Source organism: Telopea speciosissima, chromosome 9, assembly GCF_018873765.1.
Source record: "Telopea speciosissima isolate NSW1024214 ecotype Mountain lineage chromosome 9, Tspe_v1, whole genome shotgun sequence".
Classification (NCBI taxonomy): domain Eukaryota; kingdom Viridiplantae; phylum Streptophyta; class Magnoliopsida; order Proteales; family Proteaceae; genus Telopea; species Telopea speciosissima.
In genome coordinates, this window is record NC_057924.1 from 52,796,220 (window position 1) to 52,868,308 (window position 72,089).

The 72,089-nt window shown below is 39.9% G+C and overlaps 2 protein-coding genes and 1 pseudogene across 4 annotated transcripts; 1 reads left to right on the forward strand and 2 right to left on the reverse strand.

Moving 5' to 3' along the window:
* Positions 1-3,298: 3,298 nt before the first annotated feature.
* On the forward strand, positions 3,299-4,307 carry LOC122639073 (annotated as a pseudogene).
* Positions 4,308-9,518: 5,211 nt separating this feature from the next.
* On the reverse strand, positions 9,519-25,955 carry LOC122640414 (DEAD-box ATP-dependent RNA helicase 9-like). Of its 3 annotated transcripts, XM_043833598.1 has the most exons (9): positions 25,447-25,955; positions 23,896-24,023; positions 23,202-23,613; positions 22,137-22,235; positions 21,797-22,021; positions 13,848-14,009; positions 13,246-13,297; positions 12,841-13,209; positions 9,519-9,903 (listed from the first exon to the last, which is right to left on the reverse strand). In XM_043833598.1, the coding sequence occupies exons 1-8, from the start codon at positions 25,873-25,875 to the stop codon at positions 12,851-12,853; spliced, it is 1,866 nt and encodes a 621-aa protein (XP_043689533.1). In that variant the 5' UTR covers positions 25,876-25,955; the 3' UTR covers positions 9,519-9,903; positions 12,841-12,850. The 3 variants fall into 3 exon arrangements, with proteins under 3 accessions (XP_043689533.1, XP_043689532.1, XP_043689531.1); XM_043833597.1 differs by having other exon boundaries at positions 9,519-9,892; positions 12,841-13,297; XM_043833596.1 differs by having other exon boundaries at positions 12,841-13,297; positions 25,447-25,954.
* Positions 25,956-59,981: 34,026 nt separating this feature from the next.
* Positions 59,982-63,091, reverse strand: LOC122640104. The gene is made up of 3 exons (XM_043833233.1): positions 61,917-63,091; positions 61,589-61,688; positions 59,982-60,103 (listed from the first exon to the last, which is right to left on the reverse strand). Exons 1-2 carry the CDS (start codon positions 62,772-62,774, stop codon positions 61,590-61,592), a joined length of 957 nt encoding a protein of 318 aa, XP_043689168.1. The 5' UTR covers positions 62,775-63,091; the 3' UTR covers positions 59,982-60,103; position 61,589.
* Between the last annotated feature and the right edge of the window lie 8,998 nt (positions 63,092-72,089).

Consider the following 72,089-nt stretch of genomic DNA (forward strand, 5'->3'; position numbering starts at 1 on the left):
CCAGAATCTAAGAGTAGTAATTACCGATTTGTCCTGCAGTGGCGGGAGTTGGAGCATCCAGCCGAGTTAAAACGACAGCAAAAACAGGGGGTGGGATGGTCATTTCACAGGTGGGTCCCAGGACCCACCTGTGAAATGACCACCCCACACCCTGTTTTTGGGTGGTTTCCATGGATTGGACGCTCCAGCTTCCGCCACTGTAGGACAGGAGCCAGATCTAGTAATTACGAGTTCGGCTCAGATTCATGTACAAGAACATTCCACTCGTCCTAAGCTGACGAGATTGAATTGGATTCCATCTTATTAGGTAGAGAAGTACGAGATGATTTTCGTACGTTAATCCAGGATGTATTCTAGTAATTACTCCCACCCTTATTATACCACGTTGATAACAACACCTTATTTGTTGCCCAATACCATCCGAGATTCTGGGTCAAAGGATTGAATGAAAATAAATTTGGTCTTATAAGTAATGGCTTAGAGAGAATAAAGGAAGAGTCAAAGAAAAGTTGAAACTGAAAAACCAGATTTACAGTTCTCTATATGTGTTTCACCTTTTCCTGCGGATTTCAAACCATTGATGTCTATCTAAGATCAGCTCTCCACATACAATGGTTATAAACTAACACGTGGTCAAAACATACAGACCAGGTTCAGCTCTGCCCACAACACTAGATTAATCAGATTTTTATCCTCTCAGATGCGGTGCACTGTCCAATTGAGAATCCAACCCTAAAAACATAGGTAGTGACGTATTTTTATCTTCTCAGGTGTTGAGTGGACAGTTCAATTCTCAAATTTGGTGCACTGATAGAGTGGTCATCAGAGGATGGCTTGCATTGGTCAGATAGAGAAGGTGAAGAATTATTGTATAAGATCCTACCGGCATTGGAAGATGGCATGGATCCTACCATTTTATCATAATTTGTTGGGGAAGTTGTCCAGATCCACAAGATAAGAAAAGTACATTTAAAATTTTAAACATATAAAATTTTAACCATACAAACTAAGTATGTTTAAAATTTGTTTTATATCGACATATATAGATTTAGAAAAGATTTACTTAATCCTCAAATTAGTTATTGTTTATCGCATCTAAGAAGGAAATAGATTTAAACTTCCTAAAAATACCGTTTTACATCACTTTTTTCCACAACGGCTTTCCTTACTCCAAAATTAAACCTTATGTGACGGACTTTCATGTAGAACTCGCAATTACTACATCCCCTGGCTCAGTCACTCAAGTGGGTGATTGCCTTCTTCCATTAATTTCTCTCTTTCCTAGCGAAGCTGATCTTTTTTTTCTTCTTCTTTTATTTTTTTGGCTTTTTTATAATAACTAGGTTAATAAGACCCAAACAGACATTTCTACAATCCTTGTTGCACACCTGCCTTTCTCATTTATTTCTCAGTTCTGCCTCTCCCAATAATTAATCCTTCATCTTTGTTTTGTAATTTTCAAGCTTAGAAACCCATTTGCTAGCTATGCTCCAGTACTTCAAATTATAATAATAACCTTCATTCGTCCCTCTATTTATCATATTTCATTTGTTTTTCATTGAATTTCTCTTTCCATTGATTCTTATTCATTTTTTACAATGTTCAGTTTGTGGATTGTTGGATAATGAAGAATTTTTTTCCGACCTTTTTCCCTCTCTCCCCTGTTATATATGTATATATTTTCTAATCTTTATTGAGCTCAATCGAAGAATATTGTCTATATTGGAGAGGCTTTACGTGGTTGATGGAATGTTGAATAATTCCTATTGTTGTTTTGTAATTTTAATTTTGTTCTTATTTATTGATACTTAGATTTAGAATGTTGATATGAATCATATGATTCAAATTGATACCATGACTCATCAATGCAGTATCACCCTAACCTGTGAATCTTAGTATACTATTGAGCCCTTGACTGAATCACTAAACATTACTCAAAAACTTTTGATTGATTTTGATATTCTTACCATTTTGCTTTCCTAGAACTGAAATGATTGACTAGTGCCCACAATTCCTATTGAAAAGTTGTACAAAACTAACGGAAAGCTTATTAAATTATTTTGACACTTTTGAGGCAACGTTTGGGAAAGATATGTATAGAATCTTTTGACAGATTTTCCAAATTTTGATCTTTTGAGGGGTGTTTTGGGTGGGGGTGGACGAGTTTTGATCCTCTTTTAATGTGAATAGTTTTGGAAGAGAAAGAGAGAGGGAGAGAGAACGAAAGAGGGAGCGAGATTCTTTCAGCAAAATTTGGTACAATAAACAAGAAGAGGATTCTCTGAACAAGTAAAGTACAATGCACACTTTTACCTTTTTTTTGTTTTTTTAAATCATTGTTTCTCTCTTTTTTAAACAATTTATATAATAATGAATGTGAGGAGACATCGTATATGCCTTAGGCTCAGAGAACCTTTATCAAATCAACCAATAGTCAGCTCTTTCAAAGTTCAAACAAGCCTCGCTTACAAAGACCATCAACTCTAGCTACGTAAGTAACAAACATTAGCTGAAAGTGAAGATCGACTTCAACATTTCATCATACAACTTGAACGCAAGTGCTAGACCAAAACTTCTCTTTCCATTCCATGCTTACAAAAATCACGAATCAGAGAGTTACAACTGATAATTTCAAGTGTGAAAGTTGGAAAAAACGCTAAAAAAAACAACGGCCAAGGGGTGAATTCCACAGGAGCTTCGCTGCATAATTGGAGGTAAAAATGACCCCCCCCCTCTCTTCCTATTTATAGTGGATGGCGATGGCCAGGCCCATCCCAGGGTATATTTTATGTGTCAAATTGGAAATGGAGCCGAAAATTGAAACCAAAACTGAATCGAATGGAACTAAATAAATTCGGTCCAAATTCCATTATCAAATATAGGAACCGAATAGAACTGAATAGGACCAAATAGAATCAAATGCAGGCCAAAACTGAATCAAACCAAGCTGGTTCAATTTGAAAGTTTAAAACCAAATCTATTTCGGTGCAGACTTCAGACTAGCACTCTGTTGGACCGAAGAGAAACCGAACTGAATCATCCACAAGTCCGATTAGGACTAGGAATCCTAAATCCTATGACAATTAGGACACCAAATCGGGGGAGTAAACTATAAATTAAGGTTTCTTTCTCTTTCTCTTTCTCTTCTAAAGCCCAAAACTCTTTCTAGCTAGTTTCTGCGTTTTGGTCGTTGATTCCTTTGTTTTTTCCTCCATCATCCCAGATATTCTCCTGGCTGTGAAGTCTCTAACGTTGTTGCTAGATTTCTTTGATTTTGATCGAGAAGCTGCAAATTAAGATGGGAGAGAAGAAAGTTTTGAATAAATATTTCCCTCCTGATTTTGATCCATCAAAACTTCCCCATCCATAGCCAGAGGATGAGGAAGCAGCAGCAGCAGGACCAAAATCAAATTAAAGTAAGAATGATGCTTCCCATGACAATTCATTGTGGAACTTGTGAGAATAATATGTACAAGGGTACGAAGTTCAATTCAAAGAAAGAAGATGTTAGTGGGGAGAAGGAGAAAGAGAAATATTTGGGAATTCAGAAATTCCGGTTCTACTTCAAATGCACCAACTGCTCTGCTGAACTCATGATGAAGACTGATCCACAAAATTCAGATTATGTTTTAGAAGCAGGTGCAATTCGCAATTTTGAACCTTGGCGTGCAGATCAGGATGATGAGGAAGAAGAGAAAGAAGATGCAATGAAATCCTTGGAGAAGAGAAGGATGGATTCAAAAAGAGAGATGGACAATCTTGCAACATTGGATGAATTGAAGTCATTGAAGTCTAGACATGAAAAGGTGAGAGAAGATGCGGTGGTGCTCCTCGAGGCCTTGCAATGCAAAACTGATCAGGAAAAGGAGAAGAAATTATTGCTGGCAGAAGAAGAACTCATAAAGTCAATTTTTACTCTGCAGGGATCAAAAAAGAACTCTGTTACAAGGATCTACGACGACAACGATGAGAACGATGATGATGATTTAAATCAGCTTTCATCATCATCAAATGTTGGTTCCAAGAGGATAAAAATTTCTGTAGAAGCAGGGAAACCTACAAATTGGGTGAGAAAAGGTAGTAGTACATTTGACAGCTTCAATACTAAAGAAACTCATTTAGTTAGAATTTTTGTTGTGAAGAAGAAAAAGAAACGTTTACCACCTTCTACTTCTACTGATGAAAGCAATCAAGAGGAAGATCAGAAGAACAAGCAGCAAGAAGAGGATGAGCCAAAGGCCACTGTACTGCAGTCCTTGTGTGAAGACTATGGAAATGATGAAAGTGATCAGTACCACTATTTGTAATTTACCTCCTTAACTTTTTAAAGAATCATCATTTTCTTGAGTGAAAAAAAAAAATAAAAAACATTATATAATGCTCCATTAGTTTTGTTTTTATGTGTTTTTTTAATTGATATCTGATTGCATCTATCATAGTCAAATAGCAATATGTAGGATTGGAATGGACCATAATAGGATTGGAAAAATAATACATTTTTCATATGTGGTTATTAAGTGTTGATTGAGCTATAGATCTCAGAAACTACTCTTTGAGGTGTTGCTATTTTCTAAAAATTTGATCTTCTTACAACTCAGCTCTTCTTCCTTTCCTGGATTTAAGAAAGTATTGACGATCAACCAAGATAGGAATCTGATAATTGCAGATGAGACTATGATTCCATTTTAGGGTTTTGATATTTATTTCCTTTTTGAAATGTTTGTGAGATATTAAGTGCAATTATAATGAACCACCCCTGAGGTTGAACAAAAGTATAATTTTATCCTTTAATTTTGGATAATTCTGTGTACCCCTGAGGTTTACAAACGTTAACAAATACATCCATTCCGTCAGTTCATGATTAACATTATTAAATTTAAGAAAAAAATTGATCAAATTGCCCTCATCTTCCTCAAATCTAAAACCCTCTTCACCCCTTCACTACCTCTTCTCCTTCTTCTAAAAACAAGGAAAACGATGGTGGAGGCTAGATCGAGTTTGCACTTTCAGCCTGGTAAAGAGCTTGAAACACTTCAGTTGAAGGGATCTGAATCAGAACACGAAAATAATGACGAAGTGAAGACTGATGGGGATTTGGATTTGACGAACCGGTGGAAAACCAGCCGGGAGGTTGAGGCGCCAGTTTCTGTTTCTGAAAACATTGACGCAAATGAGAAGAGGTCCGAATTGGATTTTGAGGTGGATTTTAATTTTATTTTTCCTATTCTTTGATGCTATACAGGAATTAGGTAAATTAGTTCGACTTGGAAGAATGTTATTTGATCCTTGTAGTTCCCTGTTCATTTGGTGAAATCAGTATTCTTACTAGTTGCAGATTCTATGTTTCTGTGGATCATCGTATTTGCTTAGTAGGATTTTGAAATTTATGTTGTTTTGGGACGAAGTTGGGACGACGGGTAGTTTGAAATTAGGATTTTTTATTTGAATCATAGGGTTTTCCTTTAAATCTCCAACTCCCTCACTTTTCCATTTTTCCTTCTTAGCTAAAGAACAGAAATGTTAGTTAGAGATCCTCCGATTAACCCCTTAGGAAAAACCATCCCTCTCACAACCAACGAAGATAATACAGTAGTCTCCTGTGATTCCGCCTCTGCTACTGTTTCTGATCTTGTTACTACAGCTACTTCTCATGAAGACAACAATTCTAATCTTGATCGTCCTTCCACGACTTCTCAAAACAACAAATCTAGCAAACCAGGAGAAGACCAATCACAACAACTGAAACAGCAACAAGATAAGGTATAAATACGTTTTGAGAATGATTTTGAATTTGGCATAATTTTTTTCTTGTTCAATTTTTACCTATGAGAGAAGAAAGATTCGGAAAGAAAACTTCTCTTGGTTGTAAAATTTTTTATGAGTGCAGTTTTTGAGGTATTCTGAGCTCTATTTAGGGTTTTTGAGGTCTGGGTTTTGGACCTCAAGGTTGCCAGGTTGGGTTTTGCTTTCTCTTTTTCAAATACCGGGTCTCCCATCCCATGTCAGTGAGGTAGTGAAGGGGTGAAGAGGGTTTCAGATTTGGGAAAGATAAGGGTAATTTGGTCATTGTTCTTCTTAATTTTAACACCGTTAGGCATGAATTGACGGAATAGGTGTATTTGTTAATGTTTGTAAATCTCAAGGGATACACAAAATTATCCAAAACTGGGGGGTAAAATAATATTTTTATTAAACCTCAGCGGTGGTATGTGTAAATTACCCTTAAAAAAAAAACCTGCAACTCATCTTTTCCAAATTATTTAGGGTTTGAAAAAAATGGAAGATGAATTGCAGGTTAGATTGAGCTAAGATGAAAATCTCCGGTTCAATCTAAAAGGAAGAACATACATGACAACCTTGTGCAAGTATAAATGCTGTCGGATTTGTCAATATCCTCATCCCATTCTCATCACAGAAGGATCGTCGACGTGGTGGCGAGGACGATAGGGAAGCAGCAGAAACAGAATCGTCATTGCAGGAGGATGCAGATCTAATGGAGGCATTCAAGGTGTTCGACGAGAACAGCGACGGCTTCATCTTGGCATAGGAATTGCAGATAATCCTCAGGAAACTAGGGATGCCCGAAGGCCGATACATCGGTCGAGTTGAGCGTATGATCTTCTCCGTTGGCCGCATTGAATTCAAGGACATGATGCACAGCATCATGGTTCGTAGCTTTTGAATTACGAATGAATGAATTTAATGGTCTTTCGTCAATCCAAACTTACTTTCCTTTTCATTTTAAATCTATTGGATCACAGCTCTTGTTCCTTTCTTTAACTTCTTTTATGTATTTCGCTCTGAGGAATGAAAAGTACGTTTGTAGGCCCTAAGAAATCACAACTCTGAAAAAGGATTGCAACACACAGGGCATGCCATAGAGGTGGAGGAGAGTATAGAAGAAGATCATTTAATTACAATTTGCTCGTCAAGCTCCAGCCGCCGGTCATTTAACCTGGACTTCCCACCCCGTGGGCCGTGGGGCACCTGGAACCCACAAAATCACTTTTCCCATCCGTCCCTTCCCTTCTACTTCCTATTCCCTCACCTCATTGCAGATTAGGGCTGCAACAGGGTCAGGTTGGGTCGGGTTTTTTAAAACCTTAGCCCGATCCTGAGTCCCCTTAGCTCGGCCCAGCCCAAGCCCGCCCTAATTGGCCTTGACCTTGACCCTAGCCCTGACCCTAGCCCTGGCCCTAACCCTGACCCTGACCCTGGCCCTGACCCTGATAGACTATATGCTTTCATTGTATAGATTGCAAACAGACTATATCTATAAGCCATGACCCACGCATGCTTTCACACAAGCAGGTAGCACTCCCTCATTTTATGATATAAAGTTATAAATTTTTCATTATCAAATAACAACATGCATTACCTGTTAACTGATATAGAAAAACAAATTTAATGAAAGTAAACCAAACTCCAACTGCTAATACTTTTATAACTATAACTATAACAATCAAATAATGAAAATTTTCAGCAAAAAATGTTGTTGCTATCAAATGAATGATCAACGTAATAGCAAATACTAACAATGACACTCGCTCCAATTGCAAATTTTATCCCATTACTCACAACAAAGCTAATTAATATCAAACCTACTTGACAACAGTTAATAAGTATCGAGTTTTCACATTAAAAAAGTTCCATCAATGTAATATCTCTAGCAATAAACAAACATTTCAAGATAGATCACATACAAAATATGCCAAATTTTGACTCAACAATTCTTCAAATGGGAAAGATTAAAGAGTACTCCCTTGAATGTAGAGATTTGCTTATCTTTTATTTAGCCTTTTTTTTTTTTTTTGCACAAAATATTTTGCATCATGTTGAAATAATTTTCTCCATCTAAGAATTAATTAATTTGGTTTTTGTTTTGCATTGTGATGTTGCTTTGCATTTGTACTTAAGAGGTCAAATTTTTTCTTGTGTCCCCCTCGGACCTCTAATACCTCTCAGTCACTCACTCTCTCAGCCTTTTATTTGTTCAATGAATTTACACATTAATCCTTCCCAATCCTGATTATAGATTATATAATATATATAATGTACTTAAAAGTCTAATTTATGAACCCCTGTTCGTTGTTATTTGTTACATTAATAATTTCTTATATAATATAATATCATATTATCATTATACATAATCAGGTTCAAAATTAGGGTCTAGATCAGGGTCATCATCAGGGCAAAGATCAGGGTTAAGATCAGGGCCAAGATCAGGGTCAAGATCGGGGCCAAGATCAGGTCAAAATCAAGGCCAAGATCAAGGCCAAGATCAGGGCCAAGTTCAGGGCCAAGTTCAGGGTCAAAATCAGGGCCAAAATCAGGGTCGGGCTGAGCCCGAAGCCTCAACCCAGACCGGACCAGACCCTAACTCAGGGCCAGGCATTTCTGACCCTAACCCGCCCTCAAGGCTAGAAATCTTTAGCCCAAACCCTATTCGGGCTCAAGGCAGGCCAGGATAGGTTCGGGCCAACAGGACCAAACTTGCACCCCTATTGCAGATGATTCCCACCCCTTTTACTATCCCATCCCCTTTTTTCCAGCAAACAAACAGGTCATAATAGAGCATGAAATGTTAATTTGGTCCAATAACTATTTCCTAAGCCTATTGCGGATAAAATTAGCATATTAAATATAACATCTATGAAGGACATCTGCTTCTTTCCTTTTACTCGTAATGGAGCATTCTCTACTAAGTTTGTCGTTCGATGCTTACTTGAAAATCAAAATTGGCTTCGTAGTAAGAAAAGGTTTTAAGAAACTTTTGAATTCTATATGGCATTTAACTATCTACCCAAAGTTTTGTGTGTGTATTTGTGGAAGATTCTCATTGGAGCATTACCTGTTAAAATGTAAATTGATATCTTTTCTGTCAACTGATCCATGTTGCTGTTTTTGTAAAAAGGAAAGAGAAACCGACTAGCAATTGTTTTTACCTTGTGAGTTTTCTAAGGACATTTTGGTTGCTAAAACTTTAGGCCTTAGATCTGAATGTTTTCTATCATGTATTGCTTTATTTTTTCCAATAAGTAAAAACAGCGACAAACCATGAATAATTATCTCCTCTAATTCGCAGGCACCTCTAATTCCTCTAATAGGGGTGAATGGACCCCATCTTGGACAGTGTTTTCTGGGAGGGGTAGGGTTGTTATTTACGAACCATGTAAGGAATTGGAGGGGATAACGATTCCACAAACCATGCACATGATGTCAACTATTTATTCTGTTAATCTTTCCTCTTCCCACCCCTAAATAAAAATTGGGAGAAAGAACGCCACCATCACACACTGCACTCCTCCCTGTGCTGAGCACGGGCACACATAATGACCCCTGCAACCCCTAGAAAGATGGAAATGAACAGCGGTAAGGTGGTCATTTCAAGTGCATCCGTGTCTGGATGCAGGGTCCCACATGCGCTGCATGAGAGTGGAATTCTCTATCCCATAAAAAATAAATAAATAAAGAGGATCTATTTATCTTCATCATTTACTGACCAATGTATTCTTTCATTCAAACCATTTGTAACTAGAAATAGTATCAACGAGGAGACGTGATAAAGAGCCCAAGAAATATTATGCTGTAGAAGTAACGTAATTTACACGGGATGTGATTAGAATATTAAAAATTTTGACACTTGGGAATTGATATAGAATACAATCAAGAATAATCTCTTCGATATAAGAATCTAACATTACCAGTAAATTGAACCAAAAGCTTGAACTCAACTATAAATCTAGTCACTTGCGTTCCCTTGATAGGATGAGAACAAGATATCACCAACAAACCCTTGTAATCCAATTTAAAAGCCAGATCTTCACAAAAAAATCTTGAGGTTTTGCTGCCCCTCTCTCTCTCTCTCTGAATCCTTCTTTCAATTCATGGCCATCACAGAATCTGTATCAGAAGACCAATCACAGCATATAACATTAATAGAAGTCAGAAGTCGGAATTTTCGTGGTACACTGCTGCTCAATTGTTTCAAATAGAAAGACAGAATTGGAAATGAAGAAAAACTATTGGAGTACAGTCAGTGTTTTCACTAAAAAATAAGAAACCTAATCAAGATAAACAGCATAATCTGATTGCCCTTCCGTGAGGTCAAAGGTAATCATAGAAAATCAAATGCAACAATTTCTATATTTGCACCAGATGAGTAATCAATCTAAACAAGGACATAAGACTTGAAGCAATGCGGTGGAAGTTTGAGTGCACCAGTGGATGGATCACAGCAAAAAGAAGTCTGCTGGGCCAAGGAGCAATCAATTATATTTTTGGAAAGGGGAGGGTATAAATATTAAAATGAGAAAGCAATCACAAACTATATAGGATATGCTAAAACCCTATAGGGGTTTGTGAACCCGAAGGATGGTGGGTGAACCATCCTGTATGGGTGGAGAAAAATCTGTCCAAAAAAATTTAGAAAAAAAATAGGGAGGGACTTAAAGAGACTATTCACAGAGGAATAAATGTCCCCGAGCAGCTTCGTCAACAAAAAACAAGAGGAGCAATCAGTTGGCAAAACTGCCAAAACCAAAGCAGTTGTACACCTTGATGCAGGTTTATCCCCAAATTGGGCTTCTTTCCCTAGAAACAAGTCTAAGGTTGGGATATGGACAAGTTGAGCCTTTGATCCCATGGGTTTTCTATGTAATAGGCCACTTTGATGGGCTTAAAATATAGGTACATAAGATGCATACGGGATTAACCTTATACTTGGTTTATTTTCATGTTTTAGTGTTTTAAATTGAACTGGTTGAACCACTGGTCCAATTGCAGTGATTTTAGAATATTCTCTTAGGATAGACTCTTTTAAACTTGAGTCACATTTTTGGGTCCACACCTCTACACGAATTTTAGAGGGAGTGTTTTGTATTTAGACTCAGCCTGGGATTTATCATTCCTAGGTTGCATAGGAATTTAGGCCTTTGGCCATTATAAATAAAGTCAAACCATGGGGCTCCTCTTTACCGCAATGTTTATGAAATTTCTCTCTTGCAAGCTACTGCAACTTCTCTTCTCCTGAATATATGCCGTGTGTGATCAAAGTAAGGTGGGATTGGTGTGTGATCCAATCGACTCCTTGCAGGGTGAAGCCCGGGTGGTTTGTTTGTGGGATTGGAGTCTAATCCAATCAACACTCTGCTGTGTGAAACCCGAGTGGTTCTCTTCAAGTTCTCCTTTTAAGTTTTCTATCCAAGATTCAATTTTTATTCGAGTTCCTCCATCAACAAACTGCTGCCAATTACATTCTGCCATTACAAGTATAAAATAATCCCCATCCCCCAATTCTGTTTCTAATCCTCTACAGCCCCAAACCCTAGCTTTTCCCCTTCTCTATTTTCAATTTCCCATATCTCCACAAACCTAACCAGCCTACCAAAACCTGTCATATTTGGATTGATTACTGCTCTGCCATATTGGGAACCTTGATACAAAGTTTAGCCCCATCCTTCCATTCAAATTCAAACCCTAGAAAATCCCATAAACCCTAATTTCTGCTCAGCCCATCCTAACCATCATAACATCACCCCAAGCTGGCCGAGTGCTCCATTCCCTCTAGGGAAAACTCGATCCAAACCTGGTTCCAATCCCTTCATCCTAAATCTTAGATTCCTTCAATTTTCTTTATTTAAAAACCCTAAACCTAATTTGCTGTTAATTCAAGTTTACACTTTCGCTTATCAAAACATCACTGACCCAATACTGATAGACTCCCGACACCTGCATAGCAAAACCATACCTTCAAACCCTAACCTAACCCTAATTTTGACCTAATTCCATATTTTACCCCAATCAGACTGCCTGTTGTTTGCTGGTCTCCTTGCCACCTGGTAGGTGGGACTACATTATACCTGCTGCTAGATCCCACCCAAAACTCACACAACCATCCAATAGCTGGTATATTGATTTGGTTGCCAACTACATGAATATTTGGCATAAGACCGACTAATAAAACCACTAATACGGCTTATAAGAAATGGTCAACTGTCGAGTCGGAAAAAAAGGGTGGGTGTCACCAATACATCATTTGTAAGAAGAAAGATTTCAAAGATCACCAAAAAATTTAATTTCCAATACTAGTGAAACAAATAACATTGACCCTTCACATGCATAGCTAAGAAATGCATCCAAGAATATATCCTTGAAGTGTTTTTTGTGGTTTGCTTTCTTCTACCATGAGATTCACCATTTTGGAAATCCTACATAATCATATCTGGGCCGCGTGAATGGCATAAATACTATTACCAGTTCCATCACCATATGGAAACACCATTTTAAATAAGGTCAAGTGGTCAACTAACTAGAGCAAGAAGCATATCTAGGTGCATGTGTCTAAGAATGTTAAGGTACTAATAAAGAAGACGCAGGCGAGGGCTGGATTGGGGAATCAGCAAACTTAGAACCAAACTTGAGATTAACTCCAACCAAGTCCAGATAATTTTGGTTCAAAGTTGAGCCTGAATCCAGCCAGACTGGCATCCAAGGTGCAAATACTGGATTGCATGCATGTTCTCAAGGTGTCATGATCTCTGGAGTTCCACGGCACATGCAGCATAACAATCAATCATTATTAAAACAGGACCAAAACAAACTTAATCCGTAAACTACCATGCAAGTGTTTCAATTGAACTAATAAAAAACAAAAATAAATAACCACAACCACATCCAAGAAACAACAATAGGCAGAAAAATGTCTTTAGTGCCACAGAAATTAAGGGGTCCCCCACCTCTTCCCATTAAAATAAACACGCAGTGAAATTTAAAAAAAAAAACAAAAACAAAAACAAAAACTATTCCATTATCTTGTGTAAGAAGCAAGGATGAACTGACCTCCAATAAGTTAAAATGAATTCCTTGCAGGCTTCCAATCACCATCAAGAGTACCATCACTCAAGCCTCCAAAACGTCTAGAGCTGGAGCCACCAAATCCACTTGAACGACTAAAATCCCCAAATCCACTCGAACGACCTGATCCACCAAAATCGCTAGAACGACCTGAACCACTGGAACGGCCAAAGCTAGAACCACCTCCACCACCAGATCGACCTGAACCTGATCCACCAAAAGAACCGAAACGACCAGAACCCGACTCACCATAACCACCCACACGAGCAGATGATGAACCACCATAGCTACTGGAACGGCCATATCCAGAACCACCCGAACGACCGAAACCAGAGTCACCAAATCGACCACCACCTGAACTTCCATAAGAGCCATATCGACCACCACCACCCATCTCACTGAACGTATCCCTGTCTCCAGCCTCAACAGCAATCTTGGGAAGCTGTAGACAAAAGATGAGGTATTCACTCCCTCATAAGAAACAAAGAAGCATATAAATTGCATATGTGCATTTGTGTGTGTGCGTGTGTGCACTTGTGCCTAGGTATTCACTCACTCGTAATAAACAAAGAATCAGAAATGTTATGCACATTTGTGTGTGAACAAAGAATCATATATATTAATGCATTTCACAATGTGGCAGAATAAGGCCTTAAAAAATGTTCAACAGGCAAATGTTATTGTTAAATGGTATAGAGACTAATATTACAAGGATAGAAATCAAACACGTGGAAGCCAACCCTTGGCTTGTCCTACAGAAGTTGATAGGTGACCAATCCAATGAGTTCCTATCTATCACCAGTGGTAGAAATAGTAATATCACCACTCCAAGTGCCTCAAATTGAAGGACCACACACATACCCTTTACAATGCACTGTCACTCCCCAAGGATGGCAAAAGTTCCTCAATAGAGAAGCTTCTCAATAAAGGTCTTGTTCTTTTGTATGTTGGTGCGAGTGCATGCATGCATGGAGTTGGAGTTTAGCACAAACCTCTTTAAACTTGGATCCCACATCCCGCTCTATCATTCTGACAGATCTCAGCTGCTGATCCGTGTGAATTAGAATAGCACTTCCCTTCTTTCCAGCACGTCCAGTTCGGCCAGATCTATGAACAAAGATCTCCGAAGTACTTGGGAGCTCATAATGTATCACCTGAACATAAAACAAGTCCAAGTTGGGAAACTGAAGAAAAAAATAAATAGAGCATCATAACACATCCACAAGTCTTTAGCATAGTGGTGAGTGAAGTTGAACTTGAAGCTTAAAATGAGACTGCAAGATGAACCACACATAACATGAGTCCATCTCACTGAAAACATAATCAAAATTCAGAAAAGAAATTAAGGAACATGAGGAATACATAGATAGACCCTTCAGATAGAGAAATTAGGGGCAAAATTACAGAACTTTTTTGGTCTCACTATTCTTCACAGTTCACATATTACTGTCAACAAATCAACTAGAAAATTAAGCAGTCAGCCCACATTTATTGCAGGGACTTTTCATTTTGGTCCCCAAGAGGAATTAATCACACCCCTTCACACACCTGTCATCACATTGACAAACAACTCAGCATATTGACTATTTTGCTTGGCTATTCAGGTTGCAGTGACATATATATCCTTAAGGATCAGGTAGGATGGGGAGGACTCATTTTGAGTCCATTCATTAGTCCCAGCAATTGTAGTTAAATATTCTCTCATTTCCCATATGTTGTGGTACTGAGTAAAAGAGGAAACAATAGATATTTTATGAATTATCAAGATAACTTCAAACTCTACATACGCATAGGTTCTTTTTTTTTTAATTGTACCTTATTGCCAAAGGAGTTTAGAAAGAGATATCGGTGAGCTTTAGGAGGAAAATAAAGTCAAGCATTAAATGTACGTATGTGCACGCATGTGTATGTGTGTGTGTGTGAGAGAGAGAGAGAGAGAGAAAGAGCACCAGGGAAGTCAGCTAGAAATAGGTTTCCAAAACACAACAGCCTGCAACAAGTTTTTTTTTTTTTGTTGGGGAGGGAGTTCCAAGGGGCACCAGCAACAAATCAAACTATGTAATGCGTGAAGGGTGGGAGAGGAAGAATAGCTGCTGTTGGGAGAAAAGGAATCCTAGCTGCTAGGAGTGCTTAAACTAGAAAATATCTTCCAACCTATAATGGTCAACTACATACATATATATATACAACTCATTAAACCACATCTGACTGCATAGACTCCAAACCCGTAGAGTATGTCCCATGGCACACACACACACACACAAGCAAAATTCCAAACAGACCTGCTGTAAACCATGGAAACGTAGGTATTCTACTTTTTTGCTTCAATTCTGCTTTCTTAGCCTTCAGATAGAAGGCGCGTAAGTCGGTCTTCAAATTAGCTTCCCTTCGAAAATATCTTGGAAACATCCTTCAAAGTATTCAATCGCATGATGCCATCCATACCAAAATTCCCATAGCTAGGGACCTCTTGGTTACACAGAAACCCACCCACACCCACAAATAGTCGGACCATACTCTAAGCATCTCAAGATTTTAAGCAAGGGGTCAAGAATTCTCAAAAGCAAAATGCACGGAATTATGTACCCATATGGCCATATGGCAAAGAAATGCTAAGAAATTCCATATGATGAATGTATTCAATGATGCTATACATATTTGTGTGGTAGCAACTGCATTGAAAGCCATTAGTTTTTATCACTCGTCAGAGCACTCAAAAACACACAAGCCTAAAAGCTGAAAATACTAATATACTAATCATGCAGCCATGAAAAACTGGAATAAGTGGCTAATACCTTCACCACAGAACAAAACATTTAGCATGCAACCAAAAACAGACACAAAGTACAGGATATTCAACCAACCAAATAAGCACTTAGATTTCTCTCGCCCCTTATATTTGACAATTCATCTATCGGACTTGGAATTCATGGCATTGCTCCTTGACAAATGGCTTCTCTCTTGCAGAAGGCTATTATGGGTAATGTAGGACTGGATTGAAGTCTCAAAACGGTACCAAAATAAGATCTTTTCTCAGAGAATAAAACTCAGATTAGGGAAAATACACATAACATGAAAAATCAGATGGTTAGAATGATCCCAAACTCCAATCAAGTTTAACAAATCAATAGGAGAATGTTTGCTGAAAATTTGAAATTAATCCAATGGTTGGATCAGTACATATGAATTAATCCTAGTTGTAATAGGAGAAGGGTAAAACAGTACATTAGTCAACAAACCTAGGGTTTAAAAATTAGGAAAGGCTAATAGATTCAATCATGAACAAAGACATATAATCAGTACTTAAACAGATTCAGAAATCTAAAATCGATTCAAGCATGAAACAGGGTCTTAATGGAAGAAAGGGCAAAACAGGAATTTCACTACAACAGCAAATCAGCTCGTAAAAAAAGCCTGAATTTTGGATCGAGATCTCCAACTAGGGTTTCTGAGATTAGATCAAAATTTGAGCATTATCTGACGGTTGGATTGCTTAATCTCAAAAAACATGTAAGCATATGATCAACAAGGATTCTAGTTGCAGGAAAATTCTCATAACTGAACTTGCTTGTTAATGGCAGTGATTAAAAAAGAAGAATAAAAAACCTAGTAACACAATCGCAGCAAAAGAACATGAGCATAAGATAATCCACCTAGGCTTCTCAACGCAAGGTGTCAATTAGATCAAATAACAATCCCTTTCCTTGAACACACACAAGGGGTTTCTTGATCAAACAAACGAGATCTTCAATGGAAGCAAGCAAAGCTGCAGTTTTTATTAACCAAAATTCGTGTACAATGCTGGCTTTCCTTACAAACTTAAATAGAAAACTCAAAATTAGACTCCTACACTATAACGGAAAGGCCCAACCCAATCCTTAACTAATAAGTTACCTAAATTGACCAGAAAAGTGCAATAATAAAAGAAACAGACTCAAAACAGGACTAGACTTGCAAAATCCTAATCCAGCCCAATTAAAACACTTGAGAACAATCAAGGTACTAAAACTCGCAACTCGGTCCCTTGAAAATAACCGAGTCGAGTCGAGATTCCGGCGAGATCTCACCGAGTTGGTGCATTTTTTTTTTCGACTCGAAGCCTCAACTCGGTGGGTTTTAGACCTAGTTTGGGTCTGAAACCTGGTATTCAACCTATTTTAGGTCATTTAAACACAATGGCACTATCAGATTTTGCAAAAACAAAGTCCAAATAGGAGTTATGTACTGGTCAAACTTAATTTGGCGTGCACGAATGCTGTCAAAATCGCTATGAATGAAAATATTTTCTTGGACATCAAAACAAATGAATATTTTACCGCACTTTTGGTTTTTAGCAATGTTTTACCATATTAAAATTTATGAAATTTTTAGATTTGAGAAAAACCCCAGCATTAGAAAGTTGAAAATTGCACCTACCGCCGAAAATCCAGTTTTTGTTCTTGAACTAGGGGGTTGACTTTTTTTCCTTTTGCAATTTTATTTTTTAACTATTTTTATTGGATTCAAATAGGGGGTATTTGCTTATTTATGAATAATATCTTAAGTAAATGAAATACAAATACAAAAACATTTACTTAAATAATATTAGGCACAAATAAGTGTCTGTCTTAGTTCCTAACCTAAATAAGTGTCTGTATACCAAGGTTTGCATAGATAGGTGTCTGTATACCAAGATTTTCCATCAAGATCTCGAGATCTGGCACTCATATAAAGGAGTTTGGGTCGAGACCTCAGTCGAGTTGTTGCACTTTTGTAACTCGTATGCCAACTCGTCTCGGTTTCTCAAAAAACCGAGAAACTCGCCGAGATCTCGGCAAGATCTCGCGAGTTCTCGAACTATGATAACAATTACTTGCAACTCAAATTGAACCACATAGAACCGCTTCAACTGAACTAACCCAAAACTACTTAAAAATAAATTTAAGTACAAGAAACTAAGTCCTAATAAAGCAATCCCGTATCCAGCCTTAATAACCCCATATGTTAGGCCCATTAAAGTGGCCTATTACATTGAAAACCCCATCCACCAAAGGCCCAACATGTATACAACCCAACCCTAGTGTTATTCCTAAGAAAACAAGCTCAGTTTGGTGATGAATCTGCATCAATGGGACAAGAAACTGATGGAGTTGCGTTAGCATGGTTAGACCGAAACGACCCACTTCGGAGACCAAAACCGAGACGCAACCGGTCCAACCTGGCTTTTTGGTCCAAGGAAGATTGGAAGGGGTTAATAACTTGGGGGTGTCTTTGTAGTTGCATTCTCTTTGGTTGAGATTTATTTCCCCAATCATTTGTTTTGTTCTCTTTACTTTACAAGGTTGAGTAGCTAAAAAGGAGATTTACTTGGGTTGTTTCTTATTTTGAGTTGGGTTTCAATTAATATGTTACGAGTTTTCTTTATATTTACATGTACTACGATGAAAGAGTAGAGAATATTGAATTAGAATAGAGTTAAGAAACTTAGTGGCTTTTACTAAGCTTCACTGAGGTGCGATTGGAGGTTGTGTGGTTTTCCCCTCCCTTTTCTCATCTTCCCTGGTTCTGCTTTCTCCTTTGGGTACGTCTTCCACCTTTTCTCTCTTCCATCCTTGTTTCTCTTTCGTTTCTTCAATTTTTTTGATCTATTTTGTTACCCTGATCTGGGCGTATTTAACAGCCCCACTCAGTTTGATCGAACTCCTTCGAGAGCCACCTATTAGTTCTGAAATTTTGAGCGAAGGGTATACTCCACCAAGCGATCAGAAACCCTAAGACTTTTTTAATCTGTTTCGTTACCCTGTTCTGGACATATTTAACAGCCCCACTCAGTTTGATCGAACTCTTTCGAGAGCCACTGATTAGTTCTAAAATTTTGGGTGAAGGGTATACTGCCCCTAAGCAATCAGAAACCCTAGAACTTTGGTTGCTGAAATCGATCCTATTGAAAACACAAGCTTCCGTTCATGACTGGATATGCAACTACCACCTGGAAGTACTTGCAAAGCTCTATCTGAATTCTCTGTTGATTACTTGAACTGTTGGTTGTGTGTATTCAGTAGGTCATCAAGTTTGTAACCTCCTGTAATTCATAGTTGTCAAGGCAGCTCAAGGTGGTGGAGGGGTGGCTAAGCGCTTAGGCAACAAGGCGCCCGCCTAGGCGACCAAGGCACCCTTAGTTATTTTTTATTCCCCCCCCCCCCCCCCTTTCTAACATTATTTAGTGTGTGCTGCAATACTTTAGTATGCTACAATATATACATTATATCATCAAAAATCAACATTAAGCCTCCTCAAGTCATCAAAAATCAATATTAAGCCACCTCAAGTCATCAAAAATCAACATTAAGCCACATCATGTCATCAAAAATAACATTAAGTCAACTCAAGCCATCAAAAACCAATATAAAGCCACATCAAGACAACAAAAACCAGCATAGAACTAGAAGACAGCAGAACTGAAGAAGCAAGCTATTGGAAGGTTGAAACAATCAAAACATACATTTGGTTTATACTAGTCTCACATTTGACTTATATTGTTCTTAGCAAATATGATAGTTGTCACGGCGTCATGGTGATCCAAGTCGGTGGAGGGGTGTCTGATCGATATATCGACATGTCGCTTGCCATGGCAACGCCATGGCGATCATGTCGACCATGGCAGAATTGTAATTAAATCCAAAGTTGAATGGCAAACTAGTAGATCAATCAAGATTTATAAGAGCAATGGCAGAATTGTAATTAAATCCAAAGTTGAATGGCAAAGTTGAATGGCAAACTAGTAGCTAAATCAAGATTTATTAGAGCAATGACAGAATTGTAATTAATCTGAAATTGTAAAGGAGTGGCAGAACTGTAATTTAATGGAGTTAAAAAGAAAACTGAATGGATTAAACAGAATAGCAATAGAGAATATAAGGGGTTTTATATAAATAATATAAGTTGTCCTTACTTGCAATTTTAAAGACTTAATGTCTTCTTCCACCTTGCAAAAACACGATAGAAAGAGAGGTAGAGAGGCGGTGAACTGGAGTAGTTCCAACAGAGGAAACTCCTCCTTATGCAGATGATTCTCCCTGCAATTTCTGGAACAAAATCGTAGCACCAAGTTTTGCCAATCCCAACGAGAAATAGCCCCAAAACTCTACTAGCAACCGAATGGTAAGATCTGAAATCAGATCTGGCGAATGTCTTAGTTGCAGGTTCCTAAACCAAGGCTAAAACAGGAGATTTTGGGAAGCAGGGAGTGGGTCTAACTTCTAAGGTTGGGGAAGAAACAAAAAATTAAAGAAGAAGAAATTGAAGAGGGAAAGAGAGGCAGGAAGAAGAAATCGAAGAGGGAAAGAGAGACAGGACGCCATGGCCTAGGTCGATATGCACAGACCTCCAGCGCCAGGACGCCATGGCGACGCCATGACAACTATGATCTTATCCATAAGAAATTAAATAGCTCCCGATTTAGAGAGATGTTCTTGTTCTTTAAGAAGTTTGACTAGTCAAATGTTTTTTATTTTAACATGAAACGTTTTGTATTAGTTAGAGCACAAAACAAACTTTCCAACAAATCTAAAATTGCTTAAATCTGATTTGTATTGAAGAAATTATGTTATAGTCAAACCTTATTTGGTATGCACAAATGCTGTCACAATCGCTCTAAATAAAAATATTTGTTTAGATATCAAAACAAATGAATATTTTACCGCACTTGTGGTTTTTAGCAATGTTTTACCATATTAAGATTTATAGAAATTTTAGATTAGAGAAAAACCCTAGCATTTGAAAGTTCAAAATTTCACCTGCCACCAAAAATCCAATTTTCGTTCTTGAACTAGGGGATTGACTTTTTATCCTTTTGGAATTTGAGTTTTTAACTATTTTAACTAATTTTAGCAATATTTTACCATATTAAGATTTATAGAATTTTTAAATTTGAGAAAAACCCTACCATATGAAAGTTGAAAATTTCACTTACCGCCGAAAATCCAATTTTTGTTCTTGAACTGGGGGGCTTTGACTTTTTATCCTTTTGGAATTTTATTTTTTAACTATTTTTATTGGATTCAAATAGGGGGATATTTGCTTAATTATGAGTAATATCAAGTAAATGAAATAACAACTATAAAAAGGGCAAAAACTGGGTTCAATACCGCTAACAACCAGTGCAAGGCGCCTTGCAATAAGGCAGCAGTCGCCTAGGCCCCAACAAAGCTGCCTAGACACCTTGACAACTATGCTATAATTTCAGGCAAACCGTGGCCATATGAATGGATTCGAACCCCTCAAGTCTAGACCTGTCCTCCGTCCTTTTCTGCCCAATGTAAGGTTGAAGACAACCTTTCGGTTGTTCTATAATTTCCCTTCTATTTTGTTTTCCAAAATTACCCCTCCCCCTTCTCCCTTAATCATTCTTGTCCCTTATCTCAAGTTTATTCCAAGTCTTGCCCCTCTTTAAATTGTAATCTCTCTTATATCCTCTTCTTTCTATATACCTTAATAATCATTTAAGATTCCATTTATTTACCAAATTTTCCCTCTTATAAAATTAAGGAAATTTACTGTTTTGCCACTAAACTTTAGATTTGAGTCTTCTATGACTTGGGTGGGCCCATAGTGACCTCAAACAGGGTTTCTGAACCACGGAATTGCATCAGAAACCCATAGCCAACTACTGAATACACAAAGGCTTTTCAATGTCCTCAATGTTGACCTTGACCAGTTCGAAGATGCATCCAGATTATAATATCGGCAACCACCAAAGACCAAACATGATAAAATAGAGAAGAAATAAAGCACCACTGTTCATCACACTCTAAAGAATATTTTTGATCATTTGGTGTTGTTTCTATAGAGGAGCAGGGGAAATGTACTGGGTCTCACTATCTCACTCCAACTATTCAAGGTAACTTGGATGCCATAGTTATATCATTATAATACATAAAACCAGAATGGGAAAACTTCTTACCAGATCAACATTAGGTACATCAAGTCCACGGGCAGCAACATCAGTGGCAACTAAGATATTAAAGCGCCCATCCCTAAAGCCAGCAAGTGTCCTTTCCCTCTGATTTTGTGAGATATCACCATGCAAAGCCTCACAACTAAGACTGCGGCTCATAGAATATGCCAAACGATCAGCGTCACGTTTAGTTTGTGTGAAAACAATACTTTTTCCTCCTTTTGCATGTTCCTGAAGAGCAACCAAGTTAGCTCAAAAGCTTGCATGATACTTCCAAGGCAAAGATGCTGCTTCAAGAAAATTAAAATAATAAAAAAATGTAAGAGAAGAAATTCTGGAGTCATACCGTTATCAAGGGACCAATAATTGATGCCTTCCCATACATGTCTGACACAATTGAATATAGAGTAATACCATCTGCCAACTTCTGATCAGAATCTCCTACCTACAGTGGAAATGATACACAGCTCATAACAACTAAGTCTGCAACCAAAGTGACAACGAGACTTGAAATTTCACCTGTTACCTTGCACCATTCCCTCCCCCCAACAAATAATAAGCGACTTGGGGTCCATCCACTGAATGATCTTGCATCTATTATGCAATATTTAACAACACTACAACATCAAGTGGGCATAGCATTCCTATCGATACAAACTTACATCACTAAAAGTAGACATCAATTAATAAAAACCATAACGAACACAGATATTCCACTTCATATCCCCCAGCCAAAGGGGAGAATGGAGGAAAAGATATATACAATATATATAAACTTTTTTCACAAAAGGGCATACCCAGTGCACGAGGCTCCCGCCACTGCAGGGTCTGGGGAGGGTCATAATGTTCGCAGCGTTACCCTTGCATTCACAAAGAGGCTGTTTCCAGACTCGAACCCATGACCACTTGGTCACAATGGAGCAACTTGTACCGTTGCACCAAGGCATGCCCTCAAACCTTTTTCACACTACATTATAATAGACTTAGCATTTCTACTTTAAAGAAAACAAAAGCAAAATACATCCTTACTCCAAATTAAACATCCACGTTCACATTCGGCATTTACGGAGTGATTCATCTCATTTCAAATATCAGAGTGAATATTCTATGCTAAAAATACTTTCATGCTTGAATATTAACAAAATTATTAAACTATCCATCTGTTGTAACAGACTGCAGTCTGTTCCAGATTTTACAAGTACATTGATTATATCTACAACAGCAAAGTCAGCATCATGTTTGTTCACGGATATGATATATAGAACTGAATAGAAAATTAAGACGAAAATGAGGATGATGATGATTATGGTGAATATGATGCTTCTACAAATTGATGATGATGGTAATTATGACATCCACGTTATTCAATCAACAGGACATAAGAATGAAGCAAATGAAAAAGCATACTCACAAGATCAATAGTTAGCGGGTCCTTCAGATACTTTTGGGTAAGCTTTCTTATCCAGGTTGGCATGGTGGCTGAGAACATCATGCTCTGACGCTTCTTGGGTAATTTCTGTAATATTTCTTCAACATCCTCATCAAAGCCCACGGCAAGCATCTGATCCGCCTCATCAAGAACAATAAACTGAACCTCTGACAAATTTAAGGCACCTCTCTTAAGCAGATCAATAATGCGACCAGGTGTGCCAACAATGACATCAACACCATGATCAAGAGTGTTCATTTGGTGTGATATTGGCACACCTCCATAAACACAGAGTGTATCCAAATTAGGGGCAGATTCATGGAATTCCTTCTCAACTTGCCTAGCAAGCTCTCTCGTTGGAGCCAATACCAAGGCCAAAGGATTTCTTCCGCGTCTGTATAAATGAGAGAAAATTTCTTAACGGATAAAGCAGGGAAGAACATCATAAATCAAATTACACACCCATTTCCCTGCCAACCGAAAACCTAATAAATAATTGGGAAGGGTTCTCTAGATCACCAGCGTAGCCTATACTCCCACACATTGAGTTTTTATTCATTTTTTAAGAGAAAAAAAAATCATGTGACGCTGGTGGTTCAGAGACACTTTTCCCTATCAGATCAGCATAATTAAAACTTCTGAAATAAATGATGTGGTGTGGCAGAAGGCATTATACCCATGCTTAGCATTGAACTGAATTATTTTATCCATAATGGGAATCCCGAAAGCTAGAGTCTTCCCTGTTCCTGTTCTAGCCCGACCAATCATATCACGGCCTTGCATTGCTGGTTCCAATACAGCTTTCTAGATGAAACAACCCAGGAAAAAATTAAATATAGTTGCATTAGCACCTGATAGGGTATCCAGATTTTTTGCAGATAGAAGAAAAAAGTTTTCAATTAAGAGTAAAATTTAGGACAATAAGTACCACGGATACATACCATTCCAAAGCAGAAATACAACCTAGTAGATACATCCATTTATTTGTTAAATAAACAGGTAGATAATTAATTAATGCATAAAAATAATCAACGAAAATAAGCGGCAGCAAAAAATATGACAGCACAGAAGTGTTGCCAAGCATGGCAAAATGTGCCAGTTGATTTTGATCACATCAGTAATGATGTGGCTAGGCAGGATCCATCTTGGATCAGCTACATGTCAACTTTGATGGTGAAATTCAATCCTATAGCCAACTTGTAATAAATTATTTCCGGGCAAGTGACCGTTGCCTAGTCACGTAGCCCCTGCACCAGCATGGGGGCCAAGTGCGCAAAGGGGCATCATATTCATGGATTGAATATTTGATTTCACACAGGTAATTTCGCGGGCTCATGTGTGCTGGTGCCAAGTGCGCGCAGGGGCATATTCATGGATTGAATATTTGATTTTACAAGGGGCAGGGTGGTAATTTCACGGGCTCATGTGTGCAGGGGCTACGCAACCAGGCAGCATTCTTTTTCCCATTGTTTCCACAAAATTTTGGACAGCCCAAAATTAACAATCATGCTTTGACTTTTAACCATAATTTGACCTGTCTTTTCTCCAAGTAAAAATTTAGATTGGGCTGAAATTTTTTCAAGTATAGGGTAGCCTGCGCTTTGTTTTGTTTTTTGTTGTACGGCATGCAATAAGCAAACTGGAAAAAATGGACAACACCATAAGAGAAGCTAAAAAGTAAAGTGTTAACCTACATCTCCTAGTAGGGTCATATTATCAAGCAGATTCAAACATAGATTACCCATCGAGAACCTGAAAAGGGCAGAAGTCTGATATTTGGCTTTCCTGGGGTAACCTGATCAACTGGAGTTCATAATTATTCGTTTCATAGTGCATATTTAACATTTTTTTTCAATTTCAAAGTAACGTTTGCAAGCACCAACTAATTAACTGGGATTTGCTCAATTTCAAAGTGATGTATATACATCTTCCTACAGAATACTAATCATGTTTGAAACTGCAAGTTACCCATGTATCCAGCTGCAAGTTCAAACGTGTTAATTTCATCAAAAAAAAAAATTCAACCGTGTTAAAACAATTTCATGATATTACAGTCAAGAGATTTAAGCACCTTAAGGTTGCAAAAATCCTCAAAACTAAGTATATTCATGTTAGAGCACAAGAAGAGGTATTTGTCTTTAATCAATTCTAAACCGAATAAGAAGCACAGCAATGGATTCGAAAAGGAATGCGAGAAGAATTTATAGAAACAAACAAGGAAAAAAACCTGAATCGGAAAGAGCTTCATAATTCCTTTCTTTGCAAGAGCAGAAACAATCTCAGGAGCAATCCCCAGCTTCGCAATCTCAAGCCCCTCGTCGTTCTCTCCACCAACCTTCTTCCCCGAAGACCTCTCCTCATCAAAGAAATCATCAACCGCAGCATACTCCGCTCTTGCAGCTATTGAAGCTCTAAATGCCAAAGGAGCAGCCGAGGAATGAATACCTCTAAAAACACCCAAACCAAACTCTTGCTTCACCGGCAACTCAGAACACGAAGATGAACGAATTTCACCGCAATACACCACATATTTAACATTTTCAGTAGCTATTGCAGCTGAAGAAAAACGTAATGACTCTACAGATATCAAAGCAGTTCGAGTGTGCTTCGACGCCAAGGAAGCGATCGAAAATGACTTCCTGAACAGGTGATTCATCTTGTGTGTAGTGGTACTTCCGGTAACACTACAAACCCTAAGAACCAAATGATTCTTATAGAGAAACCCTAGAAATGACTTGGGGATTCTCAGGAGGAGAAAAGGAGGAAGAGGCAAAATGGGTGGAGAACCGCTGAGGGTTTTACGAGAGAAGATATTTATGCAAAAGCGAAGGGTTTTACAACGGAGACGTGGTTAGGAATTTAAAAATTAAAATAAAATAAAATTAATACTCTGTTCTCAATGAAGACTGTTGCAATGGTTCCTTTGGATCAGACCCGTTTGATCGGAATCTATGCAATAATGAGCTACACAATTGCTGTTGTACTCCCTGTATAGACAGCAGTGAGCTAAGATCGTTCGCGTAGAAGAAAGATTTTGCTCCAAGAGTGGATTGTGAAACGCCCTAGTAAAACCGGAACCAGGAACTTTTGCGGCCCTCCCAACCTCATTCAGTTTCAAAATGGGAGAAAGTTCTTTCACCCCCGCCCTCCCCGAGTCCGGATCAGGTCCAATGACATGTACCATTCTTTGGACCTGATCCGAGCTCATTTAGAATCATTGGCTGTCATTGGACCTAATTTGAACACGTCCTTGCCCTTCCCCCACCCCCTAAAAAAATTGTTCTACCCCCTGCCCTTTACGACCTGACCCAAGGTCGGCTCAGGTTCTCGTACGAGAGGCAATCTATCTAGATGAATTCCCATATGGATGGATTGCATTTGTTCTTGTACGAGAACCTGAGCCGAGTCACCCCTCCCCTCCCCAAAAAAAAAAGGAGAAAGTTTTCCTCACTAAACCCATCTAAGGTTATAAATGCTCTAACCCTATGGTATGAAGTCGATGATACCCTTTGATTGTTTTTTCATATTTCTAACCACCATTCAAATCCCTCTGAGTGAAGGAAAATTGCCCCCTATCAAAAACAAAATAGAATAGGATTAAAATAGACTTGTCTAATATTTTTATGAACAATTTTTCCTTTTTTCATAACTATGAACATTTTTTTAAATAAACTTAAATATCTACCGCATGACAGATTACTTGGAGGAAATTTTTTTGGTGGATACAATTTGCCAAATGAAAAAATTGAGGTATAAAAATTCAGGACTATTGAAGAGTGCAAAGTAGTGGTCGAATTATCTATAGCCACCCCATTTTGTCTCCTTGGGGATGCTTGAAGTAATGATGAAATATTGTTCTAGAGTGTGGTGTGAAGCCTAGTTTAGATCGAAGAAACCTTCCCAACCATGGTTCAACAACTTGCATCAACTCGACAAATTTCAAAAATTCTAATGAAAAATTACTAAAATTCCCCTAGTAGGTTTGACTAGTGAAATGACCTTGAAATTGGTCCATTTTCATGATTAGGTGGTATTTACAACAAAACCCTCTATAATAAAAATTTGCGTGAAAAACGAGTTCAAGTACCTACTTTTTATTAAATATTGTATTTTTGCATGCAAGACCCACACTAAACAAACTTTTCAAAAATGCTTTGGCTAATATGGGTCATGATTTTCATACCATTATATAGTACTAGAAAAAAGCCTTAAAATGATTAATGATTTAGAATTTTTGGTCTTGCGATTAAAAAGATGCATTTATTTTTAAGATTTTGATGCTCTATATTTTTTCGAAGTTGAGAATATTTGAAAAAACTGTTGAAATCGGGGTACGACCCAGTTTTTTGGACTTAACCCAAGCCGAACTATATCCAATAGTACCTACTCGATAGGACTACCAGAGAAGCCACATGACAACTCCAACATCAGTTAAGGTGGCTCCAAAAAGAGTCAGCACGTGTGTATCATGTGTTTTTTTTTTTTTTTTTGGTAAGTATTTTTTGTTTTTTAAAGAATCTTTCAAAAGAGAAAGCAATTTTTTATCTTTGATTTCTGTAAATTGAACCGTGTTTAACCCGAATCTGGGCACCCACTCGAGTAGGTAGCCACGCAAAGCGACCGGCCTATGGAGGTCGATCACTTAGAGTGGCCTTTCTCATGTGTCCGATTCTTAGTAGGATGCTACGAGGGGGAGGGGGTTGATTGTATAAATACACCTATTCTCAGCCCTAAAACCCTAAGTTAAGGATTGCCTCTCTCACTCTCAATCTTGTTCTTTGTAGGATTCCATCTCAATCTTGTTCTTTGTAGGATTCCATCAATTATCAAGGATTTGTACTATAGACTTTTCCATGGAAAAGCCTAACAAGATATCTAAAAGTTGAAAAAGATTGGGATACTCGTAACTATTATCCCTTCAAGATCTATTTCCGTTGTGTTCCCATCTCTGTCTCAGCTAACACCCTAATGGTGTCTATGTGATTCAATTTGGTGACATTGGTATCAGAGCCATTAGGGTTTTGGTTCAGATTCAAATTGAGATGAGAGTGATCTGCAATGAATGGTCGCAAGTTTAACCACTTTGTTGCACCCCCCCCATGCACATTAGTTGCGCGCGTGCTCCTGGCCCACGCACCCTTGCTATCGATTTGCGTGGCCCACAACCCCTTACCGCCTCGCCCCTTGAACTTGTCATCCCTGCTCTTGTTCTTTTTTTTTTGCATCTGCAAGTTTTTTTTTTTTTTAATGATTGACAAGCAATCATTATGTCACTTTCATATACAGTTAGCATATAACAACAACAATAACCATAACCTTATCCCAACTAAATGGGGTCAGCTACATGGATCCGAAGGAGCCAAGACAGTAATAGAAATAGGAGCAGTAGAAGAAAGTAAAAAAGATAAAAAGGGATTAAAAAAATAAATAAATAAGTAAATAAGTAAAATAAAATAAAATTACTAAAGGAAAAAAAGTCTAAGCAATAGTCAAAGCAGCATCCCAGGAACATTCTCCTACAAGGGGTCGGTTGCACGGGTCCTTGTCCTCCAAACAACTCTATCCACGGTCATACTAGGATCGAGCCCTACCATATGCATATCTTTTCTTACCACTTCTCTAATAGTCATTTTAGGCATGCCCCTACCTCTTTTAGCTCATTCAATTTGAATCTGGTCACTCTTTCTTACTAGTGCATCCATGGGTCTCCTTTGAACATGACCAAACCACCTCAAACGGCTCTCACGAAGCTTGTCCTGGATTGGTGCAACTCCCAATTCGGTTCTAATACAAACATTCCTTATTCTATCTCTCCTTCTCTTGCCGCACATCCTCCTCAACATCCTCATCTCCGCTACACTTATATTAGTCTTCTTAACTGCCCAATATTCCGGTCTATATGTTATCGCTGGTCTTATTACTGTCCTGTAGAATTTCTTCCTAAGCTTAATAGGCATGCATTTTTCACATAAAACTCCTGATGCTCCTCTCCACTTCATCCATCCTACTTTAATAGGCATGTACAGGTAGCATAATGATATCTGTTCAAAAGGGTTGAAAACGCCAACTGTTACTTAATTAAAAAAAGAATGGAAGAGCAGTCATTATGTTATGATGCTTACTTTATGAAAGTCTTTATGTTATAAGCATACAGGCTCTATTTTTTGTGTGCATGAGCACATGCATAACACACAGGGATGACGGGAGTCTTATTAGGCTCAGGCACAAGGGCTGCTGCCCGTGTAAAAGCTTCTCAATCAACTATAAAAAAAAAGGAGAAAATAAAATATAAAGAATATTCGTTATTATTATATTACTTTGTGATCCCTATTTAGGGTATTAGTGGAAGAATATGGGATAAGCTATCTCTCCTCCTATCCCATATTATTTTATATGTTGATTGAGAAGCTTTTTTTTATGATAGATGATCCTACTCAATGAGATTTTCCTAATAGCTCATTTACCCATTTGATATTAACACACTTTACATTACATAGACTGCACATTTTCATGTTTACATTCACTTATAAAATCAACCCATATAACCAATCAATCACATTTCATATGTGTTGAAATGAATCCATAAGTTGTTGTCCATTAGCTAAATAATTAAATCTTTAATTGCACATACATAGCTCATTACACCCTACCATTTCTATAAGATTCCAACCATATTAACATGTATTTATAAAGGGTCAAAATATTCTACCAAAAACAAAGGGTTAAAATAGTGGCTATTACTTGAACAAACTAAGATCCATGATTGGATTTGGAAGCCCATATATATATTTACAGATTTTGGATAGACCCAAGTTAGGGTCTATCATCTTCTTCCTTCAACTTCTTTTTATTTCTCTTCTCTTCTTTTTTTTTTTTCTTTTTTTTTTTTGAGGGGGGGGGGTTCACGTACCTCCCCGGAGGTATCACATAATTATAAAAATACCCCTCAGTTTTGGAAAATTCTGCGTGTCCCTGAGATTCTTAAAAGTTAACATATGTCCCCATTCAGTTAGTGTAGGACTAACAATGTTAAAAACAAGGGATGAACTGATAAAAATGCCCTCATCTTCCCCAAACCATTTAGGGTTTTAAAAAAATAAATCTGAAACTCATCTTCCCCAAATCGTTTCCCCAAAACTTGCACCTCATCTTCCCCAAACCTGCACATCGCTTTCATTTCTCCTTCCATTTCTGAAACCTAATCTAATTAAAATCCTCAACCCATTTTCTCCATCTAATCCCAAAACCAAATCCATCTCCATTTCTGAAACATCGACCCTCTCTCAAAACTCATCTCTGCCAAAACCAAGTCCATAGTGCTTGCCCAATCGTCTGCGTTCCAGATGCTTGAGAAAATGTACATGGGCTTCTCATTTGGGAAAAATCCGTTTGGCTTGTCCACATTCGCATTCTTATATGCCCTTATCGCTACTCTATCCACGAAGAACCTGTTATTAATTGTATCCTCATCAAACATACAATGTCAATTAATTAGAGAAGTTCTTCTACTATAATAGAATTGGAAGTGAGGCAGTGGAGAGAGATTTACACAATCTGGTGAGTATTCTAGAGGATTGTAAAAGAGTGGGAGTCTTCACTGGGGTCGAGCTAGAGCATATGCCTCATCTCACGGCCTCCAACTCTATCTTTGTACATGTTCGTCTACATCAGGTAAGGCTCCCCTGTTCTATTCCCCAAGAGCTTGAAATCTAATTGGTCCCTCTTAGGCCCTACTCCTGTATCCGAACACATCTGCAATTCCATATGTAATGCTCTAATTTTGATTTGCTTTAATATATCTGAAACAAATTCTAGTTAGTCACATAATTTTGATTTGCTTTAATGTTTTAGAAATGGAAGATGGATTTGGTTTTGGGATTAGATGGAGAAAATAGGTTGAGGGTTTTAATTAGATTAGGTTTCAAAAATTGAAGGAGAAAGGGAAGTGATGTGTAGGTTTGGGGAAGATGAGTTTCAGATTTTTTTTTCAAACCTTAAACGATTTGGGGAAGATGAGGGCATTTTTGTCAGTTCACCCCTTATTTTTAACATTGTTAGTCCTACACTAACAGAATGGGGGAATGTGTTAACTTTTAAGAACCTCAGGGGGGCACGCAGAATTTTCCAAAACTGAGGTGTTTTTATAATTACGTGATACCTCAGGGGAGGTACGTGAAAAAAAAAAACCTTTTTTTTAAAGGATTTCACATGGGGCAGCAACCAAGCCATCGAGGCGGTGACGATCAAATAGGGGCAGAGGAGAGAGGTTGAGCAACCACCCAACCCGCTCCTATATGGCTAGGCAGCAACCTGGCTGTGAGGCTGGGCTAAACCTCATCCCCTAGCTCACTCACCTCACCACTTCTTTCATGCTACCTCTCCTCTTCTATTTCTTCTCCTACTCTTTCTCCTTTTACTTTCTTCTTCTTTATTGTTCTTTTTCTTCCACTTCCTTCTAAAACCCTTTCTGAAATTCTGACTCCCCTCAAAATAAAACCCAAATATAAGTTATAACTCTCACCCCTTCATCTTCTTCACACCTTCCTCCTACAAAAGAATGTAAGATTTCCATTAGGTGGACTGGTATAGTCACCTATTTGGTTTCTAAAACTAGTTTAAAGGTGTTGACTAAGGGTAGAGTGAGCTTGATCCAATACTTGTAAGTGATCATTAGTATAATATTGGGTCACATTAAGCACACCTTAATGGTATGAAATTCAGTTTTATGTGTGGACCTATAGTATGATTCCTTTAATGGAAAAGGAAACCCAACTTGTGTTTCAGGGTTGGTCCCTACCCTCACTCATATATATAGTTCACATTGGCCCATTAAATGTTGAGCATAAGGAAAGATGAGAAGAGGGTAGACAAAGCCAACAAGAAGGAGCTATTGTGAAGGGAAACTAAGGCAAGGGGAACTTCTCTACACCAAACATGGATTCAGGTATATCACTAACCATTCTTGTTCTTGTCGATTGTATGCCCATTGGTCTCCATGTTTCGATTTCGCATTTAGTATGAAACTTATTAATGGTATCAGAGCCATTCTTGGAGATTAATGAGCTGCAATTGTGTTCTTGTGTTTTATTTTTTCACTTGGTCGTATGGACGAATCAACAAAAAAAAAAAAAAATTTCTGCTATGGCCATGGTTGCAGCTTATGTGGTGGGAATCGTATGCAATACACCCCATACTAGTCCCTGTGAACACAAAAGGAAGATACAGGTCTTGATAACTGTAGACACTGAATTTTGTCACCCCCCAGCTGTTATACCCGTACCCGGGATATAATTAAATATCATTTCTTCTCGTGACGTGTAGATACATTGCCATGTATCTTTGGTGACACTGTTCTCCATGATGGTCAAACCTAGCTACAAAATCGTTGACCACGCACGGGTTTGCTGTGGAGGAAAGATTTCTCAACCGCCGTGGGGAAAGTTCGTGGACGGCGACTTCGTCGACTACCCTCCAAGTACCAGCCGGGAAGCGAGGAGTTGAGGAGAGAGCATCTGGACCGTCACCTCATTGGATATTTCGTTCGGTGATGAGCTTAGCGTTAGTGGTGAAAGCTATTCGGGGTCATGGGTAATAAACCATGACGGGGGAAAAGTAAGTTCTAGCCTCAAGTCTTATTAATTATTCTTCCCTTGGTAACCTCAAGTGCGGTCCAGGGCTTGAACCGCTCGAGCTATTTCATGAGAGAAGGGAATAATTTAAGTTCGGGTCCGCGTACCTTTAGGAAGTACATTGGGGACTTAAGCCCATCTCATATGAACCCATCTAAGAATGGGCTTTTCCTAATTGAGGTGGTGGGCAGGCCCATATAACCTATTGACCCAATGATGGGTTATTCCATCCACTTACCCACATAGGACTAATGGGTTGACCCATTAGGCCTCATGACCCATTTGACTAAGGGTACCCATAGACCCATTTATTATAAATGAGTCCATGAGGGAGAGAGAGAACATCACTTCTTCTTCAACATCCTCTTCTACCCTAAATCGTGGAGGAGAGAAAGAGGAGAGAAAGAGGAGAGGAAGAGAAAGAGGAAGGAGAGAGAGGCTTGGAGGAAGGTGGAGACCCCATCTCTTGGGGCAGAAATCGTGGAGCTCTCATCTTGGGGGTAGGTAAGCTTCTTCCTTCTTCTATTTTGGATTTCAAAAAGGGGTTGGGTAATGGGAGAGATTGACCTAGATCTCTCTTGGAACCTAGGGAGTAGATGGAGCTTTAAAGCCAAGCTATGGTGGAGTTAGTTCACTCCATTATGAGCTCTAATGTGAGGGTTCTCATTGCCTTTTGAGAGATTTAAGGTTGGACCCTAATGAGCTTAGGATGGAGTTTTCTAGAAGTCCTTGTGCTTAAAACCACTTGAAATGGGGTCCTTGGAGGAATCCTTCGGATTTTGGACCGAAGGTGTGAGGGTTTACATGTGGGTTCGGACTGCAAGAAACCACCCTGAAATTACCTTCCGAGATGGATTACTGCGGAAGGTCGGATTTACACTCGGATTGATTTTACGAAACCACATCCGCATCCGACCTTGACAAAAATTGTCCCGAGCCCCTGTGAAGCTCGGTTTACACTCGGATTCAGATTTTACAAACCACATCCGCATCCGACCTTGACTAAAAGCGTCCGAACCCCGGTTTCCTAGGATTTACATGTGGTTGCGAGAATTTGGGCATGAAACCACTCCCTGCAACCACTTCGTCTCGAAACCTTATACTTAAGTGTTTATGGGAGACCTTTTGGGGATCCGTTCCCTTCGCTCGTTTAACCTTATTCCACTCCTTGTATAGGTTAAAATATTCACTTTTGTGACTTATTGCTTGATCGAGGCGACAATGATAATCGTGGTGCTTGGCGTATACGAGTGAGTGGGTTTGGTTGTTTGGGCTTGTTATTACTATTGCACTATATATTATGTACTCATTATAATTAATAAGCATGTGTGCGCATATTGCATAATTTTATATCTATTTGTTATAATGTTGATTGGTAATGTTGTATCTTGATGGGTCTCGGTGCGGTGGAGTACCGTGCGGAACCCGAACTCTATAAACATTTATGAAGAAATTATGTTGAATGTCATGTTGAAGCTGATGCGCCGTGCGTCTTGTGCTTAGGGCACTAAACCGGATGAAAAGTTGATGCGCCGGATTACCTCTCGGGACGATAGGACTTGCATGTAGTATATTTGTGGCTAGGATTTCACACCCTTATGCTACGACCCTTACCAACAGGGGTTTAGGTGTTGGGTAATCGATACCTGCCGGATTACGTGGAGGTGGGAGAGGCCGAGTATGGTAGTATTGGTTATCGAGTCGCCACTTGAGTGGTCTTGGAGGCTTCGATCGGGCGTAGGTCCCACGTGACAATTGAGGTTTCATTGTGGCGATAAGTTAAGTGACCCACATGTGTCTCCCGAGTTGTCACCAGATAGCATATGCCATTGACTTAGTTGTTTGTTAGGTGGAAAAATGGACTTAACATGTGCATGCATCATTGGACTATGTGAATTGCGTGTTTGTGCATTCCCATCCCCTCTGGCTCGATGGAGCTAACCCCCTCGTGCGCACATTTTTTGATAGTTATTAGATGATCATTGGAAATGTAACTAACTCTGTATTTATCATCTAGCTTTGAACATCTTGTAACTATTCGATTTATACGCTCCTTAATACTACCGATCCTTGGAATGTAATATTCCTCTTTTTACGCATTCTAATGTTACATTGTGTTAATATTGGATATGATCATGCGTTGGGACAACGTGTCGATGATCCGGGCGGTTTAGTAGGATGACACGCGTCGTCCTAGTCACCCTTTATATGATATTATATTCCTTATGCGGAATAGGGCGTGATACGGCGTGGTATCGAGCGAGATGCTCTGCACCGACCACGATCAAGCGGATTTGTGATTTACTCTCCACAATAGGTTGCTAAGTTAAAAGCATCCAACAAGGTATAATTGGAATGTGTGTGAATGCTAGGAGAAGACTAGCTTAGGAGAAAGCCGAAGACAATAGCAAATAATAGGCACAATAAATGGAAGGAAAATACATGTGTTTATATTTATATATATATTCCTTAATTCGTGTGAAACATTTCCATAAGCCAAGCGAGTGATTACAACAAAATTCAGTCAATTGTGTAGACTTCAAATTCTTACAACCAAGAAAAAGAAAAATAAATTTCTTTGTGCATGGTAAGACAAAAGCTAGGGTCCATTGAGAGCATGGTGGGAATGGACGGGAGGTCTCTTGCTCCATCTCATCATCACTCTTGGGCTCGTCCTCTGTGCCCTCATCATGGAGGTAGGAGTGCAAGTCCTCCATCTGCTGCTCGAGGCTCTCTATGCGTCTGTCGATGCATCGAGCCTAGTGTTCACTCCTTCAAACCCCCGAGCCATGCGGTGCTCATCGGCCCGAGTTGCAAGAATCTGTCGATGTCGAGACCCACTAGGAGCGGTCGGATGAAGAGGCCGCATGCACTGCCGAGGAGGAGGCTCCTGTGCACTGAGGCTCGTGCCCGTGACCTCTGCTGGGACCAATGGCTCCCCATCACTATATGCATCCATCGCGTCGCATCCTCGCCACTGCGTTACGATCTATCAGAGGTGGATCTTCGGTTAAGTCTTGATCCTCCTCACTCAAGTCAACTCCAAAATGCTGAAAAATAGTGGTGAGCAACCTCCCATAGGGTAAATCTAAGTTCCTCTGGGATTTCGCCCCGCATGATCCATGGTCCGCATGATAATGTAGGGCGGCGATGGGAATGCCTTTGTAGAGGTGATAGGCCACATAGCCTACTTAAGATGGAAGGCATGGTGCGGTGACTGCTATAGGCACGATGTTGTCTTTGCCGCACAATCCGGCTTAGTATCCTGGGAGAATTGGCAAAAGAAGTCTCGAGCACTTTCTTCTCGAATGCCCCACGTGTAAGCTCCCGTATAATCCTGTATGCCTCTCTCTGAGAAAGGAGTAGGGATTCTTCCATGGTGCTGTGATGAGGTCTTCTCTCCCGGATAGCTACATTGAGGATGCACCGCAACGTGCTCTGTGAAGGATATGGTGACTCCTTGACATAAGAGAGGATCCGGTAATCTCGCGTGCCTAGGTTCTAGGTGTGCGGGTTGGCGAAGTGACGAATGAGCTTGGGATAGAATGGCTCGGAAGGTTGAGGAGGTTGGACCACCCCAATTGCTTCAAATCTCGGCCCTACTTTGTAGGCCTTGAGGTCTTCCCAAGTACCACATCTCTCCCCCAAGATACTCTTAAAGCGAAAGTGGTCTTGGTACATCTCCTGTTTCTCTAGGTCTTGGAACCATAGTGCATCCAAAGCATTTGGGGCGCTTGTTGGCCGTGCACGCCTTGTTCTAGGAGCCATTTAGATTCCCTAACCTCGCAACCAAAGAAGGCCAAGAATACAGAAACACATTAAGTCCATGCTTGGATATTAAGGTCTAAGTAGATATACAATGAAAGGAGACAAGGAATTAGAACCTAGAACTTGATTCCTACAATGATTAATCACATTACGGTAGGAATGTACTAGGACAATTTTGTTGTGAATGGTCTAAGGAGTTAGGAAAGGGGAAAGCATGGCCAACATGTAGATGCAATCATAGAGGATAAACGTACATGGTCACATTATGCTTGGAGAAGCATTATATCATACAAGCATTTAGTTCAAACAAAATTGGACTGAATTGATAAAAATTATACTATGAAACCCAAAGAGGAAATTTTCAGAATTTGGTTGGAAGTTGAATGATATAGTACACAATATACATACATGGCCATAGTATACCTAGAACATGAAGTTTTTACCCAATACTTAGTTCAAGCAATATATATGGAGCTAACTTGTGGTAAATCATGCTTGGAACATCATAAGAAAGGAAAATTCTGATATAGTACAAGGATTTTAAAGCATAGGGACACCCCAAATGTACATACACCAAGCCTACCTAGCAAAAAATCGAATTTAATTTGGGCAATAAGAAAATAGAAAATTTTTTCGGTTAGGGTTTTGGGATTTCTCCAAAATCCAACCCAAACCCTTAGTGATGGTGCAAGATTGGAAATGCCCCAACTAGGTTGCATATGAAGGGAAGCGAAGGTAGGATGGACAAAAATCCATCTAAATAGCTAGGAGAAAACAAAAAAAAAAAAAAAACCCAAATCTTGTAAACCCGAAATGGATTTTGGGGTTTCTCCATAATAAGTCGAAGGGAGAAGAGATAAATCGATAGAGAGGAAGAGGTCTTACCGAACTCGATCGGATCCGTTGAAGAGAGGGTTGGAGTGCCAAAAATCGAACCTAGAAGGGAAATGGAGCAAGAACAGTACGGTTTTGGGTTCTCCAGAGCGTAGGGTGTGTTTAGAAAAAGGGTTTTGGGTTTTGAAGAGGAGTTTCAGTGAGAAATTCTTTTTTGGGCCATGCGGTTTTACACTCGGATGCAAGATTTTGAATCATCTGTGAATCCGCGATTCCCGAGACCAGCCTTTGGTCTGTGAAGGTCGGATTTACACTCGGATGCAGCCTAGTGAAACCGCATGTAAATCCGACACGAGAAAAGGTTTTTGGCCCCTGTTTTGCTTAACCAACTTGTTTCTAATGTTTATTACCCTCATAATTGCTTCCCTTACCCCTCGTGTAACCTATGTTTACCTTTGCAAATCGATTTTTGATTGGTTTGCTTAATATTGCTATTGTGCCTATAAGCGTGGTGTTGATCGTAACAGGTGTGAACCATGGTTAATACATCAAATGCCAACCGTTCCTGCTAGGGAAGAGGCCGGTGAGGCTTGAATACGGTTCTACGGTAGCACCGTAATTAGTAATAATGCGGATGTCGCGCGTTGTTGAGCAATAGGTTGCAATCCATGGAACGAGAGCATAGGGAGGCGCAACAAGAAGCAAAGCGCCAATTTATGCAAAACATGACGGCTATGTTCCAAGCCTTTGTTAGGGAAAGGCGGCCGGTGCCTCCTCCTGTGCAAGTCAATCCTCCCCCACACCCCGTGGGTCTCGCTGTACCTAGTGTTCCTCTGCTCAAGCCAGCGCGAATTCCTTTGACACAAGAGGTGCCAACACCTATTCTACCTTCCACTTCGTGGCTCCTTCGGTCCAAGCGGTGACTCCGGCTTGGGTGGATCTTTGCTAGGTTATCGGAGAGATTTCGAAACATCGTCCTCCAACCTTCTACAAGATGGCCCATGATTCCTTTTTCCGGCAACATTTATAAGGGATCTTGAGAGAATCTTTAGTGATCTGATTTGCAATGACACGGACAAGATCCGGTGTGCTACCTACCAAAGCTCAGGGGTGATTGTGATGCGTGGTGGCTCTCCTCTAAAGACCATTTTTGGGCAACTCACCCAGAGGCAACTTGGGCTCAATTCAAGGAAGTCTTCTTCAAAAATTTCTTCCCTCAAAACTTCCAGTGATAGGAAGGAGTCCGAGTTTATGAGCTTCTTTCAAGGATCCAAATCGGTCCTTGAGTACCAGCAAGCTTTTGAGGATTGCTTACTTCGCCCGGTACACATGAAGGCCGAGAATGTGAAGGCTAGGAAGTTTGAGAAGGGGCTTAGACCTAGCATTAGTACTCGTGGTGCTACACAAGTACCCTACTTATCTTGAGACGGTCCAGCCGCTAAGGTGATTGAGGACCGCAGAGAGAGAATTACAGGCCATTCAGTGGTAAAAGGCCCATGACCTCTCATGAACCTAGGGGATCCACAAAATTCCAAAGGAGAGGATCTTACACTACTACTTTTCCGGCCCACCCGGAGGTCGATGCGATGCAAGCACCAGGCCTACATCAACTCCTCACTATGGTTCCCGAGACTCTCATATGTTACAATTGCAAGGAGTCCGGGCATATGGTTGAGACTGTCCTCATCCGCGGATGATAGGTCCTCCAGTGCAGCTACCATAAGGCACCCCAAGCCAAGCGGTTGTGCGTTTCTTCTTCCTGCTCCATTATAGATCTCAAGGTCGGGTGTATCTCGTGACAAATGAAGAGGCCCAGGCCGATCCCCAAGTGTTATTACAGTAATGCACTCTACTCTTAAGATGTGCATATAATAGCTTTTGTTTCTATGATTGGTTGTCTGTTGCTTGTCGTGTGTCGCTCTTGTTTTCTCTCACCGCTTATGCTTTATTTGATTCGGGGCATCACACTCTTTTGTGTCCCCTAGCTTTGCTAAGAAGATGTCCATTGAACCAAAGCTAATGGCCCGTAAAGCGATAGTCAAGACACCAACGGGTAGCAAGGTTGAACTTAACTCGATTTATGATCCTTGCCGGTATGTGTGGGTGGTCACGGACTCGAAGCAAGCTTAGTACTGCTGGATATGAAAGACTTTGATGTGATTTTGGGAATGGATTGGCTATCAACTCACAAAGCCGTCTAACTGCATTCGAGAGGAAAGTTCTATTCAAACCATTGAAGGTGAAGAGTTTGTGTTTATGGGTACTAAGCGGGAGAGACCCAAGAAGGTTATCATCTACGCCCTCCAAGTACGGGTTGTTGGCGAGAGGGATGTCGGTGTTATCTAGCATCCGTGATAGATCTGAAGCCAAAGCGAGGCCTTTGGAAGAGTTGCACGTGGTGAAAGACTTTCCGGATGTCTTTCCGAGGATCTAACGCGTTGCCACCAGATCGCGAGACGAGTTCATGATAGATCGATTCTGGTGCAGCCCCAGATCAAGGCACCTTACAGGATGGCCCCAACCGAGTTAAAGGAGCTACAAGAGGTTGAATGACCTGTTGAAGAAGGGTTTCATTAGACCCAGTGTATCTCCTTGGGGAGCACCGTGTTGTTTGTGAAAAGAAGGGCGGTAGTATGCGTGCGTGCATTGACTCACCGTGAGCTCAACAAATTGACAATCAAGAACCGGTATCCTTTGCCTAGGATCGATGACCTATTCGATCAACTACAGTGGTGCGAAGGTGTTCTCGAAAATTGATCTCTGGTGGTACCATCGATTGAAGATCGAAATAGAGATATCGGCAAGACAAGATTCGAGATCTCGCTATGGTCATTATGAGTTCTTGGTCATGTCCTTCGGGCTGACCAATGCCCGACCGCCTTTATGGAGTTGATGAGCCGGTGTTCCACGATGTTCTAGACAAGTATGTCATTGTCTTCATTGATGACATCTTGGTCTATTCCAAGAGCGAGGAGGAGCACGCAGACCATCTTCGCCTAGTATTGCAACGCCTAAGGGAGAAGGTTAGTCACGCCAAATTCGGTAAGTGTGAGTTTTGGCTACAACAGTGGCATTTGCAGGACACCTTGTTTCGGTAAGGGTATAGAGGTTGACCCGGCAAGGTGAAGTCGTGAGTTGGTCGGGCGATACCCAAGAATGTGGCGGACATTCGTAGTTTCTGGGACTAGTGGCTATTACGGGAGATTTATTGAGAACTTCTCAAGGCTCTCCGCTCCTATGACACACATCGACCGAAAGGGAGTGAAGTTCGAGTGGTCGATAGGCGTGAAAAGAGCTTCCAAGAGCTCAAGCAGAGCTCGTTCCGCTCCAGACTTACCATTCCTAATGGTACTGGAGGAATGGTAGTCTGATGATGCATCTAAAATGGGCTTGGGTTGTGTTCTAATGCAAGATGGGAAGGTAGTGGCCTATGCTTCTCGGCAATTGAGGGACTATGAGAAGAACTACCCGACCCATGATTTGGAGCTTGCCTGTGGTTTTCGCCTCAAGATCCGGAGACATTATTTATATGGTGAGAAGAGCGAAATATACAGTGATCACAAGAGCCTCAAATACTTCTTTACACAAAAGGAGCTCAATATGAGGCGACGGTGGTTGGAGTTGTTGAAAGATTATGATTGTACTATCCATTACCACCCAGGCAAGGCAAATGTAGTAGCGGATGCGCTGAGCCGAAAATCTCGGTCCTTGTCATCGCATCACTAGCACCGGTGAGAAACTCATCGAGGAAGCTAGAAGGATGGACTGGAATTACGGTTGATGGTGTTACCTTATCTCTATCGCTTTATCAGTACAATCCACACCTTGGTAGGGCGAATTCAATCAGCCAGGCTTCGATGAGGAGATTCAAAAGGTTATTGAGGCTATCAAGGGGACACGCAGTGAACTGGATTTTACTTTAACGAGAGTGGTGTTCTCATGTTCGGACAACGGCTATGTGTTCCTAGTAACCCTCAGTTGAGGAAGGAAGTGTTAGCGAGGCCCATGACTCTCCCTATTCTATTCATCCAGGTAGTACGAAGATGTATAGAGATCTGAAGGAATATTACTTGGTGGAGTGGAATGAAGAGGGATGTGGCTGAGTATGTGGCAAAATGTCTTACTTGTCGGCGGTGAAGGCGGATAGACGCGACCTCATGGCCTCTTACGGTCATTGCTTTCAGTGGAAGTGGGAGCATGTTACCATGGATTTTGTCATCGGGTTGCCCCGCACGCCTAGAGGTGTCGATACCATATGGGTTGTCGTTGTGATTGACAAAGACAGCTCACTTCATCCCCATGAAGATTACCTATTCGATGGACAAGCTGGCTCGCTTGTACATTGATAATGTAGTTCGTCTACACGGAGTTCTGTCGGCATCATCTCCGATCGGGATCCCGGATTTACATCTAAGTTCGGGGGGTTTTCGAGAAGGCAATGGGTACCTTTGTTGAGTTTTAGTACGACCTTCCACCCTCAAATCGACGGACGATCGGAGAGGACTATTCGGACATTAGAAGATATGCTCCGAGCCTGTGCCATTGATATGCAAGGCACTGGGACGAGCATCTCTCACTTATTGAGTTTGCTTACAATAATGATTACCAGGCTACTATAGGCATGGCACCGTTGGGGCTCGATGATGGGAAGAAGTGTCGGACACCGTTATATTGGGGCGAAGTAGGTGAACGGCGTATTCTTGGACCCGAGTTGATTCAGGCAACATGCGAGAAGGTGGACTTGATTCGTGAGCGGATCAAGGCGGCTCGATCCAGAAGTGGGTTATGCGGACTTGAGACGGAAGGACCTTGAGTTCGCTATCGGTGATAAAGTGTTCCTTAAGGTATCACCCTCCAAAGGGTGATGCGTTTTCACAAGAAGGGCAAGCGAGTCCGAGATTTATAGGACCTTTTGAAATCCTTGCACGGATTGGACCGGTGGCATATCGGTTAGCACTCCTCTCCCTCTTTAGAAGGTGTGCACGACGTCTTCCACGTGTCCATGTTGAGGAAGTATGTCCATGATCCAAGCCATGTATTGACGCATGAACCACGGAACTTGCAGTGACATGTCCTATAAAGAGCTGCCTGAAAAGATTTTGGACAGCAAGGTTGTTCATCTTCGCAACCGGCCCATTCATTATGTGAAGATAAAATGGTGCAACCATCAGGAAGAGGAAGCTTCTTGGGAGGCAGAGGTAGAAATGCGGGCGAAATACCCTTTTCTTGCCTATCTACAAGGTACGTCAAATTTCGAGGACGAAATTTCTTATAAGGTGGGGGGATGTTATACCCGCACTCCCGGGATATAATTAAATATCATTTCTTCTCGTGACGTGTAGATACCGCTGCCATGTATGCTGGTGACCTGTTCTCCATGATGGTCAAACCTAGCTACAAAATCGTTGACCACAGCACGGGTTTGCCTGTGGAGGAAAGATTTCTCAACCGCCGATGGGGAAAGTTCGTGGACGGCGACTTCGTCGACTACCCTCCAAGTACCAGCCCGGGAAGCGAGGAGTTCAGGAGAGAGCATCCTGGACCGTCACCTCACCGGATATTTCGTTCGGTGATGAGCTTAGCGTTGCGTGGCGAGGCTGTTCGGGTCATGGGTAATAAACCATGACGGGGGAAAAGTAAGTTCTAGCCTCAAGTCTTATTAATTATTCTTCCCTTGGTAACCTCGAAGTGCGGGTCCGGGCTTGAACCGCTCGAGCTATTTCATGAGAGAAGGGAATAATTTAAGTTCGGGTCCCGCGTACCTTTAGGAAGTACATTGGGGACTTAAGCCCATCTCATATGAACCCATCTAAGAATGGGCTTTTCCCTAATTGAGGTGGTGGGCAGGCCCATATAACCTATTGACCCAATGATGGGTTATTCCATCCACTTACCCACATAGGACTAATGGGTTGACCCATTAGGCCTCATGACCCATTTGACTAAGGGTACCCATAGACCCATTTATTATAAATGAGTCCATGAGGGAGAGAGAGAACATCACTTCTTCTTCAACATCCTCTTCTACCCTAAATCGTGGAGGAGAGAAAGAGGAGAGAAAGAGGAGAGGAAGAGAAAGAGGAAGGAGAGAGAGGCTTGGAGGAAGGTGGAGACCCCATCTCTTGGGCGAAATCGTGGAGCTCTCATCTTGGGGGTAGGTAAGCTTCTTCCTTCTTCTATTTTGGATTTCAAAAAGGGGTTGGGTAATGGGAGAGATTGACCTAGATCTCTCTTGGAACCTAGGGAGTAGATGGAGCTTTAAAGCCAAGCTATGGTGGAGTTAGTTCACTCCATTATGAGCTCTAATGTGAGGGTTCTCATTGCCTTTTGAGAGATTTAAGGTTGGACCCTAATGAGCTTAGGATGGAGTTTTCTAGAAGATCCTTGTGCTTAAAACCACTTGAAATGGGGTCCTTGGGGGAATCCTTCGGATTTTGGACCGAAGGTGTGAGGGTTTACATGTGGGTTCAGACTGCAAGAAACCACCCCCGAAATTACCTTCCCGAGATGGATTCCGTGAAGGTCGGATTTACACTCGGATTTGATTTTTCAAACCACATACGCATCCGACCTTGACAAAAATTGTCCCGAGCCCCTGTGAAGCTCGGATTTACACTCGGATTCAGTTTTTTCGAAACCACATCCGCATCCGACCTTGACTAAAACTCGTCCCGAACCCCGGTTTCCTAGGATTTACATGTGGTTGCAGAATTTGGGCATGAAACCACTCCTGCAACCACTTCGTCTCTCGAAACCTTATACTTAAGTGTTTATGGGAGACCTTTTGGGGATCCGTTCCCTTCGCTCGTTTAACCTTATTCCACTCCTTGTATAGGTTAAAATATTCACTTTTGTGACTTATTGCTTGATCGAGGCGACAAGCGATAATCGTGGTGCTTGGCGTATACGAGTGAGTGGGTTTGGTTGTTTGGGCTTGTTATTACTATTGCACTATATATTATGTACTCATTATAATTAATAAGCATGTGTGCGCATATTGCATAATTTTATATCTATTTGTTATAATGTTGATTGGTAATGTTGTATCTTGATGGGTCCGGTGCGGTGAGTGTGCCGAACCCCGAACTCTATAAACATTTATGAAGAAATTATGTTGAATGTCATGTTGAATCAGATGCGCCGTGCCGTCTTGGTAACCGGGCACTAAACCGGATGAAAAGTTGATGCGCCGGATTACCTCTCGGGACGATAGGACTTGCATGTAGTATATTTGTGGCTAGGATTTCACACCCTTATGCTCGACCCTTACCAGGGGGTTTAGGTGTTGGGTAATCGGTACACCGGATTACGTGGAGGTGGGAGAGGCCAGTCATGGTAGTATTGGTTATCAGGGCTGCCACTGAGTGGTCTTGGAGGCTTCGATCGGCGTAGGTCCCACGTGACAATTGAGGTTTCATTGTGGCGATAAGTTAAGTGACCCTGCAGTGTCTCCCGAGTTGTCACGATGGCATATGCCATTGACTTAGTTGTTTGTTAGGTGGAAAATGGACTTAACATGTGCATGCATCATTGGACTATGTGAATTGCGTGTTTGTGCATTCCCATCCCCTCACTGGCTCAGTGGAGCTAACCCCCTCATGCGCACATTTTTTGATAGTTATTAGATGATCATTGGAAATGTAACTAACTACTGTATTTATCATCTAGCTTTGAACATCTTGTAACTATTCGATTTATACGCTTCCGCAATACTACTGATCCTTGGAATGTAATATTCCTCTTTTCTGCATTCTAATGTTACATTGTGTTAATATTGGATATGACTGTGCGTTGGGACACTGTGTCAGTGATCCGGGCGGTTTAGTAGGATGACACGCGTCGTCCTAGTCACCCTTTATATGATATTATATTCCTTGTCTGGAATAGGGGCGTGACACCAGCGATGATGACAACAGGACACAGACAGACATCGGTATCTCTCTCAAGAAGGACTCTTGTCCCTACATTTAAACCGAATCACCCTAACATCCCTAAAATGACTTATAAGACCCTTTTATCAAATGCTGAAGGAGGTACTACTCACCCTCCCCCGCCACGACGGTCCCACTAGCCGGTTAGCGGGCCGTGGGGGTCTAGGGGGCCAGGCAGCCCCCCGACAGAAAATTTTCTAAAGAGTCAGAAGGGAGCCAAAAACCCAAAAAAAAGGAAAAATGGCACTGCGCCCACGGCGTCGTAGGCTCCTTCCCACGGCACCGTGGGGATGTGTACCGAATTTTCACGACGTCACGAGGGGGTGTGACATCAGCTTGCTGACGTCACCCATGGCACGGTGGAAAAGTCCCCCACGGCGCCGTGGAGATGGAGGACTTATCTAGCCAGGAGAGAGAGGGGACCCCTCCCTATAAATAGGAGAGTCCCCCTACCCTAAAGGACAAGCTTTTCTCGGGTAAGGAGACCCTCCAGGGCTTGTTTTACCCCATTTTCGCCCTCTTTTCCTCCGTCTTTTCCTCGTGAGTATGTGAGTGAGTGGAGTTCTTCAACGTGGGTAGATCCTTCGGTTACCCATCCAAGCATAGAGTGATTCTGCTCTTGGGTACTGTTATCCCATCAGTGTACGGATAACGAAAAACCCCATTTATAGCCATTATTCTGTCTGTATATAGATAACGAGAATCTCTTATATAGCCGTTACTCTGCCCGAAGTCTGAATGACAAAACTCATCTCATATAGTCTCATTCTGTTAGACAAGAGAGAGATAAGTCGATCGTCCGTCTCCACCTGAGCCGTGGGACATCACATATTTTACCCTCGGTGCGCTTTCATTTATTTCTTGCATTTCTAGACAGGTATCTGTCTCTTTCCCTCTCATTATTTTTGGCATAATGTAGACAATTAAAGTAACTCGTTTTAGTGTACATAGTAAATGATTTTTCTTTCTTTGTCATGAGTAGTGCATCATAACTTAGCCTTACATGTTAATATAAGATATATTATTAAGGAAAAATATTCGAAAACCAGCATCTAGTAGAAAGACCGATTTATCTGGGCGAGGTGGGTGCCTAACACCTTCCCACCCTCGTAACCTGACTACTTACCCTGAATCTCTGACAAGACCATATGGAATCACGTAGCCCTTTCCGCTAACCCCGGATGGGGCTACACCCATTGGGTCCTAGGCCCTAACCCTAGGTGGCGACTCCATTCCTTTATAAAGCATGATCCCAATCCCCATGATGATATAACGATACGCCGTTATTCATCGAAGCCAATCTTTGTCGCCATAAGGCTGAGGAACCCTTGTCCCGAGGACCACGGTACTTACAATAACCCTTATTCGGCCACGGCGGATGCTCATCAGTGGTTGGAACTATTGGCATATTTGAATTGTAGAACTGCCGAACCTCTTTAGACCGAAAGATTTTTCTTCATAGAACATGGGTTGGGGTTTTAAATTTTTAGCATACCGGGGGTCGGAGCCATGGATTCTAGTGTTTTAATGCCAGCAAAATAATCTCTAGTGGCTGGTGGAGATTTGTCCGGAGGTTTTAAGGTTGGGAGTGACCTGTGTTGGCCACGATCAACGTTTTTTTATTTTTGACCCGTAAGGATTTTTCAGATTACAAGGATGGTGGTTACAGTTGTCAATATCCAACGCTACCATATTGGTCGTCGGATGCGTGTCTCCCTTCGCCGGGATTTTTGGCACCGCCAGTCTCTGCTCTGGCCGTCACAAGAGGTGGCTAGGGTTTTGATCGCTGGAGTCTAACGTTCGTTGGTAACTTTCGACACCATTGGCCCCCTGGTTCAGCCACCGCAAGAGGTGGCAGTGGGTTTCCTAAAAACCCTAACCCTTTCTTTGTTTACGATTTGGGGAAGAAGATAGGGAATATTCCCTGTCTGATTCCCCCTATTTAAATTTATTTATTTTTTTTAAATCTTTAAACTGAAGTAGTAGGTTGTGCTAACGTGCGCCTGTTAGGGTGCTAAAATGCACTGTGGGTCGAGTTGACCCACCAACCTGACCCAAGAATATGACCCATGATCCGACCTGGGTGTCCGTTGACCAGGTCAACAGTTCCTTTACCTAAACCCCTTAGACCGATTCAGTACTAGTTCATTTCGGTTTAACTCTGGTTCAGTTCTATTTTGGTTCATTTGGTTGGTTCAATTATGAACCGTTTGATTGGTTTAACTATTGTTACATTTAGTTCTGTCACGAGATATTTTATCATGAATTATATCTTCTTTTATTTGTCGTTAAATTACAAATTGTCACGATAGGACACTGTTAATGATGCCTTGTTATGTTTCCCAATGTAATGATAGGACATAATATGTACCTCGTGATGTTTTGATTCTGTCACGAGAGGGAACGCTATTGACTGCCAATGCTTGGAAATTTTTTTGTTCCATATTGATTTGTGATATTTTTGTTTCCGTCATGATAGGAACTTCAATAATTGTTTATACTTTGACATCTTTTGCTGCATTTGTTACTTGCAATGCACTTGTGATATTTTGTTTTGTCACGATAGGAACACTATGAATGCTCGTACTTTGGAGATTTTTTTGTACTTTTGTGTAACACTTAGAGTTTTCTGTTGTATTTTTTACATGCTTAAAGAGGACTGGAAATAAAATGAGCCCATTCAGTTTTTTGGTGGCTTATTATTATAAAGTACATTAAATTGAAAAATGTGTAATATGGATCCAAGCATGTATTACTTTTATTTGTTAAGGGTTTATTGTTGTTTTCTGCCATGTTTAGCATATTGTCATATTGATTGGTCGGACCGATGGGAGGATGGAATTATGTACTTCGAGCCTGTTACGTGGTTCGACTAGTAGGACAATGTAATTTAATTATGAATTTTATTCAAATTTTGGTTCAATTTGTCTGATATGTTTAATTCAGGCTATGTATTATTCATAGAAATAAATTTGGTTCGTTCTATTTATAAACATAATTTTTTGCTGATAAAATTTATAGAAACATTTTAGAGACTTATTTCTGCTTCACAAAACTATTTTTGTTCCGGAGAAGAACTTCTATTATAGATAAACAATTCGTATTAAGTGAATTATTTCTCTTTTAGAAACAATTTTAGAAAAATTAGTTTTTTTAATTAATTTAAAATCTATTATAAGCCAATTTTGAACCGTTTTGATCATAAATTTAAAGGGTACCTTGAACCAGTGGGAGTATAAAATTTTTTTTGGATAACAGACTAAATTTATATTAAAGAAAATCAGCAGAGGAGGATCTCCCGCTGAGAAAAGTCATATTTACAAGAAAAGGAGGTGGATTAAGCCATCAGGTTCTAGATAAAACAAATTTAGAAGCTCCTGTTGCAAGAAAGTGAGCTTCTTTATTCAAAAATCTAGGGATAAAACGAAACACAACGTTTATAAAACTTGAGGAAATAGATAAGACGTCCTCCACAATGGAGAGTACAGCCTAATCAAGGGAGGATGAGATTTAGCTTCAGTAAAAGGGTAATTTAATGTTCCATATTGTGACAGGAACGTATTAAAGTATACTCTCAATTTAATGGACATTAAATTAAACTCCCCAATGAGTTTCCTTGTGTGAAATGTTAGCATATAGACAACGCATATGGTAAATGAAAACTTCAACATTTGTCTCATGGGGCTCATTCGGTTTCGAGTCCGGATTAATTTGAAAATTGGCATGTTAATCACTATTTCATCCAATTTCCATTCCACACTTTCATACTGTTTAGCCCTAGTCGGTGAGGTGATGAACACTTTGACGTGTTTGATCTCATGTCGCCTTAGATGTGATGACCCGCACGGTTGCGTATTTTTAATTTTCATTCGGACCAAGGCATTTGGCTTAATTTGTACTCTACATCAACACTTTTGTTTGTGGTCACATTCAGTTTGTCTAAACCCGAGAGTCGTTTTAAATAATTATAAAATCTAAAACTTGTGGTATATGTTGCCCAAGTGAGAGATTATAAGATTTCCATTAGGTGGACTGGCATAGTCACCTATTTGGTTTCTAAAATCGGTTTAGAGGTGTTGACTTTTTTTTTTTGTAAGAGTTTAGAGGTATTGACTAAGGGTGGAGTGAACTTGATCTAATACTTGTAAGTGATCATTAATATAGTATTGGATAATTATATTAAGCACACCTTAATAGTATGATTCCTTTAATGGGAAAGAAAGTCATTCTCCCATTAAATGTTGAGCATAAGGAAAGAAATAAGAAGGGGGAAGAAAAGGCCAACAAAGATGAGCTGATGTGAAGGGAAACTAAGGCAATGAGAGCTTCTTTATACAACACATGGATTCAAGTAAGTATATCACTACCATTATTGTTCTTGTTGATTGCATGTCCATTGTGATAAGGCATAAAACCACCTCACCAATTAGGAGTTGCCACGTGGCCGAGCCGAGGACAATCCAAGAATCAAACCGAGCCGTGCGGAGCCGGGCTGACCCGATCACCGCTAGATTTGATACTCCGCCCCTCAGGGGTCGGGCACCTAGTCGAACATTGAGTGCGCAACACAATGACAGTACAAGGCGGAGCAAAAGATCTCCCCATCACGATCGAGCTGCCCGCTCGCCGACCCCCGCGTCCGAGCCTACGCAAGTCGGTCACGATCAGAACCCCATAGTGCGGCCGAGCTCACACGCAATTGAAGGTGACCCTCAGGTCACATAGGCCGAGGCCAAGCACTGAGGCCGAGCTCTGGGGTCGAGCTCTCTACAGAAGCACCGATAACGCCTCACCGGGGATCGCGATGCCACGTCAGCACCACCCGAGAATCACGGGATAAGAATCAAGCCATGATCTCATCGTGATATCGAATCACACTCCCACTTGGACTCTTACCTTAACGAGAGTTCGACTCCAAAAATAACTCTCCACTTCGCTCTACGCGAGAGAGCCTTCCAAAAGAAGAACTCCTACCATACTAGGACTCTCCCAACTGCCTCACCTCATCTTATAAATACTCAGGTATGGAGCTCAAACGCTCAGCTCATTTTTTACTAGCTATTACGTTGTTGCACTGGAGACCTGACTTGAGCGTCGAAGAGTCCTAGGCCAAAGCCACACCGGCTCTCTTGCACTCACTCGATTTTTGCAGGCTCATCTATGGGCGAACCGGACGACGGAGGTTTTCACACGCAACACATTGATCTCTATGTTTTGATTCCGCATTTAGTGAAACTTATCAAAGAATACTAATTGAAATTTTTTTTTGTTTTAAAGATTAAAAATTCAAAATATTATTTTTATAAAAGGTGTGTTAGAGTGTTAGGTCTTTTCTTAATAGACACTTAGATGAAGAATATATGTGACTATTGGAGGACTTGTTTGAATGGTCAACAAACAAGTCTTTTGGAAAAAGATATGATTTCTGGGCATGTCTTTTGACGACAATCCTTGGTGATGCCTCTTCGTTTCCTATATACAGAGAGGGGGTTTTGTTCATTTCTCTAATAATTTGGTGACAATCTACCTGATGGTGTCTCTTCCTCTCATATATATAGAGAGAAGGGGTTTTGCCTATTTCTCTTACAATTTGGTGACAATCTCCACTTCATTTTTTTCTTGGCTTTCTGTACATTTTGGTTTTGTTTTATTCAATTAAACATAACTCTGAAGTATTCCGACGTGGCCCAGTAAGCGAGTGCAACGACTACTGGAGGGACCTACGAGATTGTTTTATCTCGGAGGTTGATTTGTAAGAACCTGACTTGCACCATAAGAGGCGTCTACAATCTAAGAAAATTGTTCGTTGATACTTGACACGACTCAGCTTCATTGATTCCTTAAGTTTCTTCATGCAGTTTCAGTTTCATAACGTTATTTTGTTTTTTTTTAACAACGTGACACTATATTTGGTACTTGAATTTGTCGATATCAACCTTGATTTATCTACAATTCAGCTAAATACTTTATCCCCTTTATTTACATGTGATATTATGTGTAATTTGGATAAGTATTTCCTATAAAACCCCAACCCAAAATTCCAGATTTTCAATAAGGATAAGAAAACCAGGATTTTGGGAGTATAAACACCAACCTTTCAAGAAACAAACTCTTCCTCCTAGCTTTAGCTTTGGCCCTACACTCCATAATGCTCATTTCTTCTTCTCCAAAATTGGTGTTCTCACATCCAATCCAACCCCAAAATCCCTTCCTAAGTCTCTTCCCAACCTCCCTCTCTCTTTTCGCTCTTCTTCTTTCTTTCTCTTCACTCGTAGGAATTTCTTCTTTCATTTCAAGGTAAAAAGGGAGTGAAATCCTTAATTTGCCCCTCATTATGACTTCCTCAAGCCACCGCACTTGCATGCTTTTTAAGTAAGGGTGTCAATTTGGAACCGAAACCGTGTACCAAAATCGAAACCGAAACCGCCTGTATAAAACTGTACCAAACCGTACCGTTGCAAAAATGGTACGGTACAGTATAGTCAAACGATATTGACCATGGTACGGTATGGTATCGGTATTGGGTACAATACCGTCGGTATGTATCGTAACCGTACCGTTACACCGAAATCATTCCGAAATCGTACCATTTTTGGGGGGTATATTTGTAAAATTAAATCCTAAGACCCTAAATGATCTAAATCCCTAATTCCTTCACGGCTTCACCTTTCAGTCTTCCACGCTTTCGACTTTTAGAGTTTTAGTCTCACAGTAATGGAGTAACCTAGTTTCCCACGGCAGTAATGGAGTAACCTAATTTCCTGACTTTCGCCCTTCCTGGCTAAGCTTCGTTGCGAGTTGCGATGCCCAGAGCAGCACTCCGGCAGAGCGGGTGACTCTAGCGAGCCTCCTCAAACTCTCGAAGTAACGAGATCTAGAGTTCAGATCCCTCTCTGGTTCTCTGCTACTGGATTCCTAGACTCTCAGGTAAATCATCGTTAATTTCTGAATTTTATTTTCTTAATATTCTAGTTTACTAGGAATGCTAGCTTCGATCCTGAAAAATTTCGAGTAGAGTAGTAGACTAACGTTCTGTATTATCATTCAGATTCAGCTTCTCCTAGAGTCCTAGGCTTCTCCCCTTTCTTGGCAAATCGATCATTGGTTTCCTAACTTTCCTCTCTCATGTAAGGGTTTACTGAACCTTTTTCTTGAAATTTATTTCCCAGCTACTCTCTCTCTCTCTCTCTCTCTCATGTGGAGGATTTGCTATGAAAAGCCAAAAGAATGGAGATTGGAGAAGCTTTTCATTGGGGTTTTTTTTATGTATAAAGACAGAAAATTTTGCCAAATTTACTTCCCTTCTAACTGAACTGACCTTAAGACTAGATAGGCATGCTTGGTGTTTGAGTTTAAAATAGTACCGCAAGCGTACGGGTTAATCGTAACTACGGGTCGAACACAAGAAGGTTATCCTTGAATATATTTTCACTTTTAATTAACGCGAAGTGTACAACTTACCAAATATGGAAACAACCTATATATGGAAACTACCAATTATGAAAACTAGCCAATATTGAAGCAACTAAATTACCAAAGATAACAAATTAAAAATAGAAACTAGGGCAACCGCTAAGGGAATGGATGAATTAAAAGCAAGAAAGTCATTTGGGAATGGGTTCCACCATGAGAATTAGGGCAGATCAATGACTAGCATATTAGGGCAAAGTATGCATACAACCTAGGTCTATAAGATATGCGGCACGGCTCATATACGGCTAACATATCCTATGAAAATAGTGTTCATAAAACATACAATGTAAACAAAAAAATACATGAACATAATGGTATCACAATGGATACGACTAACGAACATGTATATAGTTCCCCTTGGAATGACATACAAGCTGTGGACGGTCATTCATTGTAAGTCCAATATTGATCATGTTCATTAATCACATAAATAATGCTAGCCATCAATTCTTCCTTCTCTCATGTTTTCACTCACTCCCAAGAGGAGAGGTTTAGCTAGCCATGAAAGCAATGAAGAGAGAAGGAAGGATTGATGAAGAAAAAGACATAGAAATTAAATTACTAAAACTAAAATTTATAAGAAGAAAAACTTAGCTGATTCGAATAACTCCAATGAAGATGATTCCGTCACTTGAATTCCATCACTTGAAGCCGCATCCAATATTGAAGAACAAATTACCAAAATGTATAATGAAAATTACACATATGATCTTAGGGATAGGAAAATAAAAATTATCCTAATAATGATTCTAAAAATTAAAATTACATATGATAACCTAATTACATAAGATCTAAAACAAAAAACTAAAAAGAAGGGGATGAGAAATCAGGTATAAGGAAGAGGGTTGCTGTCAACTAAAATTTAGAAGGGAACTAAACGAAACTGGGAAAGAATTTCTGCTACTACTGTATTCAAAAAGGAAGAACACTGCTGCTACTGTAATAGAAAAATAAAATTAAAACAGAAAAAACTAAGGAATCCAAAAAAGAACGCGATGAGTGCGATAAGAGATGGGATTTTATATGAGGGGAGATAGAGCTCGTGAAAGGGAGATGGGAAGGAGATGGGGGAGATGAGAGAATTTGAGAGAAAGTGGGACAGAGAAGAGATAGAAGCCGAGAGGGTTTAGGAGAGAGAGATTGGAGAGAAAAGAAAAATCTCTTTTCTTTATTATATTTTTTATCCTAACTTCCAACTTCACTAGGAATCGTTTTCGGGCTATATCTTTTTATCTGGGTCTAGATGGAACTGACCCGAGAATTAAAGTTGCACTATTTTAAATTCCAGACGATATGAACCCAACATCTAATATTTTCTGAAAGATTTTTAATTTGCTAAAATTATCTTTATGCCCCTATACTTGAGTTTTTGTTTTCTGTTTCCTCTCCTTCTTCTTCTCTTAACTCAGATTTATTCGCTTTGATCTTCAACTCCTATCTTCATTGAATCTTCTTTTTTTTTGTTCTTTTAGATTTATTACTCCACTTCTATTAAAATTATCCTAAAATCTGAAAACATAGAAAAATACCTTGAATAGCACTGTTCTAAGAATTAAATGATGAAAATAAAGGAATATATTCATACATAAAATATGCTCATCACTTGGAAGAAGCAAGATTAAGCATAAGGTGTGCCAAGTTAACAGCCCCCCCCACCCCCACCCCCAAAACAAAAGAGTAAAATAGAAATTCTACTGATGAGAAAGTAAACTTTGTATACCGTTTTTATACCGTACCAACACCGTATCATAACGGTATGATTGCGGTATTGAAAATAGGACTCCTAAATGGTACGATACGGTATCGGTATTGGGTACCTATTATTGATACCGTACCATATTACCAAAACCGTACCGATTGACAAGCCTATTTTCAAGGGACTTGGGTACCTTTCAAGTTTAAAATTACCAATCTACCCATCTCTAATTGAGAAATTTACTATCCAACCAACCATGGATGGATTTCCAATTGTCTCTAATTCTACCTTTTTAAACCAACGCATTTTCACGTATTTTTAGTAACAAGGTATCCTCTTCATAAGAAATGACTATTCTCCCCTTCAATGAGTATAAAATTTATGTCTCATGTCCACCGTCCATTTAGAATCTCACCTCTGTCTCTTAGAACGAGATATCATCCACACCATCAAGTGGGGTCCACTAGAAAGCTATGGTACAAAAATTCTAGAAAAACCTACTACTTTGCCCCCCCTAAAGAGATTTGATACTCCATGCCTTAATACCTTAAGCTTGGAAAGGTGCATGTTAATCATCGAACTAGTTACTACTTTGATTTTTTTTCTTAAGGTTCTACAAAATTATATTGTATACTATACACACTATCGCATTATTAACCCTTTTAAAGTTCTATACAATTATAACCATAGGGTTACCCATTTGATTAGTTTATTATAAAACCATTAACGGTTAATGCGTAATCTCTTTAAGTGTTCATTTCCTAAATTAATATTCACACATTAAAGTGTCACTAAAAAAATTCATTGTTAGGGCATGTAGTGCACACCACCCCTACACCCTAACACAGGGGCCGTGAAATGATCACCGCGCCTCTATTCATTTCTGGGGTTCCAAGGAGTATGACGGTCATTTTGCTCACCCTTGTGTTAAGGTGCAAGGGCAGCATGCTAGCGCGACTAAGTGGCGTTCTTTTTCCCTTCATAATATTACATTGTTATCAATGAGGATAATCTGGGTTTTTGGTTGGTGAGTCTTGGAATCTAGGAATCCTAATTGGAGAATCACCTAACAATCGTAGAGAGAAATTACAATTACAAAGAAAATCGCAAGTCTTGAGAAGGTCGCTTTGTTGAATATCATTGACCTTGACATACTCCAATTTGGACTGACTTAAGGAAGCTTGATTCTCTCATTGGCTTTCTCATCTCCATGCCACAAAGTGGACTTATTGAGGTGCTCTAATTATCAAAAATTGATATTGTCACCACATGCTGATGATGAACTTATTGAATTATGTCACATTGTTGCAAGAGATGGAAGGTCATGCCTTTTGAGTGAAGCTTGACCATCCAACAATGGTCATTGCAAAAACAATCATCTTACACACTATGAAACCCAGGAATGAGATTAGGGCTATTATTATTTGGGTAAATTACACGTCATCCCTGATTTTCAAATGAAACTCAAATCACCGGGCCCCTGTATTAAACCCCAGTATGACAAATTAGTCCCAACTGTTAGTTTTATGCTGTTAAGTGATTATGTCAGCCAATAAAATAAATTTAAATATCTAAACTACCCTTGACCAATGTTGATTTACGATTTTACCTTTGTAATTCTAATGTTTTAGTACAAGGGTAAATTATTCTTTTCACACAAATAACTAACAGCAGACTAACACCGTTACTGTAGAGGGGGATGGATGAGTATTTTCAAAAACCAGGCTGTGATTTGAGTTTCATTTGAAAATCAGGGGGTGACATGTAATTTACCCTTAATAGAATATATAGGGTTTTTCATTATTAGGACACAAATAATAATCATAAAAAACATATATAAATATGTAATTAATATCTTAACACTATCCAGGTAATAAAATGAGGTATCTATCTCCATCCCTACAAATCCCAACCCTCTCCTCTTTGTTAGTATCCTCCCTCCTCTCTCTCTCTCTCTCTCTCCTTTGTCATGCGGTCCTCCTCCGGCTCCCTCCTTCATCCCCTCCTGCTTTGACTTTCCCTCCCCCTTGTTTCTTCCCTGGTATAGTTTTTATAACTATTCATGATCACTCCATGTGGCAATCATACTTAACACGTGGCAATTTAGTAATTGGACCTCTCTTTTTTCCCTGCTCCTTCTCCCTAGACCGTCTCACTCACCTGCATTCTTTTTCATCGTTCATCGAATTTTAAGCATGAAATTGCCCTTGAGCTCGATGCGCCTAGGCTTCAATTTTTCCGAGATATTCCTGAGAAGCTGTGGAAAGGAAGCCCAACAACCAAGCAACTATGAGCTAGTTGATCATAGACCACTCTCTCCCGGTGGTTGTAGATCAATTTTTCTTCGCTGGCCTCTTCGCTTCTTCATATATAACAACATCTATTATGTATCTCTTTCTCATCGAATTTTGATTTCTATATTCCTGATTTATGTAGGTCGATAACTCTGAAAAGAGAGACTGCCTATCTTTTCTTTCATTTCGAGAGAATATGATAGGGAGGAGCTAATTGAATCCCTTAGGTAACATAAGAACAACTCCTACATTCAAAGCCCCATTTTTTTACCCTTTGCAAGAACTTGTTTTAGTTGTCAAGTTGAACGAAGAGCTAGCGCTCATACAACACCATCAATGTGTTTATGTTGTTTGGGGTCAAGAATTTTTTGGTATGAAAAGAAAAAAGAAAAAAAAAAAAAAGGGCCCTTTTCCGATGGGAATAAGATCGAAAATCGAATAGATCACTTAGGCGAAACAGCTAGAACTAGACTTTTCTTAAAAAGATGCTTGCTTTTGCAGCTAAAAAAGCTTTGAAGACACTCCTTAGACTATGAACTTCACTTTCAATAGTGTTTGCATGAACTGTCGCTTACTCAACTTGTACAAAGCTACTGAAGTAGCTAACCATGTGTTGGAATATGGAAACGGGCTCTATAAGAACGAGCTATTGTGGTCGTCAAGCTAGGAGAGGGCCTCGAGCTCGTCGAATCGTGAACACGCACCCCGCTTTGCGCTGGAAACACGTGACTCGTCATCTTGGAATAACACTTAGAAAGAAGAGAATAACCCCTGTGGCTAACATAAGGCACCATGAATCTATCATGGACCAACAAGGTCTGAGACTTTCGCCCACGTCATGGCTAATCAGGCGCGTGGGAAGCAATGGGTAAAGGTTGTTCCCAAATTACATTCTCCAACGGTCTCACTCCACTCCGGAATTCCAGCTTTCCAATTCAAGCATAACACAAACTCTCAACCACCTTAAATACGGGAGGTAACACACATCTAACCTATCTAAACACTGATTGAATTGACTATTGCTCAGAGATCTAACTCGCTCCAGCAGGATTTCTGACGCAACACCATGCATGACTGTAATTGAGATCGAAAAGAATTATACGCGAAGCATCTCTCTCTCTCTCTCTCTCCTGTTCGCCTCCTACAAGTGTCTATATTATCCAATCAAATGCCAGCCCATCATGTTTCAATTATCACTGCACTAAGCATGGACTTAGCCCAACTTGTTTCATCATGAATCGAAAAGGTAAGTTTGGTCCTAAAGGTCCATGCACAAGATAAGCTTGTGGAGGCCCCCGTAAAATGGATCCAGATCCTCTACTTCAAAGGCCTTGGCAGCTATTGCGCTGCCACGCTCCCATTGTGTGCCACGTGTATATATGCACATCTAACGGCTCTTTGAGAAAATTTCAAATTTTAAAATCTTCACTTAATTATCTTCACAACAAACTCCAACCGATCCGGTTTATCAAATCAAACCAAACCTAAACCAAATGGATTTAGAAAACCCTAAGAGAGGAACCGTTGGATCAGAGAAACCGTATCCTCATCTTCTTCCTCTCCTCTCCTCACCCTGCCGCTGCGATTCCTCTCCTCTCTCTCTCTCTCTCAAAAGTGCCTATAGTCCCAAGGTCAACGCCCTCTACAAGTTTCACTTGGTTCTCTCTCGCACTTCCGATCTATTGATTATTTAGATGGGTAAAAATTCTTTCTCACTGGCTATGTATGTTCTCTGTTCTGAGGTTTTATAAAAATTTGATTTATCAATCAAACGATTTTGATGCGATGGGTATTTATTGTCCTTGGGTTCTTTGGGGCTCTTGAGCATTGTACTTACATGGTATTTTGAATCTGAAATACATTAGTTGTACTGGTTCTTAGTTCTGGGTTTATTTTTGCAAATCCAGCTTTGAACTTGGTTGCATGAGCCTATTCTTGACTTCTGAATCTATTATTATTTAACTGTTGGGCTGAAAATGCATTAACGATCATTACCTACTGCCCCTACAAATTTGGTTAGGCTTAAACTTGTTCAAGGTAATGGGCCCAAGCTGATTATGAAATAATAAGAATTTCTTTAAACAAGGATTAGTTTTTGCTATTACTCACAAAATTACTAATAGTGTCAAGCGTAAATTACAAGAAAATTTGTATATTTAAGCAGAGAACTTCATACAAAAAGTGGGAATCAGTTGATTGATAAATGTTCTTGGCTTCTTGATGAACTCTTGAATATTTAAAAATGTATTCAGAGAAACGTCATACAAAAAGTGGTTCTCCATAGATGAACACTTACTTGAGATACAGAATAGAAGTTGGGTTTGGCATAGGGAACTGATGGCTTTGAACAGGAACAAGGGATACTTAAGAATTTAGATGATCTAACAAAACTGCAAAAACAAACTTACCTATTTGCAGTCTTGGTTGCAGCCTTGGTTCTCACGGTAGTGACACTTGTATAGGATTAGGATAAGGGGTGTGGAGAGGAGAGGAATCGCAGTTTGGATCTTGTACAAGATCCAAATTGGGCCAAAACCCTGGAACTTGCAGACACAGGGAGAGGAGAGGAATCGCAGCGGCAGGGTGAGGAGAGGAGAGGAGAGGAAGAAGATGAGGATACGGTTTCTCTCATCTAACGGTCCCTCTCTTAGGCTTTTTTTAAACCCATTTGGTTTAGGTTTGGTTTGATTTGATAAACCGGATCGATTGGGGTTTATTGTGGAGATAATTAAGTGAAGATTTTAAAATTTGAAATTTTCTCAAAAAACCGTTAGATGTGCATATATACACGTGGCACACAATGGGAGCGTGGCAGCACAATGGCTGCCAAAGCCTTCGAAGTAGAGGATCTGGATCCCCGTAAAATATAAATTGATTACCATCAAATGGTCACGACTCACAACTCACAAAAGAGAGATCTAAAAAGATTCACATTTGGATCCTCTACTGCCGAGCTGCCCGGCAGCACAGTACTGTCGAGACACAGTGAGGTAGTGACCGCTTGACCCCTACTCGGGCAAGGCACTCGGGCAGGGGTAAGGCGGTCATTCCCCGCCTTGCTGTGTCTCAACAATACCATCCTGCCGGACACCTTGGCAGTAGAGGATCTGAATCCACACATGTATCATAGATACCACATATCGACTCCCTCCTTTTATTTCATGTTTATTAACTACACGGTACATAATAGCACGAAGTTACCAAATCACCCTCCGTTCCCATAACGCTTTTTAGTTTGAAGGGAGGCATATTCAGCAAATCGCTTCTTCAGAGTAGGGGTGCCAATTCTAGGCCCAGCCTGGCAGGCTTGACCAAGCCATCCAATTAAAGCCCGGATTGGACTGGACTGGACAGGACAGGCCCAATTCGTTTATAATCGACCATTCCCGGTGTAGGGTTTTAGCCCGTCAAGTGCCTGCCTAGTTGAAGCTTGACCTAGCCCAACCCTTTACTATTACCTAAAATTTGTCTTTAAAGGAAGCAGGAGAACTGGGTTGGCCCAATAATCTGAGCTGGTGTGGGGATCCAAAACCTACTCTTAGTGCTCAATGGACGACCTTCAAAGAATCAAAGTTTTTCATTGATTCCTCTTCATGAACTTATGGGCAACCATTTTTATTTTTCCCTCCCGACCACTTTAGAAATCAATTTTAGGGCTGCACTGTTTTAGAATTCGTTTAAAGACCGTCTAGGGTTAAACAGGCCCATAACCCGATTAAGGTCCAACCCGATTATAACCCGAGACCGACCAAGTTCGTCTAGGCCCATCCCAAGTAGCTAATCCGGCAATCATGGTGTAGGACTTGAAGTTGGTTAAACCCAATTGGGCCGGAGGGAAATTGACCGAGCCCGACTAGTTGACACCTACGTCAAAGTTGCATACGCACCAAGATGACATCCCACCAGGGTCCAGAGCATTTCAGTCAATTGAATTTCCAATACTCTTCCTAGCTACCGAGTGACCAGCTTACGGTGGCATCACCCTCTCCCACAGAGTCGCAAAAGCAGTTACAGTTGCCAACTTCCGGGGCCTTTCATTCTCTTTCCCATACTCTGTGCTGCAGAGCCTGCACTCACATATGAACCTGCCATTCAGGGTTACGCCGCGCCTAGACACATGAGCCTACCATTCAGGGGGCAGGGTGGTCATACCAAACCTCAGTCAAAAACCATGTCAGTTTTTTTGAGTGGACCCACAATGACGTGAAACACCTGATTGGATACCAAAACCATGATTAATTCAGATGAAAAAAAAAGGGAAAAAGTTCTCTGTCCGGGAATGTAGCCTACGCCAGCACTCCTATGAGTCTATCTCTCTCATCCCCATGTGAAAAGACACCTCTGCTTGTTTTAAGGAGGAGAGAGATAAACACATAGGACTACTGGCGTAGGCCACACTCCCGTATAGAAAACTGCTTCCCCCAAAAAAAAATTCTAAACGAAGCATCTCCCTCTACCCGTTCAAAAAAATTGATTACCAATCAAACGGTCACAAAAGAGAGATCTAAAATGCATTAAGGGACACAAAGGACAATCTACATATTTCCATTGCCATTCAAAGCACACAAACAAGTGAAAGTCCTGACACTACGACACAAACACTCAAAGAAATCACACGCCAGTGAGGTCATTGCCATACGTGTTTTCAACTATCAGCCACATGATTCATAGATACCACGTATCGACTCCCACCCTTTATTTCATTTTTATTACTACACGGTACATACTAGCTTGAAGTTACCACATCACCCTCCATTCCCATAACGCTTCTTAGTTCGAAACGGAGGCATATTCAGCAAATATCGCTTCTTCAGAGTCGTCGCATACGCACCAAGGTGACTTCCTACCGGTGCCAGGGGCATTTCAGTAATTGAATTTCCAGTACTCTTCCCAGCTACCGAGTTACCAGGTTCAGACAGTGGTGGCATCAACCTCTTCCTCAGAGTCACAAAGGCAGTAACGTAATTTGTCGCCGACTTCCGGGGCGTTTCAGTAATTAAAGCAGAAGCACTATTCCCATCCGCTTCGAAACCAGATTCTGACAGTGGCTTCTGCTTTTTCATAGTATTTCTGGCCGAGTCCCGGGGCATTTCAGTAATTTGACCTCTCGTACTCTTCCTCACTACCGACAGATCAGCTTTGGACAGTGGCAAAAGCTTCTTTTTCTTCTCCAGAGTAGCATAGGTACCAACGTAATTTTCAGCTGAGTCCCGTGACTTTTTGGTCCTTACGCCAGCCGGGATAACCTTCTTCTGTTCCATCGCCTTATGCTTCTCGTGGCCAACCATCGCTCTTTTCTTGAAAACCACCATAACAGTACAATTTACCGTACGGACAGCGACAACGTCGGAAAACCTCAAGAATGCCGCCACCGGAGCGGCAGCCTTCATAACCGCCGTCACCGGAAAATTCCCCGACACGCGTCGCATGACAACGCCGACACCTGCCGGTTTCAGAACTCTCTCCATCTCAAGAACTAGCCGTGCCGGAACCCTAACGCCGTCAATCATCTCCGTCGAAAACACAAAATCAAACGATCCTTCGTAAAACGGCAACGGCCTCAGCCGCTTACGGTGTCTGAACAGAGACGCGCATGATCTATAGATTCCCATAGCGTCAGAGAAACCCAATTTCTTCAAAACCATCACGGCTCTTGCTGCGTCACGGCCGATTGAGAGAGTTTCGTAGCCGTCGATCAGCCAATTTGCTGCCATCAAATCTCTGAATGCAGCGTCCAGATCTGTTGAGTTGAGTCGGACTTTAGTGGCTTCGATGGTCCACGACGGATCACAGCCGTCGATTGGGATGAACAGGTTGAGGCAAGGGATTGCCGCCATTGTAATTGCTAAGAAGAAAAGTTTAACGAGACCGCTCTTCTTAAAGGCGAGGTTGTAGTAGATCAGTTGGAGCTTGAAAAGCTCCAAGGCCATGATTAGGTAAAGAAAAACAGAGGATTCCAGAAAACCACTTTGTTTAGGGTTAAAAAAAGTTACCTTTTGAAGGGAATTTTGATGAGAAAAACCAGTGTGGTGGGGGAAAGAAGGATCTAGCGAGTGCAAAACCTGGAGGAGGTGTGGTTTCCACCCACGAGGAGACCTTGAGACTTTTGGAAACAAAGCCAGACTCGTAATGGAACGCGTTTCGAGTGCCTGATCTTCATCGTCGAGGATTTGAGTTGCATTTTCCTGTGTTTACAACTACATTGTATGGGTTTGCTAGGTTTTTCCCATTTTGGAGAGGAAAAGTAGTAGAACAGTATTGTTCAGTGTGGTTCAGTGTGGAAGAAGATGAAGTTGAGAGCTATTTATTTCTCAAAGCTTCGGAATTCTATGTAAATGCCTCCACTTCTAAATGAATTTACGAATGTGACACTATTGGGTGTTATCACCAATTGGACACGTTTCGTCATCTCCTGGTTTCTCTTGGTCTTGTCAGAACGCATAATTGTGAGTTGTGACAAGACTCCGGCCCCGGGTGGACCTTGAGTCAACACCGTTGGATCTACGTATGTATCGGATGATCAATGAATCCAACGATGAAAACATAAAGGTCTTATTGAAATGAGATGGGCCCACAAGGTTCAGACTCATTCTTGAGTCACTAGACAATAATAAAACGGACTGAAGCTCTACGCTGGGTCATAGATGGTAAGACAATGATAAGTTTAAAATTACCAAATAGTGTCGGTGTACTTGATTTGATGTGGGCGCTTGTTCTTTCGAGATAGTGTGGGTCCACAGTATTAATGGTAGAACCCGGACCTGTCTTTTCCCTTGATAGTGTTGATGCTTTGGTGAATTCGAAAATTATTAACGAAAATACCCCTTTTCTTTTCTGGATGCGTGTAAGGGTGTCAATTGGTACGGTTTTCGGTATTTGGGATGGGACGGTACCGGTATCAGTATCAAAAGTACCAATCCCAGTACCGTCCCATTTAGTTAACGGGACCAAACTTAGATCCCAGTCCCGATTATTAGCAGAACGAGACGGTACCGATTCTTAAACGTTTCTAGGCACTGTAGAAAAAGGGAGAAGAAGTTTAATTATTTCTAACGAGATGGGTTTTTTAGTGTTGTAGAATTTTTTCACTATCATGAAATCTAAGTTGTCTACTGCTTTTTATAAAACAACTTAAATTATGAAATCATAGTTTTACTTCTTCAAACTCCCTAAGATCACATGTAATAAGCTTCTCATTTTTTTAAATCTGGAGAAGTCCTACAAAATGGAAGAATCCCATTGTGCAAAAAGGAAGAACCTGGTAGATGTAGTTAGTCGAGGGAGTAGCACTATAGCAGGTTCTGTGAGGAGAGACTTCAAGTTACGTCTGTTGACCTGTTGTTCCTCTTCGTATTCAAAAAACAATTAGTGAAACCCTAATGAGTCGTAATTCTTATACCCTTTTTTTTTTTTAAAAAAAAAAAAGATCTTATATACTCTTTTCTTTTTAAACGATACTAGTAGTTTCGGTACCATCCGGTACCTAATTGGTATTTCGGTACTGGTACCATTGGGAATCCCGTCTCAGAACCGTCCCGTCCCATTTATCATTCGGTACCAAAATCAGATACCAGTACCGTCCCATTTACTAATGGGACGGTCCGGTACCGGGTTTTAGCGGGACGGTATTGGGACGGTTCCCGGTTCCGATCTCAAATTGACACCCTTAGATGCGTGCCATATCCTTATAGCTCTGGTGTACAATACATGTACACTTGGGAAGGCTCTGTCCAGCCGTGGCGGGAGCTGGACGGTCCTACACTTTGAAACCACCCAAAAACAGGGGTTAGGGGTTAGTCATTTCACATATGGGGGCCAAGTGGGATCCATCTATTAAATGACAATCTCACCCCTGTTTTTGTTGTCGTTTAGTGAGGTTGGATGTTCCAACTCTTGCCACGGCTGAATAGAATCCTTTTCCCTCAAATCTTGGGATCAGGATCGTCTCCACGAAGCCCATCACCTAGGATGTTGCTAGGGGGCATCCAACGGTTGAGCTATGCCCGCACACATCTCAACGCACGCCTAGGGATGTGTGCGGCACAGCCCAACGGTTGGCAGCATCTTGGACGTGCTGGGCTCCCTGGAGATGAGATAAATTCATTTGCTTCTGGTCCTATGCTTTTTTGGTAGATGGCACGCTAAAATATTTTGATGTAGGAACTCTTTCTAACAATGATGAGATAGTAGCTGTTCTTTTTGCGATCCGCAAAGGGTGTGATCGAGCGATACGCATTGGATTGAAGATTAAAGAAGTGTGGGTTGATCATCACCTGATTACCGATACTCTTCCATCTCCTACCAAATGCCCTTGGCTGTGGTCTTTGTTCAAAGACTTTCTCTATCCGAATCCAAAATGTAAAGTTTACTATGGATGGTGATAAGTTATGTCTAACTTTAGTCAAGAATATAGCTAGGAATACTTGCCAGAGCGTATGTACACATGATGTTTAAGTAGTCTTTGTTTCTTCTTCATAAAAAAAACAGTAGCTTACTTAAGGATGTAAACGGATCGGATTCGGATCGGATACGGATCGGATGTGATCGGAGCTGGATATTCCCTGGCCGAATACGGATACCTCTAAACGGATTCGGATGCGGATCGGATTCGGATTTTCGACCATCCGTTTATATATCTGCCTTGTGTAACCCGGACCTTCCTCCCCCTAGCGGATACAATTCTCTCTCAATCCATATCTCTTAGATCATGATTCTTTTTTCATCATATTCTAGAACTTGTTTAATCTTCAAAAACCCTAAAAATCATTATTTATTTAATTTTTTATTGTTAAGTATTCGGATTTTTTTTCGGATGGATTTTAATCGGAGTATTCGGATTATTTTCTGGATATCTCTAAACGAATACGGATGCGAATTCGGATTCGGATTTCGGTTATCCATTTACATCCCTAAGCTTACTGATCACCATCTGATCATTCTTACTATATGCCAATCGGATGGTTGAGATCATATAAAATATTTTGACTTTTGAATCATTGAATTGATTGTAAGTGTAAGAAATATGCCATGTGTCGAATAGAAAAGTGGCGCACGTGAATAAGATTAATTTTTTAGGCTTTCTCGATTTGGGGTGAGAATAATTTTTTTAGGGGGAAAAGAATTTAGATTGGCAGCATGGTCCCTTCGTCCAGCCATGGAGGAATGTGAAATTACCGCCTGATCCCCATAAAATTCGAAATTTCATCATTGTTGATGTTTCTTTGCACGTTCGCAATGGCCCCAGTGCTGATACAGGGGCAATGCTGCCTTGCAGTGAATTATCTTTCTTTATTAGATTTTCAATCTCGAACAAATCATGCATTAATTAAAATAATGGTGGCCATGTGAAACCTTAAAACCAAAGAGAAGGACTTTCCCCGAATACTTAAACAGGTAATTTATTTGTTCTTTTTAAGACAAAAAGTATCTTTCTTGGACACTTTAAAGAATATTTAAAGTTAACTGATAAGGATATTTAAAGAATTGGTCTAGATTGATCACATATAAATTTCTAATCTAATTCCAATCATTTACTTTGGTTTGTAATGAGGTACTGTCTTATAGGTATGCCCATTTATTCTATTCTTTCTTTGGATGCTTTGTTATACTTAGTTAAAAAATCTCACCCTTGTACATGCTTTCTTTGGCCCTCGTGCTGGTGCAGGGCCTGCATAGCTTGACAAGAACACCCCTCCCAAATTAAAATTAGTCTTCCATCCTTACCCAAGTGAAGGAAACTTTCTCTTTGGTTCAGAAAGTTTTTTAAGAAATACATATTTCTGTCACATGGTAGATTTTTTTTTTGAAACTTTCCTTGCTAATGTATCAAATTTTTTCTCTTTAATTCATTGAGAGAGGTTTCTTTGAGCAAACGGCATAAAATATTTTGTTTTGTGTTTTTTTTTTTTTGTAGAAACGGCATAAAAGTGCACACCAATGAAGTACGGCAAAATAATTTCATAAATTAGAAGGTAGCAAAGTCATTTTATACGAGATGGAGAGAAATACACTGAATTAAGATTACCTCTCAAAAGCTTAGAGAATTTTTTCTTTTTTCGAATTTATTTTAGAAAAAAATATTGTCACGAGTCATGACACTTAAGTTGTGTTTGGTATGCGTTATTGAAATGCATTCTATGTCAATTTTACATTCTTGAATGATAAAAACAACTATTTTTATCCTCTCAGAATGCGAAATCAACTTAGAATCCATACTGAATGCTGCCGTCGTATGTAGATCCTTGAACACCCCCTCTTAAATCATGGACCCCACATTCTTTCCTCAGTAAACACTATTGGATGATTAAATTTCCCACCTCCTTATTAGTGGAAAACCATTCAGCTAGCAACTAATTTCTCTTTATTTTGTTTTCTTGTAAGCGGAGGGGTTGTGTGGTTTATAAAAGATGAATAGGACCCCGGGCCCACCATCTAACAAAAGCAGCCCAATTACAACGAGTCGCTACGGTGTCACATGTCATCCAATCAGATCACACTCACATGATATAATACAGATAGAAGGAATTATTTATGGGTCCAGTGATTTTAAAGTATCATAATTGGGCCAGTTTAACGGGTTCGGGTCAAAATGCTCAAGTTGCAAGTAAAAAGGATATAGAAAAACCTTTTTTAAATAAGCATTTAAATATTTGAATAGGTCGTGTTTGTTTCATTGTAAAAATTCTATGATTTTGTTAAAAAGATCTCTGTCCGGGAGTGTGACCTACGCCAGCACTCCCATGAGTCTATCTCGCTCCTCCTCATGTAAAAAGACACCTCTGTGCCATTGTTTTCAGTAAGAGAGAGATAGACACATGGGAGTGCTGGCGTAGGCCACACTCCCGTATAGAAAACTGCTTCCCTTTTTTTATATAAAATTTTTGGGTTAGAGATCGCTACCTAATCACCTAGCCCTTGTATACTGGTTTGGAATCAAATAAGAGCACGCATAGGGGCATCAATATGGATGAGATTTCTTATTTCATGGAGGTTGATAGTAATTTTATGTGCTCCTGGGTCTACGCACAAGCTCTACCGGATCCAACACATTCTTTTTCCTATATTTTTTTCACTACTTTTTTTTATTTTTTTTTAACATTCTATATTAAATAAATAATAAATTTTATTATAAAAAAATTTATTTTTCATATTTTTTACATAGAAACAAATGGAGTCAATAGAATATACTAAACAGTTTTGACATAAGTTTTATTTAAAATAAGAAAAGTGGTTCTTTGTCTGAAAGTGCGGCCTACGCCAATTCTATCTGTGCTTATCTCTCTCTTCCCCCGAACAAGGGGGGCAAGGATTGAGATATCAATATGGATACCGATCTGAATCGGCCCGAATTGGTCGATTTTATGGTTTTACCCTTGATTCGATATAGATACCCAATTTAGAATCGACCAATCATTGGTATACGCCTCCACCAATACTGATCCAATACCAATACCTCAACCTATGCAAAGATTATGCTCCCGAACAAAGTTATTTTTCTCTTAAAATAGAAAATGCCTAAGAAAAATAAAACAATGAAAATTCATATTATTTTAAGTAAAATTTTATGATTTCAATTTTTTTCCAAGGTGACGGAGCAGGGATAAGAAACCCTTCGTGGATCACCCGACTCTTGTCTGGATCAAAAACAAATCTTTCTCACTTTCAGTGCCAGGACTTAGGGAATCCTCTCTAATGGTTGGTCGATGGTAGCCATCCAATTAAAACCATTCGATTTGATAGATTTGATGGGTTTGATAGATTTGATGGGTTAGAACTAGGCGGTTTAGGTTTCCGTGGTTACTTTGCATCCTTAAAAAGATGATACTTCATCAAGAGAGTCTATATCGAAGTGACACGTAGGAGAAGTATGACACCACTGATTTCACCAAATGCCGACAAGTGGACAAGTAAGAGTCGTTTGTTGTGAAGTCAAGTAAGTTGGATGGCTCCTTCACCCTGTCGGGCTTTACTTTGGTTATGTTTAAAATGGCCCGCGGGTATGTTCACTTGGACAAGCATATATCCGTTGATCACCACTTTACATTTGAACACTTTTATCCGAGACTTGAAAGACCTAATTTTGATTGATAGTTAAATAGATCAGCAATTATTTTTCGGGAAGTGTTTCCTATCTGTACCGTGGCCTCTGTGCATGTGTGGAGGCCAATGGAAATATGCATAGAAGCATCTGTACGTGCAGTCATTTTTCTTATCCCTATTTTTTATTTGGGAGAGGGATAGTCACACTGCCTACGTGCAAAAAGTTATTGGGCGGCACCATGGGACTGCAGGATGGGGCATCATAAAGGAGGGGTAGGAGAGTCATTTGAAAGGGTGGGGGGAGACAACAAGCGCTAGGTTACGATATTCTGATGGTGTGCCAGCCTTTTCCTTTTTTATTTTTATGAAAGGCCCATAATTCATGGATTTAGGTATCGTTAATGTATCAATTGTCATTTATCGATATCTACGATAATCAATATTGATATGGGTACAATCAAAATGTGGATTTTTTTAATGATAAAAAGTTGTATGCACACTAGTGCACGGTCAAGCACGAATCATTCGATGGGATAAGATGGGGTCGAAATGATCAAACACCACTATTTAATGCATCATCATCCGTCCCCCTTATATGGTTGTGTATGAAAGCCGCCCCTTAACTGTTCATCTACAAATTAGTATCATCAGGTAAATACTTGCATTAGGGGTATTACTTTGCATATTTTTAGGCACTTAGGGTTGTATTACTTGCATTAGGGGTATATAGGTCATTTTATTTCACATATGAAAATAAAAATATTTTCTCACTTTTTCTTTGGTTTTTAGACATATTATGATAATTTTTATGTTTTTATATTTTCTTCGAATTTTTACATGCATATTAGATTAGATGCATTTTGTATTATCTTTCCATCTTAAATTAGAATTTAAAATAATTATTTTTGTCACTCTCAATGTTTCTCAGTAAAACTATATCATCTTACAATCTTTCTTAATTTTTAGTTATTTTCTACTTTAAGTTATGCATTTTCAAATTTATGCATATTAGAGGCATTGTGGTCATTTTAAGATACAAACTTGTTCAAATTAATTGTTTTTTTTAAAATAATTTTAGTATCAATAAATTATATTTACATATTCTATGATTTATGTTGACTTTTATCATTTTTAGATATTTTATGCATTTTTAATATTTTATGCACTAGATAGGTACTTTGGTCAATTGCATATTTAAAAAATTCCAATATTTATTTTATTCTATTTATGTTTATTTTTCTTTATATGTGTTTTGATTTTAGAATAGGATATCCCATGCATTTATGTGATAAGATTACTTTGTTATTCTCCTTTTAGCATGTTTAGGAATATTTCATGCATCATATGTAAAATGACATTTTTGTGATATTACATGAATGTGATTTAGGATCTTTTTTTATTTATTTATGAACTAGATAATTAGTTTATTTCAAATTATATATCATCTTTTTAGCATGTTTAGGAATATTCCATGCATCATATGTAAAATAACATTTTTGTGATATTACATGCATGTGATTTAGGGTTTTTATTTGTTTGTTTTACAGAAAAATAGTAAACTAGATAATTAGTTTATTTCAAATTATTATGATATATAATGTTTTATTTGATTAGATTAAAGTCTGTATACTACCCTTTATCTTATAGCGCATGCCAAGAGGTAAGTCATCATCCTTTCCTTTTATATTCTTTGTATATTTTATTTATTGATTATATGGTTTATGATGTAGTACATATGTTTAGTTTATAATATTTAATTTTCAAATAAATAAGAAGATCGGTTTAACTGGGTGAACCAAAGTGCCTATCATCTTCCATGGTTTGTAACTTGAGTCGAACCATCTAATAGTTAACGGTTGGACAGGTTTGAATGGAGTAATATTATTGTAAACATCTTCTAATTGCCCTTTATATTATTCCCAAAAGTTACTTAATGTAGGGGTAAAAAATAATTAGGTAAATTATGAAACACCCCCTGAAAATGGAATGAATCTCAGGTCACCCTTCTTATTTAAAACTACTCATCCATCCGCCTCTACACTAACGGTGTTATCTTAAATCAAACCAAAAAGTGAAATGTCATATTTAACCTTAACCCATCCTTTGTAACCTAACCCTAACTATGGTTTCAAACCCATCTCTCTCTCTCTCTCTCTCTCTCTCTCTTTTGTAACTCTTGGAGACGGCAGCGTCGGTGGTGGTGGTCCTTGGGCAACAACAACCTTGCCAACCTCAGTCTGTCCAAACGGAATCGACCCCGATCCAGATCCAAACTCAAGCTCATTCCCCAATTCAACAGTCATCATTTCGTCTCCAGCCATCATCGGAGCATCCTTCCTCTGTCGCTTCATCGGTGGAGGGTTCCAATCCGTCACCCTCCGGTGATAGAAACACATTTGCAACTGCCTCTCCTTCAAGCCCAGTTTTACCGATAGTTGAGCTCGCATAGCCTACGTCGGATACGTCTCCACTGTTTAACCAATTCAAATAAAAAAACCACTGATTCTCATTAACCTAAACCATGCAAACTCTATGAAGAAAAACAAAAAACCTAAAAATAAAGAAATTGATTTTTTATTTTACAGACCAGCCTAACTCTTCTCGAGAAGCTCCAACTGAGATGCAATCTTCCATTGAGTTGCAGATCATAAGAGGAAGAAAGTGGTGTGAGGAAGAATATTAATTTGGGGTTTTTAGATTTTAAGGGCAAAATAGTAACTATACATTGGTCAAAGGGTAGTTTAGGGTTTAAAAAAGATTTAACCCGCTGACTTCATAAGTTAACAACGTAAAACTAACGATAGGGACTAATTTGTAATATAGGGTTCTAAAGCAGAGGGTGTTCTGTATTTTTCAAATAAGAGGGGGTGACTTGAGATTCCTTCTATTTTTAGGGGGTGTTTCAAAATCTACCAAAAAATAAAGTTGAAGTACAGGCACACTCCCGCGCAAAGAACTTTCTCCGATATTCTAAGGGAAGTAGTTTTATGTCTGGGAGTATGTCTCTCTCCTCCCCAAAACAAGGAGGCAAATGTGTCTTTTCATAGGGGGGAGGAGAGAGAGATAGACTCATGGGATTGTTAGCGTAGGCCACACTCTCGGATATAGAATTTTCTCCCAATTCTAAACTCTAGTATATTTTTTTTGTATATTCACTTATGTCACATCCACTGAATTTGTGAGCATAAAATGTGCAATTCCAATTC

Coding starts and splice junctions, on each gene's coding strand:
- LOC122640104 (XM_043833233.1), bottom strand. CDS start 62,774: ATGGCCTTGGAGCTTTTCAAGCTCCAACTGATCTACTACAACCTCGCC. Junction 61,689..61,916: donor AAATGCCCCGGGACTCGGCC/AGAAATACTATG, acceptor CTGGCACCGGTA/GGAAGTCACCTTGGTGCGTA.
- LOC122640414 (XM_043833597.1), bottom strand. CDS start 25,875: ATGAATCACCTGTTCAGGAAGTCATTTTCGATCGCTTCCTTGGCGTCG. Junction 22,022..22,136: donor TTATTGGTCCCTTGATAACG/GTATGACTCCAG, acceptor GTTGCTCTTCAG/GAACATGCAAAAGGAGGAAA. Junction 13,298..13,847: donor TGGGATCCAAGTTTAAAGAG/GTTTGTGCTAAA, acceptor TTTTGTCTACAG/CTTCCCAAGATTGCTGTTGA.